At 43.5% G+C, this 66,275-nt stretch overlaps 1 protein-coding gene across 2 annotated transcripts; it reads left to right on the top strand.

Moving 5' to 3' along the window:
• Positions 1-10,828: 10,828 nt before the first annotated feature.
• On the top strand, positions 10,829-41,520 carry Pelp1 (proline, glutamate and leucine rich protein 1). Of its 2 annotated transcripts, XM_070001619.1 has the most exons (18): positions 11,051-11,103; positions 23,494-23,517; positions 23,588-23,699; positions 23,951-24,056; positions 29,723-29,872; positions 30,003-30,074; positions 36,311-36,370; positions 36,652-36,802; positions 36,990-37,119; positions 37,224-37,311; positions 37,709-37,797; positions 37,875-37,991; positions 38,102-38,249; positions 38,389-38,548; positions 39,176-39,231; positions 39,394-39,600; positions 39,710-41,224; positions 41,375-41,520. In XM_070001619.1, the coding sequence occupies exons 5-18, from the start codon at positions 29,744-29,746 to the stop codon at positions 41,465-41,467; spliced, it is 3,015 nt and encodes a 1,004-aa protein (XP_069857720.1). In that variant the 5' UTR covers positions 11,051-11,103; positions 23,494-23,517; positions 23,588-23,699; positions 23,951-24,056; positions 29,723-29,743; the 3' UTR covers positions 41,468-41,520. The 2 variants fall into 2 exon arrangements, with proteins under 2 accessions (XP_069857719.1, XP_069857720.1); XM_070001618.1 differs by lacking the exon at positions 23,588-23,699 and having other exon boundaries at positions 10,829-11,103; positions 23,494-23,558.
• Positions 41,521-66,275: the final 24,755 nt, after the last annotated feature.

Below are 66,275 nucleotides of genomic sequence, written 5' to 3'. Positions count from 1 at the left end.
TCCATGTGTTATGCTAGTCCCTGTCAGATAATTTGGAGGCAAACGATTTACCATGGTCCCTGCCTCCCTGGGATATAGCTGAGGAGACATAGAAACAGGTATTTTGATCCCAGGAATGTTATTATAGAGGTATGAGTCAGAACTTAAAGCAAATAAATTGCTTGGCCAGTGTGGGGGAGGAGTGAAGGCTGCCCAGAGGAAAGGAAATTTGAGGACAAGCGTTCTGAAGGATGGGCAGAAGTGGAGAAAGGGCATTTCAAAGGAGAAAAGCAAGGAACATCCTGTTCTGAACGGAGTGTTACTGGAGTTAAGTGACAGGAGAGAGGAGGCTGAGGAGAAGGATTGAGGAAATCTTAGAGGATTTTAATCGAGTGGCTGAGAAGATTCTGAGACCCTTTCCTGCTGGACTGCTCCTGAAACCAGGAGTGGGTTACTTTTGTTCGTTTTGATTTTTTTTTTTTTTTGGGTCCGGTTGTGGGGCCTGAACTCTGGGCCTGGGCGCTGTCCCTCAGCTCTTCAGCTCAAGGCTAGCGCTCTACCACTTGAGCCACGGCGCCACTTCCGGCTTTTTTGTTTTTGCTTATGTGGTGCTGAGGAATCGAACCCAGGGCCTCATGCATGCAAGGCAAGCGCTCTACCACTGAGCCATCTTCCCAGCCCGTTTTTTAATTTAATTTAATTTTATTTTTGAAACAGGGTCTTGCTATGTAGACCAAGCTGGCCTAGAACTCCTGATCCCCCTGCTGAAGCTTCAGGACATGAGATTTCTGTTTTGGAAACATAATTCTGCCTAGCTACTCAGGAGGAGGCTGAAATATGAGAATTGTGATTCAAAGCCAACCACTAGACTCTTACCTCCAATTAACCACCTAAACTCTGGAGTTGTAGCTCAAGTGTTGAGTGCTCTTCTTGAGTAAAAAAATCTAAGAGGCAGTTTCCAGGCCCCCTGAGTTGGAGTTCTAGTATAGGTATGCATGTGTACGCATACACGTACACACGCGCGCGCACACACACATAAAACAAATTCTGATGACTGACATATCTGGACTAGGTTTTCCTCCTTTGATCTTTTCCCATATCCTTCCCATCTTTCCAAAAATGAAATGACTTCACACATCTACCTCTTATTTTTCTGTGCAACAAAATGTAATATGCACAAGACAGATTCTGAGATCAACTTTAAGTTTAAAACATAAGCCTCACCCACTAACTGCCACTAACCCACCTCTCCACACCTCTAACTTCTATTTTCACATTTAACACTTTTTTCTTCTTTTTTTTTGGTCAGTCAGGGGGCTTGACGTCATCACTGTCCCTAAGCTGCTTTTGCTCAAGGCTAGCACTCGACCACTTGAGTCACAGTGCCACTTCTGACTTTTTCTGTTTATGTGGTACTGAGAAATACCGAACCTAGGGCTTCCTACACAAGCACTCTACCGCTAAGCAACATTCCCACCCTCACTTTTTTTTTTCTTTTTCTTTTTGTGGTAGTGCCAATTGAATGCAAGGCCTTGAGCTTGCTAGGCAGTAGTCATTCTACCTCTAATTTACCTGGGCTGGTCTCAAAAGACAATCCTCCTGTCCCACTTTCTGAATAGCTGGGCATGCAACACTATGCTTGGCTCTATCACCTTCTTCTAAATTTATTCTTCAAGCCGGGCGCTGGTGGCTCACGCCTGTAATCCTAGCTACTCAGGAGGCTGAGATCTGAGGATCGCGGTTCAAAGCCAGCCCGGGCAGGAGAGACCGTGAGACTCCTATCTCCAATAAACCACCAGAAAACCGGAAGTGGAGCTGTAGCTCAAGTGGTAGAGCGCTCGCCTTGAGCTGAAGAGCTGAGGGACAGCACCCAAGCCCAGAGTTCAAGCCCCACGACTGACAAAAAAATAAATAAATAAAATAAATAAATAAAATTTATTCTTCACATTTATCATGACTTTTAGACTCATTCTTTCAAACATGACTCTGGCCAAAGGTCATGACTAGAAGGTATGAGATCTCTAAAGTGTTATTAGTATTGAAAAGTTGTTGTAGCCAAGCACTGGTAGCCACATCTGTCTGTAGTTCTAGCTTCTGAGGATCTTGGCTATTCCAGGCAAGAATTAGACTCTTATCTCTAATTAACCACCAAAAAGCTAACAGTGGAGTTGTGGCTCAAGTGGTAGAGTGAGGCCCTGAGTTCAAATCCCAGCTCTGGAATACTAGTAATAAAAAAAATCTAAATACACTGAATAAAACAAAACTTTTAGGAGAAAATACAGGATACTTTTTATAACTTGAGGAGTTTGGAATGGACTCTAAGATATCAAAAACAAGGTATTATTACAAGGCATTAATTCTATTCATGACATGTCAGACATTGTTCCAATCACTTTACAAAGCTCAACTTAATTACTCTATTAAACTTATATTGTCAACCATTTAACAGATGAAGACTTGGAAGTACAGATAACATAGCTGTCTTGCTCTAGTCTGCATGCTTAACTAAACATAGAACTCTAAAAGAATGGATTCAAAAATAGTAATGGTAAGGCACCAGTGGCTCACACCTGTAATTCTAGCTACTCAGGAGATCTGAGGATTGTGGTTTGAAGCCAGCCTCAGCAGGAAATAGGCAGGAAAGTCTGTGAGACTCTTATTTCTAATTCACCATCAAAAAGCCGAAAATGAAGCTGGTACTAAGGTGGTTTAGAGCACTAGCCTTGAGCAAAAAAGCTCAGAGAGGGGCTGGGAAGGTGGCTCAGTGGTAGAGCACTTGCCTTGCATGCATGAGGCCCTGGGTTCGATTCCTCAGCACCACATAAGCAAAAAGAAAAAAAGCCAGAAGTGGCGCTGTGGCTCAAGTGGTAGAGCATTAGCCTTGAGCTGAAGAGCTGAGGGACAGCGCCCAGGCCCAGAGTTCAGGCTCCAAGACTGGACCCCCCCCCCCAAAAAAAAAGAAAAAAAAGCTTAGAGATAGCACCCAGTACCTGAATTCAAGCCCCAGAACTAGCAATAAATAAACAAACAGATAAATGGACAGGTTGAAAGAAAAACTTTGCTGTAAATATAGTAGAATATTTTCTCATATTGTTAACAAGGAAAACCCTCACCAAATCCTCCAGTTGCATTTGCTCTTAGCTGACTTAACAATTACTGGTTTTGGAAGTCTCTTTAAAAATACAGTACATTATTGTGTCCCACTAGCATGGCTATTGATAATGTCTGTGAAGTTTGAAGATTTTGTTTTCTTTCTTCCTTTGCTGGTACTGGGGCTTGAACTCAGGATCTGGGCCCTGGCCCTGAACTTTTGGGGGGCTCTACCACTAATCCACAGCTCCACTTTTTGGTAGTTAATTGATTATAAGAGTTTCATGGACTTTTCTTCCCTGGCTGGCTTTGAACTGTGATCCTCAGATCTCAGCCTCCTGAATAGCTACTATTCTAGATGTGGACTGATGGTACCTGGCATCCGTATCATCTATCTAGATCCCTTCAACTCCTTGGAAATGATAAGTTGATTTATGAGCAAAACTTTTAATTCTCCAATGAAGAATTTGGCCAGCCGGGCGCTGGTGGCTCACACCTGTAATCCTAGCTACTCAGGAGGCTGAGATCTGAGGATCGCGGTTCAAAGCCAGCCCGGGCAGGAGAGACCATGAGACTCCTATCTCCAATAAATCACCAGAAAACCGGAAGTGGCACTGTAGTGGTAGAGTGCTAGCCTTGAGCTGAAGAGCTGAGGGACAGTGCCCAGGCCCAGAGTTCAAGCCCCACGACCGACAAAAAAAAAAAAAAAAAAAAAAAAAAAGAATTTGGCCAGTAAAAGCCTTTCTCCTCAACAGTCATCTCTCATATTTTGTTTTGTTTTATAAAATACATTTTGAGACTTGGGCTCAGAAACATTATCTGCAATGTGTTCTTTTTTTTTTTTTTTTTTTTTGGGTCCGGTCATGGGGCCTGAACTCTGGGCCTGGGCACTGTCCCTCAGCTCTTCAGCTCAAAGCTAGTGCTCTACCACTTAAGCCACAGCGCCACTTCCGGCTTTTTTCTTTTTGCTTATGTGGTGCTGAGGAATCGAACCCAGGGCCTCAGGCATGCAAGGCAAGCACTTTAACCACTGAGCCACCTTCTCAGCCCCTGCAATGTGTTCTTATAAAATAGTCAGATAAAGATATTGTAATATAGGGCTGGGAATGTGACTTAGTGGTAAAGTGCTTGCCTAGCATTCATGAAGCCCTGGGTTCGATTCCTCAGTACCACAGAAAAGCCTGGATGTGGTGCTGTTGTTCAAGTGGTAGAGTGTTAGCCTTGAGCAAAAGAAGCTCAGGGATACTGCCCAAGCCCTGAGTTCAAGCTCCCGGACTGAAAAAAAAAAAGGTAATATCCTATAAATAGAAAATACAAATGTTTACTAAATATTTTACTAGTCTTCAGAGGAAAGAGAAGAATTTTATCTGGGAACCTCTGGCTCATGCCTATAATCTTAGATACTCAAGAGGCTGAGATTGTTGTTTGAAACCAGCCTGGGCTTCAAAAGTTAAAAAGCTAAGCAAAAGCTGGGTGCTAGCGGCTCACGCTTGTAATCCTAGCTACTCAGGAAGCTGAGATCTGAGGCTCTCGGTTCAAAGCCAGCCCAGGCAGGAAAGTCCATGAGACTCTTATCGCTAATAAACTACTAGAAAACCAGAAGTACCACTGTGGCTCAAGTGGCAGAGCGCTCACCTTGAGCTGAAGAGCATAGGGACAGCGCCCAAGCCCAGAGTTCAAGCCCCATGACTGATTAAAAAAAAAAAAAAAAAAAAAAGCTAAGCAAGAGGGCTGGGAAGGTGGCTCAGTGGTAGAATGCTTGCCTTGCATGCATGAGGCACCTTAGCACCACATAAGCAGAAAAAGCTGAAAATGGTGTTCAAGTGGTAGAGTGCTAGCCCTGAGCTGCAGACCTGAGAGACAGCACCCAGGCCCAGACTTCAGGCTTTAGGACCAACCAAAAAAAAAAAAAGAAAAGCTAAGCAAGAGGCTGAAATCCTAGTTTAAGACCCAGCACTAGCACAAAGGAAAAACAAAACAAATAACAAAAAATATCCAAGCTGGGCACCAGTGGCTCATGCCTGTAATCCTAGCTATTCAGGAGGCTGAGATCTAAGAATCGAGGTTCAAAGCCAGCCCACGCAGAAAAGTCTGTGAGACTGTTATCTCCAATAAACCACTAGAAAACCGGAAGTGGCATTGTAGCTCAAGCGGTAGAATATTCACCTTGAGCTGAAGAGCTGAGGGACAGCGCCCAGGCCCAGAGTTCAAGCCCCATGACTGACAAAAACAAAAACAAAAAAAAACCCCAAAATTCAAATGAAACAAGATGCGAGGAGGGAAGAACACTTATCTACTTTTAGTAGGAATTTAGTACAACCACTATTAAAGTCAACATGGATGTCTCTAAAAAGCTAAAATTAGGGCTAGGCACGGTTGGCTCATGCCTATAATCCTAGCTACTCAGAAGGCTGAGATTTGAGGATCACAATTCAAAGCCAGCTCAGGCAGTGAAGTCTGTGAGACTCTCATCTCCAGTTAACCACCAGAAAACCAGAAGTGACACTGTGGCTCAAAGTGGTAAAGCAAAAGAGCCCAGGTCCTGAATTCAAGCCCCATGAATAAGAAGAAAAAAATAAAGCTAAAACTAGTACTTTCATATGATCCAAGAATAAGCACTCCTGGCACATAACTTAAAAGCAGTATAAGTCAACATACAAGAATTGTCGTACACCCACTTTTATCATGCACTACTCACAATAGCCAAGTAATTGAATCAGCCTTGACGCCTGCAAACTAAAGAATGGGTTAGAAATAAATACTCCATTGTGTGTGTCTGTGTGTACACACAGACACACACAATGGAGTACACACACACACACACACACACACACACACACACACACTATTCAACCATAAAAACCAAAATCATGTCATTTGCCAAAAAAAAGTATGGAACTAGAAATCATCATGTTAAATGAAACAAGCTGGACTTAGGCAGATATGCGTCTCTTCTCTCACATGTGGAATCTAGACAAAAACAAAACATGAAATTAGAAGATAGACTCTTTGGAAAGAGGAAGAGACCAAGACAAGAGTCTGTGGCTGCTGCCGCCTATAATCCTAGCTACTCAGGGGGCTGAGAGGATAATGGCCAACAGGAAGAATATCATTCATAGATAGCTTGGGCAAAAGTTATTGAGACCTCATCTCAATCAATAAAAAGCTAAGTGTGGTAATGTATATTCAGTTAGGTAGAAAACATAAATAGGAAGCTTATAGGTCTAGGCTAGGCAGAGCAAAAAGGAAAACCCTAGCTCAGAAAACAAGAGACTGGAGGCATGGCTCAAGCTGTAGAACACCTGCCTAGCAAATATGAAGTCCAGGGGCTGGGAAGGTGGCTCAGTGGTAGAGCGCTTGCCTTGAATGCCTGAGGCCCTCGGTTCGATTCCCCAGCACCACATAAGCAAAAAGAAAAAAGCCGGAAAGTGGTGCTGTGGCTCAAGTGTTAGAGTGCAAGCCTTGAGCTGAAGAGCTCAGGGACAGTGTCCAGGCAGGCCCAGAGTTCAGGCCCCACAACCCGACCCCCCCCCCCAAAAAAAAAGAAAAAAAAAAGAAAAACAAATATGAAGTCCAGAGTCAAACCCCAGGATAGTCACAAAAGCAAAAAGAAAAGAAAAATTCGAGTGCCAGTGGCTCATGCCTGTAATCCTAGCTACTCAGGAGGCTGAGATCTGCCAGCCCAGGCAGAAACATCCTTGAGACTCTTTTTTTTGGGGGGGGGGGGGTGTCTGGTCGTGGGGCCTGAACACTGTCCCTCAACTCTTCAGCTCAAGGCTAGCGCTCTACCACTTGAGCCACAGCGCCACTTCCAGCTTTTTTTCTTTTTACTTACATGGTGCTGGGGAATGGAACTCAGGGCCTCATGCATGCAAGGCAAGCGCTCTACCACTGAACCACCTTCCCAGCCCCTCCTTGAGACTCTTATCTCCAATAAACCACTGGAAAACCGGAAATGGTGCTGTAGCTCAAGTGGTAGAGCACTCGCTTTGACCTGATGAGCACAAGGAAAGCGCCCAAGCCCAGAGTTCAAGCCCCATGACTGACAAAAAAAAAAAAAAAAAAAAAAGAAAAGAAAAGAAAAAAAGGCCCGGAGGCTTGGCTCAGGTGTTAGAGTACCTGTAGAAGGTCCTGAGTTTAAACCCCACTCCTACCAAAAGAAAAAAAAAATTTGAATAGAAAACTATGATAACAACAACAAAATGATTGGATTTGAATCATAAAAGTATAATAGGACAGTGTTGACTACAGTGTCTATAATAGTAAAAACCTGAAGGAGAGCTAAATATTGAACAATAGAACTATTAAATTATGGCCTACATATTTCATCCTTACTATTCAGCTTAAAGATGCCCGTGAGATATGAATGAAAAAAGCCAAGGTGTTGGGCTGGGACTGTGGCTTAGTGGTAGAGTGCTTGCCTAACATGCATGAAACTCTGGGTTTGATTCCTCAGTACCACATAAACAGAAAAAGCTGGAAGAAGCTGTTAGTATTAATTATCCCCATCTTTGGTCCTCAGCTCCACTCAGACCTGAGCTTCTCCCTACCCTAGAGTTCTCTCCATACAGCTGGCCACTCCCTCTCTCTGCCCAGACCCACCTGCATACTTCCTGCCCCAGACCCTCCTGCCACTTGGATAGGGACAGAAGCCATGTGCTCCCTCTCCTGGGAAATATGGCCCCTCTAATAAGCCTTATAATGATTTTTCTCCTGTGCATGCTTGTCTCTGTGGTCCCCTGGGATGGTCATGAAGGATTACAGTGGCACTGTGGCTCAAGAGGTAGAGTGCTAGCCTTGAGCAAAATAAGTTTAGGGATGGTGCCCAGGCCCAGAGTTCAAGTCCCAGTGAGGCAGGATAGCCTAAGGAAAATGAAGCATGGCAATTGGCTGCCAGGGATTGAAAGACTCAAGCTTAAAGCTTGTCCATCTACTTAATATTAAAGGAACAAAGTTTTTTTTTTTTTTTTTTTTTTTTTTTTTTTAGGGAAAACAAAGAAGGCTAGACTAGGGAAAAATGAGGTACAGCATAAAATGAGCCAATAGCAAATACAGGATATATTCCTTCATATACTTTCATTAAGATTAAGGGAACAGGGCTGGGAAGGTGGCTCAGTGGTAGAGCGCTTGCCTTGCATGCTCGAGGCCCTGGGTTCGATTCCTCAGCACCACATAAGCAAATAGAAAAAAAGCCGGAAGTGGCGCTGTGGCTCAAGTGGTAGAGCACTAGTCTTGAGCTGAAGAGCTGAGGGACAGCACCCAGGCCCAGAGTTCAGGCCCCACGACCGGACCCCAAAAAAAAAAAAAAAAAAGATTAAGGGAACAAAACCATTTAGGGGAAAATGAATAATGTAAGGAAACTGGGGCCTGATGAAAGCAACTCCAAAATATGATATTTAGGCTGATGCCACTGGCTCACGCCTGTAATCTTATCTATTCAGGAGGCTGAGATCTGAGGATCATGGTTCAAAGCCAGCCCAGGCAGGAAAGTCCATGAAACTCTTATCCCCAATAAAAACCACCAGAAAACAGGAAGTGGCGTGTACCTCAAGTTGTAGAGTGCTCACCTTGAGCTGAAGAGCTGAGGGACAGTGCTCAGGCCCAGAGTTCAAGCCCCATGACCGACAAAAAAAAAAAAAAAGAAAGAAAAATAGAAAAAGAAAGAAATATGATATTTAGAAACATAGAGGTGCTGTCTTTGCTTCAAGGAGAGACAACAGGATGTGTGTATTCCTTCCTAAAGGACGCATTCCTCACCCAGGAATCAAGGATAAGGATCTGTTTTATGTCAAGATGCATTCTTATCTGAAAACTCAGAGCAAAGACAAAGCACCTAGCTTTGCATAACTTGTAGCCAACCCTTTTGCTTTTACTGTACAAATACCCCAAGAGCCCAAGGAGCTGTGTGCCTCTCTGGGTGTCTCCTTGTGTGTGTGTCTGTGTCTGTGTCTGTGCATGTCTCTTTCTTTTCTTTTTTCTTTTTTGCCAGTCATGGGGCCTGAACTCTGGGTCTGGGTGCTGTCCCTCAGCTCTTCAGCTCAAGGCTAGCGCTCTACCACTGGAGCCGCAGTGCCACTTCCGTTTTTTTTTTTTGTTTATGTGGTGCTGAGGAATCGAACCCAGGGCCTCATGCTTGCAAGGCATGCACTCTACCGCTGAGCTACCTTCCCAGCCCCTGCATGTCTCTTTCTATCCCTATGAGAGCATCCACACTCTGCTAGAGTGTACCACTGCCCTTCTGTTTGTGTGCTTGTTTGTCTATTGGTCTGCTTGTTTGCTTATTCAATAAAGTTCTGCCAAGTTTTCTTACCATTGTGACTTGTCCAGAAATTCTTATTCTGCAATTGAAGTCAAGGACCCTAAGTGAAGAGTTTCTATATTTAAAGGGGAGCTTCACTAAACCTCACCTCTGTCCAGTGACACCAGGACTGAAGGGGGAAAAAAAAAGCTAAGGTGTATATGTTGGGAAAAATGGAGAACAGAAAAGGAATAGGCTGGACTCAATCAACTGGCAAGGACTGTTTATTGAGGAATAAGGTCTGTGAGGGGCACAGATCTTCCTGTGGGTTTGGAGGTTGTGCAAGGGACTGGATTTTGGGGTGGGCTTATATAGAACTTAACAAGGAAGCAGGGAATTTAATAAAAAAGGGCTATGGTCTCCTCAGGATCAAGGGCAATGTCCTTGGCCCACAGTAGATGCTAGGTGTGGGAGCTGTTGGCTCCTGGGGGCCAAGGTCAGAACGACCTGCCTGTGGACAAGCATGTGAGCACATACCTAGTGCTTTGCTTGACCCTGGGGAATAAAGCCGAATTCAATCCTTCATATTCTATCTTTAGATATATAAAAAGATTAGGCCTAGATGGGAGAGGCAGATCCTTCAGTATACTCTACCCTTGTGAAACAGACTATGTACGCATTTGTAGCTAGAATAACACTAGAAAAGTACATGTTATCTAGAGAAGGGGGATCTTTGCTGGTCTTGGGGTTTGAACTCAGGACCTGGGTGCTGTCTCTGAGCCTCTCTGTGCTCAAGGCTAGCGTTCTAACACTTGAGCCACAGCACCACTTCTGACTTTTTCTGAGTGGCTTATTAGAAATATATTTATTGGAGTTACATTTATTGGGGATCCAACCGCGATCCTCAGATTTCAGCTTCCTGAGTAGCTAGGATTACAGGCGTGAGCCACTGGCACCCGGCTTCATTTTCTAGTTACGTCTCCTTATATTGTTTTTCAGAGGCGAATTATTATTCTCGGAATAATAATAATAATAATACATTCTTGGAAATGTAGTTAATAATGCCTGTGATTTCAGACAGAGGGGTGGTTCTTAGGTATAACCGAGGGCTGCGGGGTGGTGTGGCTCAAGCTGCAGATCACTTGCCTAAGCAAGTATGAGGTCTTAAGTTCAAACCCCAGTACCGCCAAAAGGAAAGAGAAGATGGGCGTTTCTGAGTCCCAATCCGCGCCACTGGTTTAAAGGGAATCTTTCATACTCTGGCGCCTTTTGTCCTGCCCACGTGTTCACGATGTACCTAGGGCCGCCCCGCCCAGCCCCGCCCCCGTCCCGGCTCGCTGTTCCTCCTAAAACCGTCTCTGCGCGAAATCTCCGCCACCGCGGCCGCGCGCTCCCACCCCGCGCATGCTCCCTGGCAGCCGGGAGCCGGAGTCCTCCACCTACCCCCAGCGCAGGGCCGCAGCCCCCTCCTCACCCCTTTTCCCTAAGAGACGTCGGTCGCGGTGTGTTTGCGTCATCGTGCCGCGCCACGACTCGAGCCCGGGAAGATGGCGGCAGCGGTTCTCAGCGGGCCGACTGCGGGCTCCTCCGTGGGGGTTCCCGGCGGGACCGGGGGTCTCTCGGCGATGAGCTCGGGCCCACGTCTACGTTTGCTGCTGTTAGAGAGTGTGTCCGGGTTGCTACAGCCACGACCGGGGCCCCCCGCTCCTCCTGTGCACCCACCCGTCCATTGGGCCCCACATTTTCCTGGGCTCATGTGCTTATTGCGGCTGCATGGGTCGGTGGGCGGGGCTCAGGTAAGTTCGCGGCTGGCCGGCCTACGGCCCCGTTGGGAGTGTGGATGGCACCTGGGCTGCGGGATTTCGCCTCAGTGAAGTCTAGATGGGGGGGTGGGGGATTCGGGGGACGAGAGCTCAGAGCAGAAAAAGGGTCCAACTGCTACCATTCCAGTTGAGACTCCTCTGTCTCCTTTATCCGCCGTTTCTCCAGGGGAAGAACACGGCCCTGTGCCCCGTGGGCTAGACTATTGCTAGTCATTGAGGGAATGGATTCAGTTCCAGGGCGGGTCAATCACCCACTGAATGTTCTTCGAGTAATTGGAATATATATATATACACACACACACATATATATATACACACACACATATATATATATATATATGTATGAGCTCTTACCTAGGGCCTAATAACTACTAGGCATGCTCCAATTTCAGACGTGATGGAGAGGAGTAAAATGTTTTTTTTGCACAAGGTGAAAATAGAATCCTCCTTCGGGGCTCCTAATAGAGAAATTTTAGACATTTTCTGAAGGAAGGAACTGAGTTCAAGATAACATCCTAAGGAGGTGTGAGAATTAGGAAAAGAAATGGGATTCACATAGTGGAGGAAGTGAACTGGTTCAAAGTACACTGTATAGGATTTTCACAGTGAAACCCTCTTGTACTGTTAATGTTTGTTAATAAAATGGATTTGGTAGTTAATTACAGGGAAGCTTAAGTGGGAAGGCACTGTGTTAGGAAGTAACTAAAATAAGGGCTGGAGGAGAGAGGCCTCAATATGTTAGGCTTTGAGTTCAGTTCTCATACCTTAAAAGTAAACAACAAGCCAGGCGCTGGTGGCTCATGCCTGTAAGCCCAAGTTACTCAGGAGGCTGAGATCTGAGGATCGCGGTTCAAAGCCAGCCTGGGCAGGAAAGTCCGTGAGACTCATCTCCAAAAAGCCACTAGAAAACCGGAAGTGGTGCTGTGGCTCAAGCGGTAGAGCACTCTCTTTGATCTGAGGAGCGCCTGGAAAGCGCCCAAGCCCAGAGTTCAAGACCCACGACCAAAAAAAAAAAAGTCAACAATATTGTCCATGGTTCAGTTATGGAAAGGGAGAAATGGGTGGTAATGTAGAACTTGGTAGGTCTTGTTAAAATTACTTTTTTTTTAACCAAGAGCAGGATCTAACATAGCTAGAAACACAATTGTTATTCTAAATACTTTTTTCCTCAGACTTCCCTAAGCAATGTTACCTTTTCATTCAACAGCATTGGATATTTATTATGTTAAGATCTGTTTCTCATTTCTAAGTAGGTAAGACATAGTTCTTTCAGAGAAGTGTAGTTGATGTCAGAAGAGAAGGAAAGAAAGGCAGACAGACAGGCCTGGAGTTTGAGAAGAGAGGCCTATTTGATTCTTCCTTGTAGGCTTAATCACCAACGGGGTTATCTCACTGGTACCACAAACTCCACAGTTCCAAAATGGGACTTTCCCACCACAGTGCACATTTTTTAGCTTGGATTATAGCAGCAATTTTCTAAGTGGTTTTCTTGCCTCCCATCTTGCTCTCTTACTCCATTCTCTGCACAGTAGGTGCTGTGAATTTTTTTATGTAAAATTCTAATTCTGTTTGCTGCCCTTAAACATTCTTCAGTACTTGGGCTTTTTTCTTTCTTTCTTTTTAACTTTCCTTATAGTTTGTGTGCTTACTCCTGTCTTGGAATCCTTCCTAAGCTGCAGTGGAGCCCTTGCCCCTAGTCTTCTCAATTCCCAACTTGTCAGTGCCTTTTAAGAAAACTTTCCTAACAACTGTGATTATCTGCTATTTATTACATTGTTTATTACACTTCATATATAGTAACTGTGATTATCTGCTATTTATTACATTATTACACTTCATATATAGTGTATACACCTCCCTCAAAATTTTTTTTCTAGTGCCCTTACTAGGGCTTGAAATCTCAGGCTTTTTAACTTTTTTACTCAAGGCTAGTACTCTACCACTGAGGCACAGCTCTACTTCCTCAAATTTTTTTTTTTTTAAAGCAAAAATCAGGCCTGAAGGCCCTGCTTGGTAGAGTACCCATCTAGCAAATGAGGCCTTGGGTTCTAGTCCCAGTACTACTAAAAAAAAAAAAAAAATTCTTCTGAGGGCTGGGGAGGTGGCTCAGTGGTAGAGCACTTGCCTTGCATGCTCAAGGCCCTGGGTTCGATTCCTCAGCACCACATAAGAAAAAAGCCGGAAGTGGCGCTGTAGCTCAAGTGGTAGAGTGCTAGCCTTGAGCTGAAGAGCTGAGGGACAGCGCCCAGGCCCAGAGTTCAGGCCCCATGACCGGACCCCCCCAAAAAAAAAAAAAAAGAAAAAAAATTCTTCTGAGCCAGGTGCAAGTGGCTCATGCTTGTAATCCTTAGCTACACAGGAGACTGAGATCTGAGGATCACAGTTCAAAGCCAGCTGGGCAGGAAAGTCTATGAGACTAATCTCCAATAAACTACTCAGAAAAAGCTGAAGTAGCACTGTGGCTCAAGTGGCAGAGTGCTAGCCTTGAGCACAGAGAGACCAGGCACAGTGCCCAGGCTCTGTGTGTGTGTGTGTGTGTGTGTGTGTGTGTGTGTGTGTGTGTGTGTGTGTGTGTGTGTGTGTGTGTGTGTGTGTGTGTGTGTGTGTGTGTGTGTGTGTCTGTGTCTCTCTGTGTGTCTCTGTGTGTCTCTGTGTGTCTGTCTGTGTGTCTCTGTGTGTCTGTCTGTCTGTGTGTCTGTGTGTCTGTGTAATAAATATATATTCATTTTTCCCCCTTTGAGAGGCTTGGCTCAGGTAGTAGAGTGAGGCTGGGAGTGTAGCTTAGTGGTAGAGTGCTTGCCTAGCATGTATGAAGCCCCAGGTTTGATTCCTCAGTACCACATAAACAGAAAAGTCCAGAAGTGATGCGTGGTTCAAGTGGTAGAGTGCTACCTTTGAGCAAAAGAAGCTTAGAGACAGTGCCCAGGTCCTGGGTTAAATCCCCAGGACTGGCCAAAAAAAAAAAAAAAAAGTAGTAGAGTAACTAACTGAATATAAAGCCCTGAGTTCAAGTGCCACGTGTCTGTGTGTGTGTGTGTATAATATATGTATATACATGAATGAAACTTATAGAAAATAACAGAGGTACACTGTTTTGGGCCATTCTACTATATGCTGTTTCTGTCTGTCAAATTTAACAATGAACATCTTTTTTTTGTTTTTGTTTTTGTCTTTTATGGGGCTTGAACTTTGGGCCTGGGCACTGTCCCTGAGCTCTTCAGCTCAATCAAGGCAAACGCTCTACCACTTGAGCCACAGCGCCACTCTGGTTTTCTGGTGATTTATTGGAGATAAGAGCCTGTAGACGTTCCTGCCCGGGTTGGCTTTGAACCACGATCCTCAGATCTCAGCTTCCTGAGTAGCTAGGATTACAGGCATGAGCCACCAGCACCCCGCTAAGTATGTATGTATGTGTGTGTGCGCGTGTGCGTGTGCGTGTGCATGTGCTGGCCCTAGGTCTTGAACTCAAGGCCTGGGCACTGCCCCTGTCCTTTTTTTTGTTCAAGACTAGTGCTCCACCACTTTATTTACAGCTCCATTTCCAGCTTTTTGGTGGTTAATTGGAGAGTCTCATGGACTTTCCTACCTGGATTGTCTTCAAACTGATCCTCAGATCTTAGCCTTCTGAGTAGCTAGATTACAGGTGTGAGTCATGGGCACTTGGCTCACTATGTCTTTAAATCCTCTCCAACTTAACCCTCTCACCACCTTTTATAGTTTGTTTTTGTTTTTGCCAATCCTGGGGTTTGAACTCAGTGTCTGGGTGCTTTCCCTGGGCTTCTTTTTTCTTTTGCTCAAGGCTAGCACTTTACCACTTGAGCCATAGCACCACTTCCAGCTTTTTCTGTGTATATGGTACTGAGGAAACCCAGGGCTTAATGCATGCTAGTCAAGCACTCTACCACTAAACCACATTTCCAGCCCCTCTTCCCCTTTGAACATTTTAAAGGAATTCTAGATATCATGTCTTCCATAACTGTGTGTTCTTTGAAGGATAGAAACAGTATCTTTCTAGTTCTTGTATACCCACAGGTAATACTATCTAGTTCTTTTTTTTGGTGGGGGGGTCTGGTCGTGGGTCCTGGGCGCTGTCCCTCAGCTCTTCAGCTCAAGGCTAGCGCTCTACCACTTGAGCCACAGAGCCACTTCGGGCTTTTTTCTTTTTGCTTATGTGGTCCTGAGGAATCCAACCCAGGGCCTCAGGCATGCAAGGCAAGTACTCTACCACTGAGCCACCTTCCCAGCACTACTACCTAGTTCTTTAGCAAGTAGTTAAATAACAGTATGCTTATAGTATTCTCTTGCTTGAAACTCAACATTGTATGAGGCTGTACATAGTTTCTTCTGCTTACTTCATCCTCTAGGACTTCTGCTTCTCTTGACTGCTCCAGCCACCCATGAGATACTTCTAGAGCATGTTGAGGCCATTGCTTGTTAATACCTCTTTCTTTATTGGGAAATTCATTGGAAAGTAAAATGTTTATTTAAGTCAAAATGCCTTCAGTTCAGAGAGATCTAACCTAATCACTGTCTTAAAAGAATGTAGTCCCAGTCATTTTCACTTTATCCTATTTTGTTTCTTTCCTATCATTTATCTCTAAAAGAAATTAACGTGTTACCTCTCATGTTCTATCTTTGCTACTTGCATAGTTTTAAGTTCTGTGGTTCATTATGATCACTTACTTGGCCTCTCTCTTGCCCATCAATGCCTTGTCTATATTGTCTGTCTCTATTCTAGGTCTGCTTGTAACTGTAGAAAAACATGTACTCTTTTTTTTTTTTTTTTGGGGGGGGGGTCTGGTCGTGGGGCCTGAACTCTGGGCCTGGGCGCTGTCCCTCAGCTCTTCAGCTCAAGGCTAGCGCTCTACCACTTGAGCCACTTCCGGCTTTTTTCTTTTTGCTTATGTGATGCTGAGGAATCGAACCCAGGGCCTCATGCATACAAGGCAAGCACTCTACCACTGAGCCACCTTCGAAGCCCTAAAAGTAATTTTTTTATCGAGATTAAGTGATTACATAAATTTCACATTTCACAGTATTGTGGGATAGTGATACTTAAAGTTACAAACACATTTTAACCTTCACAAGGCAAATTGTCATCATGGTCTATAAAATTTGTGAATTCTATAAACTTTGACAATACAACTATTTCTCCAAATGAGGTGATATGTATGTTTCTTTCCTTTTGCTTAGTGTAAGCTGTTCCCTCTTTCCCTCTCATTCCCTCCCTCCCATTGCTGCCCTTGAGTTGCTTAGTTCATTTTCATGGACTTCTGGTGCAGCTGATAGGCCCTTCTGTTGTATTTTTTCCCATTTCCCTCTGATTCTGTGTCTTCCTCCTAGCTTCCCTCAGATGTGCACATGTATATACCATATATGAGGTCAAAAACATGGAGTCATGTAGAAATGATACGACAAATTAAGTAGAGGTCCTTTCTTTCATGAATCCTGTTTACTTTGTCATATCTCCTTGCATTTTGAATTTAACATCTACACATCAGGGAGACATGGTGCTGTTGTAGATAGATTTTATCTGTCTGTCTGTCTGTCTGCCTGTCTGCCTGTCTGTCTGCCTGCCTGCCTGCCTGCCTGCCTGCCTGCCTGCCTGCCTGCCTGCCTGCCTGCCTGCCTGCCTGCCTGCCTGCCTGCCTGCCTGCCTGCCTAATCTACCTACCTACCTAATCGATATCTGTGTATCTGCTGGTTCTGGAACTTGAACTCAAGGCCTAGTCACTGTCTCTGAGCTCATTTACTCAAGGCTACCACTCTACCACTTGAGCCACACTCTACTTGTAGCACCCCTCCCCCCACTCCTTGCTCTCCCCCCCACCCCCCCACCTCCTTGTGGTTCATGGGGCTTGAGCTCAGGACCTGGGCACTACCCTGAGCTCTTTTGCTCAAGGCTAGTGCTGTATATTTTGAGCCACAGGGGACTTTCCTGCCTTGACTGGCTTTGAACCATGGTCTTCAAATCTCAGCCTCCTGAGTAGCTAGGGTTACAACCAGCATCTGGCTTACCCCAGCCCTTTGGTGGTTAATTGGAGATAAGAGTTTCAGGTACTTCTTACCTGGTCTGGATTTTGAACTGTTATCTTCAGATATTAGCCTCCTGAGTAGCTAGGATTACAGACATGAGCCACTGGTGCATGATTTTTTTTTTATGATTTTAAAGAAATCCAACATCAGTTTTACAGGTATATTTCCACTTTCCTAGACAACTGTTTTGTACCTTCTATTCAGATTTTTGATAACTCTCACTTTTGGCTGATGATCTTACTCCCATTCCATGGAGGAAATAGAAATAGATGGAAATTGCCGTATTTACCAGCTTACCTTCATTTGTGCCTCTATCCTTTCTTTACCTTCCTTCCTGTTACTAGTTATGAACTGTCCATGCTCTTATTCTGTGAGCTGCCTATGCTTCTGGCATAGCTGGGGTGACAGGAACCACTGTGCCTTCTGTTTTATTGTTTGAGATGGGGTCTTGTGAGCTTTTTCGAACAGGCCAGCCTCAGACTGATTTTTGTGATCTTTGCCTCCTGAGTAATTTAGGATTATAGGCATGAGCCACCAAGCCTGGCTTTTTTTTTTTTTTTTGGGTCCGGTCGTGGGGCCTGAACTCTGGGCCTGGGTGCTGTCTCTCAGCTCTTCAGCTCAAGGCTAGCACGCTACCACTTGAGCCATAGCACCACTTCTGGCTTTTTTTTTTTCTGCTTATGTGGTGCTGAGGAATCGAACCCAGGGCCTCATGCATGCAAGGCAAGCGCTCTACCACTGAGCCACCTTCTCAGCCCCTCTTCCTTTTTTTTTTTTTTTATTACTATGTTTTTGAGATAGTTTCACTATGTAAGTCTAGGCTGGCTTTGGACTTGTGATTATTCTGCTTCAGCCTCCCAAATGCTGTAATTATGTAATTTCTGGTATATGCTACCCCACTTGACTTAAAAAAGAAATAGTCCTAGGGACTGAACTCAGGTTTTCTGTCACATGCCTGGCAAGTACTCTGCCACTGAGCTATACCTTCATTCTTTGATATTTAAAAGAATATAGGATAGTTATTTTGTAGGACATCCCTGTGTTTTGTTTTCTGCTCTTTCCTCATGATTAAATTCAGATACACACACACATAATTTTTTTTTTTTTTTTTTGCCAGTCCTGGGGCTTGAACTTAGGGCCTGGGTACTGCCTGAGTTTTTTCCAGGCTAGCAATCTACCACTTGAGCCACAGTACCACTTCCAGCTTTTTCTGTTTTATGTGGTACTGAGGAATCAAACCCAGGGCTTCCTGCATGCTAGACAAACACTTTACCACTAAGCCACATTTCCGGCCCCTTATATATTTTTTATCAGCAATCTGCAAAGAAGATGTATCTTTTTGGTGTAGCACATCAGGAGATGGATATTATCCCCAGCTTGGTGATAGTAACTTTCATCACTCGGTTAATGTGATACTTTTCTGGGATTTTCTATTATAAATGTACATTTTCCACAATAGGTATTTTGATGATGTAAAAAATGTCCACTCTTCACCTACTTGTTCTAATATCCATCCTGTAATAGGTATTTTGATGATGTAAAAAATGTCCACTCTTCACCTACTTGTTCTAATATCCATCCTGTGAATGGAGTATTATTATGATTATTTAATTCAACTCATTCTGCTTAGGCTTTCACCTAGACACTTTACCAAAGCAACCATTTCTGTATAATATGGTAACTTTTTTTTTTTTTTTTTTTTGGATCGTGGGGCTTGCACTCTGGGCCTGGGTGCTGTTCCTTAGCTCTTCAGCTCAAGGCTAGCGCTCTGCCACTTGAGCCAGTGTCACTTCCAGTTTTCTGGTGGTTTATTGGAGATCAGAGTCTCATGGACTTTGCTGCCAGTGCTGCCTTTGAACCATGATCCTCAGATCTCAGCTTCCTGAGAAGCTAGGATTACAGGTGTGAGCCACCAGCACCTGGCCTTTAAGTAGTCTTTTAAGAGCACACTTCCCCTACTCTTTCTTCTCCTTTTCTCTGCTTTTCCTGTGGTACCTAGCACCACCTAACATCCTATTTGCAGAGTAAGTGTTCTTTATTTGAAATGCCTCAGACAGTTGTTATGAATTTGAACTTTTAGATTTTGGAATATTTGCAAATGAGATGTCTTGAGAATAGTTCAAGACTAAACATGAACTTCATTTTTTTTTATTGTAAAGATACTATACAGAGGGTTACAGTTACATGAGTGAGGTAATGAGTACACTTCCTCTTGAACATTGTTACCCCCTCCATTGTTTTCCCCCTACTATCCCCTCCCTCCCTCCCTTCCCCGAGGTTCTTTTTTTTTTTTTGATAGTGATTAAGTGATTACTTAATTTCTGGAAATTCACAGTATTGTGGAATAATGATGCTCATTTAAAGTCACAAGTTCATTCTAACTTTCCTGGAGCAAATTGTCTATCACAGTCTGTAATATATAACGGTGCTCACATGTTATATACCATATATGTGATCAGCAGCATGGGGATATTTGGTAGTGGTTCAACCAGATGAGTGGGAGTTCTTTGTTTCTTAAGTCCTGTTAGTTTTGTCATATCACCTAACATTTTGGATTTATCATCCACTTATCAGGGAGACCATGTACTGTTTGTCTCTTCGTTCTTGGCTTACCTCGCTCAACATGATTCCTTCTAGCTCCATCCATTTCCCTGCAAATGCCATTATTTTGTCATTTCTAATGGCTGCATAATATTCCATTGTGTATAGATACCACAATTTTTGGATCCATTCATCTGTGGTGGGGCATCTAGGTTGTTTCCATATCCTAGCTATTGCGTGAACTTCATTTTTGTTTCTTCATATATACCATATACTTACCGCCTAAAGGAAGTTTTCTATACTGCTTCTCAGTTCTATGCTCAAAACAAGTTTGAATACACTAAACTCTTACTACTTTGGGTGTGAAGAAACAGAAGCAGTTGTGGGACTAGCAAGTGGCTCCTCTAAGGATAAGAAGGTGGATTTTTCAGATAGTCCTCCAGTCCTTAACTTTTTTTTTTTGAAGTCTCACTTCATTTTTTTTTTATTGTGAACATACTGTACAGAGGGGTTACAATTACATGGGCAAGATAATGAGTACATTTCTTATCAAGCATTGTAGCCTCCTCCTTTGTTTCCCCTTCCTGTCCTCCCCCTGTTCCCCCCCCATCCTTCCCCCCCTTCATTTTTATCAAACACAATTTCTTACTTTGTTATGTGTGCATACTGCTGTCTAGTTCCTTCTCTAGTAGTCCCTTTACACACCTTCTCCGTGTCCTTTATGGTCACTTCTACAATGTTGTCTATCCTTGTCTCTTCTATCATGCCTTTCTTTTTTCTTTCTGATATTTTAGACAATATCTTTATATCACAGAACAGACAAGAAGGAACAACCCATAGTGAGCAATGCATATAGGTCTTGGCCTCCTGTGAGACGTTGAGGAGGATCTCCTGTACCTGCATTTTATTATCCTTTGTGAACAGGCTTGTATGTGTTTAGGAATTCTGGGCTTTCAGTAAGGATACATGACCACTAGGGGGAGCTAAGAGGATCTTTTTTTTTCTGGGAGATGCTGAACAATTTGTTAGGCACCTATATATATCTTTTTTTTTCAATTTTTTTATTGTGATTAAGTGGTTACATAATTTCCTAAATTTCACAGTATTGTGGGATAGTGATGTTTAGTTAAAGTCACAAACACATTCTAACTTTCACGGGGCAAATTGTTTATCATGGTCTATAACATTTATGAGTTCTATGAGCTTTGCAATACAGTTATTTCTTCCAGATTGGGTGATATGTACATTTGTTTTGCATAGCATCAGCTGTTCCCTCTTTCTCACTTGTTCCCTCCCTCCCTCCCTCCCATCGCTGCCATTGAGTTGCTTAGTTCATTTTTTTTTTTTTTTTGTGGTCATTGGGCTTGAACTCTGGGCCTGAGTGCTGTCTCTCAGCTCTTCAGCTCAAGGTGAGCGCTCTACCACTTGAGCTACAGTGCCACTTCCGGTTTTTCTGAGTGTTTATTGGAGATACTAGTTTCATGGACTTTCCTGCCCGGGCTGGCTTTGAACCTCGATCCTCAGATCTCAGCTTCCTGAGTAGCTAGGATTACAGGCGTGAGCCATTAGCACTCAGTGCTTAGTTCATTTTGATTAATGTCCAGTGCAGCTGATCGGTCCCGCTGTTGTATGTTTTTCCCTGATTCCTTCTAGTTCTGTGTTGTCCTCCTGGTTTCCCTCCGGTGTGCACATACATACCATATATGTGATCAGCAGCATGGGGTTATTTAGTAGTGATTTGACCAGATGAGTGGAAGTTCTTTGTTTCTTTTTTTTTTTTTGTCGGTCGTGGGGCTTGAACTCTGGGCCTGGGCGCTGTCCCTCAGCTCTTCAGCTCAAAGTGAGCGCTCTACCACTTGAGCTACAGTGCCACTTCCGGTTTTCTGGAGGTTTATTGCAGATAGGAGTCTCACAGTCTCTCCTACCCGGGCTGGCTTTGAACCGCGATCCTCAGATCTCAGTCTCCTGAGTAGCTAGGATTACAGGCGTGAGCCACCAGCGCCCGGCAAGTTCTTTGTTTCTTAAGTCTTGTTAATTTTGTCATATCACCTTACATTTTGGATTTAACATCCACTTATCAGGGAGACCATGTGCCGTTTGTCTCTTTGCTCTTGGCTTACCTTGCTCAACATGATTGATTTCTTCTAGCTCCATCCATTTCCCTGCAGATGCCATTATTTTGTCCTTTTTAATGGCTGCATAATATTCCATTGTGTATAGATACCACAATTTTGGATCCATTCATCTGTGGTGGGACATCTGGGTTGTTTCCGTATCCTGGCTATTGTGAACAGTAGGGTTTTCCATTTGTGTCATGTCACCTCAAAACATTTTGGATTTTGAAGTATTTTGGATATTCTATATTTCATTAATTTTTGTTTCCTCTAACTAAAAAATAAGCTACCAGAAACCTAAAATAATATCTCATCTGAAGTAGATGTTAAATAAATGAATGTTTCCATCTATGAGTAGGGACCTTATTATTATTATTATTACTATTATTATTTTTTAGTCACCTGTGCTTTTTCCTTCACCTGACCAAATGAGTAATGTTGTAATGTATGTTTAGGAAGAATGAGTACACATACCCTGAATCTCAGAGATTCAGGTCCCTTGAGAGGAGTCTGGCCCTTCAGGAGGTGGTGAAGGATAATTAAAGAAACACAATGCAGCCAGGTGCCAGTGGCTCACACCTAGTTACTTAGGAGGCTGACATCTGAGGATTACGGTTCAAAGCCAGCCTGGGCAGGACAGTCCGTGAGACTCTTTTTTGTTGTTTGTTTGTTTGTTTTTTTTTGGTCATGGGGCTTGAACTCTGGGCCTGGGCGCTGTCCCTCAGCTCTTCAGCTCAAGGTGAGCGCTCTACCACTTGAGCTACAGCGCCACTTCCCGTGAGATTATCTCCAATAAACCACTAGAAAACTGGAAAACTGGAAGTGGTGCTATGACTCAAGCTGTAGAGCGCTTGCCTTGAGCTGAAGAACACAGGGACAGCGCCCAAGCCCAGAGTTCAAGCCCCATAACCGACCAAAAAAAAAAAAAACAACACAATGTGAGGAAAGGGATGGATTGGAAGGAAGACTGACTAGGTCTGTTGGTGCTCTTAGCAGCTCTAAGAACAGGAGGAAGAGGTGATGTTTGGGATTGAAGAAGATTAGCAGATCAGAGTCAACATACCCAGCACCATGAAAGAAGTCTATGTACATGTCTATCTGTGGATATGTCTGTGCTAGGTGTTCTCCAGGGAGGTCCAGGTCAAGCAGATCGATTATTGAAGTGAGGGGGGGCGGCGGGGAGCTGGGAGGGTATTGGGGGGCGGAATATTAGTTCTAGTTTGGATAGGGTATGGGGGCAAGGGTCAGACAAGAGAACTTTAGGAAGCCGGGTGCTGGTGGCTCACGCCTGTAATCCTAGCTACTCAGGAGGCTGAGATCTGAGGATTGCGGTTCAAAGCCAGCCCGGGCAGGAAAGACCGTGAGACTCCTATCTCCAATAAACCACCAGAAAACCGGAAGTGGTGCTGTGGCTCAAGTGGTAGAGCGCTCGCCTTGAGCTGAAGAGCTGAGGGACAGCGCCTAGGCCCAGAGTTCAAGCCCCATGACTGACCAAAAAAAAAAAAAAACTTTAGGAAAGGTTACTATGATACAGGCTATTGCCTCTAAAGGGATGGTCTTTTAGTTTCGAGAAGATGTAACTATGGAAGAGTTGGGACAGAGAAAGGATTGGAGATTGTCCTTCATCTTTGATGACCTTGCCTGACTCACTCCATTGTTTTCTTTTCTCCAGAACCTTTCAGCTCTTGGGACATTGGTGAGTCTCAGTAATGCACATCTTGGTTCTATGAGAACTCGGTAAGTTTTTAACCCTGTTTTTTCTTCAGGGGGATGTTCCCTTAGGAAGTGGGCTGCCTGTACATCTGTCGTTCCATTGTCACCCTCGTGGATTCAAGAGATTTCTCCATTCCCAAGAGGATGGGGAGTTTCATTCTTTTTGTGAGTTCACTTGAGTTGAACCCACTCTTCCCAGCTTCCAAGTTTCCTATTTCCCACCTGAGACTGTCTCTGCTTCCTTCTTTCCTGGTTGTCCACACCTCACCTGACACTCCAAGTCAGGAGGTAGAAACCGTAGTTAGTTTTGAGATGAGGTTTTGTTATATAGCCCAGTGAGAATGAAATAGCAGTCAGTAGGTTGCTCCAAAGTCTCACCTCCTCTCATTTGTTATCACTCTCTTCTTGCTTCTAAGGTTTGAGGGCCTGTGTCTGCTGTCCCTGCTGGTAGGGGAGAGCCCCACAGAGTTTTTCCAGCAGCACTGTGTGTCTTGGCTTCGGTGCATTCAGCATGTATTGCAGGTAAGGGGTCAAACACCTTCCTTCTCCTAACCATGCAATCCTCCATGCTGGGTCTGGTATTTTTTTTGTAGTTTGGACAGTTTTTAATCTGGGAACAGAACGATTTAGAAACAATTTCTGATAATGAGGTAAACTTCAACAGAGGCATTCTTTTAAATTTTTTATTTTTTATTTTTATTTTATTTTTTGTCTGTTATGGGGCTTGAACTCTGGGCCTGGGCACTGTTCCTCAGCTCTTCAGCTCAAGGCTGGTGCTCTACCATTTGAGCTACAGTGCCACTTCCGGTTTTCTGGTGGTTTATTGGAGATAAGAGTCTCATGGACTTTCCTACCTGGGCTTGGCTTTGAAACGTGACCCTCAGATCTCGGCCTCCTGAGTAGCTAGGATTATAGGCATGATCTACCGGCGCCCGGCTAAACTTTTTAATTTTTTAACTTTAATTTTTTATTTTTTTGCCAGTTCTGGGACTTGAATTCACAGCCTTGCCACTGTCCCTGAGCTGCTTTTGCTCAAGGCTAGCACTCTACCACTTGAGCCACAGTACTACTTCTTGCCTTTTCTGTTTATGTGGTGCTGAGGAATCGAACCCAGGGCTTCATGCATGCAATCACTCTACCACTAAGCCACATTCCCAGCCCACTTTTTAATATTTTTGTTTCAACTTATTTTAACTGGTCTGACCTTTCACATACTAAATTGATAGTTTTATTTATTCATTAGCTTTGCTAAGGCATGACATTTCTTTTTTTTTTTTTTTAACATTTTATTATTTAATAGTTGTACAGGGAGGTCACAATTCCATCAATGGGGTTATGAGTACAGTGCATCTGGATCAATGGCACTCCTTCCATTGTTCTCACCTATTTTTCCCCTCTCCTATCCCTACCCTCAAGTTACATACTTCAAATTTTACATAATGTGCATTGAAAACAGTGCATTTTAAAAATCTGTTTTGTAAATCAGAACACCTACAAGTTTTGCTTCCCCTTCCCCTCACCATTACTCAAGCTTCAGACTACCCTGTTTGTATAAATACTCCTAAACCTTACCCATGGGCAGGTAGATTTCTTTCTTTTTTTAAAAAATTTAAGTAGTTGTGTAAGGAAGTTCTCATTCTAGGGGCTGGGAAGGTGGCTCAGTGGTAGAGCACTTGCCTTGCATGCTCAAGGCCCTGGGTTCGATTCCTCAGCACAAACATAAGAAAAAAAAGCCGGAAGTGGCGTTGTGGCTCAGTGGTAGAGCGCTAGCCTTGAGCTGAAGAGCTGAGGGACAGCGCCCAGGCCCAGAGTTCAGGCCCCACGACCGGACCCCCCAAAAAAAAAGTTCCCATTCTACAAAACAGTATATGAGTACAAAGTGTCTGACAACATTGTCACCTATCTCTCCTAAACCATCCCTTCTCTCTTTTTTCTTTAATTGAGATTAGGTGATTACATAAATTTCACGTATTTCACAGTATTGTGGAATAGTGATGCTTAGTTAAAGTCACAAACACATTTTTTTTTTTTTTGGTGGGTTGTGGGGCTTGAACTCTGGGCCTGGGCGCTGTCCTTCAGCTCTTCAGCTCAAGGCAAGTGCTCTACCACTTGAGCTACAGCTCCACTTCCGGTTTTCTGGTGGTTTATTGGAGATAGAAGTCTCATGGTCTCTCCTGCCCGGGCTGGCTTTGAACCGCGATCCTCAGATCTCAGCCTCCTGAGTAGCTAGGATTACAGGCATGAGCCGCCAGCGCCCAGCATTCACAAACACATTTTAACCTTCACAAGGCAAATTGTCATTGTGGTCTGTACAGTTTGTGAATTCTGAGCTTTGACAGTACAAGTTATTTTTTCCACATCAGGTGATGTTTACATTTCTTTCTTTTTGCTGAGTGTTGGCTGTTCCCACTTATTCTGTTCCTCCTTCTGGCTTCCCTCTGTTGTGTGCATATATCTACCATATATGATTAAGAACATGGAGTCATTTAGCAATAATATGACAAACTGGGTGGCTGTCCTTTGTTTTTTTTTTTTTTTGATCCGGTCGTGGGGCCTGAACTCTGGGCCTGGGTGCTGTCCCTCAGCTCTTCAGCTCAAGGCTAGTGCTCTACCACTTGAGCCACAGCGCCACTTCCGGGTTTTTTCTTTTTGCTTATGTGGTGCTGAGGAATTTAACCCAGGGCCTCATGCATGCAAGGCAAGTGCTCTACCACTGAGCCACCTTCTTATCCCCTGTCCTTTGTTTCTTGAGTCCTGTTACTTTGCCATATCTTCTTGGATTTTGACTTTAGCCTCCACATATCAGGGAGACCATGTCATTTGTCTCTGTTCTTACTTACTTCGTTCAAAATAATCTGCTCTAGTTCCATCCATTTCCCTACAAATGCCATTATTTTGTCCTTTCTAATGGCTGCATAATATTCCATTGTATATAGGTACCACAATTTTTGGAAGGAATGACATTTCTAAAGTCCCTTTTTCTGGGCGTTGTATGTGTTTTGGGGGCAGGCAGTGGTAAGAGAGAGATACATAGGCTGCTTTGTGGTGCTCAGAATCTAGCACAGGGGTTGGGACATTACAGAAAGTAAATTTTTTGTTTTGTTTTTGTTTTTTGTTGGTCATGGGTCGCTGTGGGTCTTGAACTCTGAGCCTGGGCACTGTGCCTGAGTTCTACAACTTGAGCCAAAGCTCCACTTCCAGTTTTCTGGTGGTTAATTGGGGATAAGAGTCTCACAGACGTTCCTACTAGGGCTGGCTTTGAACCGTGATTCTCAGATCTCAGCCTCCTGAGTAGCTAGGATTACAGGTGTGAGCCACAGACGCCCAGCCAGAAAGTAAATGTTTTTTTTTTTTTCTTTTTGGTCCGGTTGTGGGGCCTGAACTCTGGGCCTGGGCGCTGTCCCTCAGCTCTTCAGTTCAAGGCTAGCGCTCTACCACTTGAGCCACAGAGCCACCTACGGCTTTTTTCTTTTTGCTTATGTGGTGCTGAGGAATCGAACCCAGGGCCTCATGCATGCAAGGCAAGCGCTCTACCACTGAGCCACCTTCCCAGCCCAGATAGGAGATCTTTTAAAGATTTTTGGATATAATGACAAGGGAAAGAAATTAGGTAATTAAGGGATTTGTTAGGGTAGTATTATGTGAACTCCTGATGAATTCTAAGATGGGAGTGTGTTGGGAATGTATAAATGTCATTGAGAAGAATGGGATAGGAGAGAGCTTGCTGAAGAATGAGCAGAAGGATAGGAGTAGTATATAAGTCATGGTGGAGGGATTGTCTCTGGATAGAAGGTGTACTTGATTTAGGGAAGGAGAAAGGAAGAAGGTAGCTGAAGATTTTCAGGTTTGGGAGTGCAACACTAAGGCATTTCCTATCTTTGGACTTCAGTTTTTCCTGTTAAGTTGTAGGCAAGATGTTATAGATCTGACAGTAGGGAAGTTGGGACTTAGAAGTTCAAGGGGCATAGCATTAGCTACCTGTCTTTTTTTTGTTTGTTTGTTTGTTTTGGTGCTAGTACTAGAACTTGAACTCAGGATCTCAAGTTCTTGCTCAGTTTTTCTGCTCATGTCTGGCAGGCACTCTATCACTTGAACCACACTTCTACTTCCTGTTTTTTTTTTTTTTTTTTTGTCCGTCATGGGGGCTTGAACTCTGGGCCTGGGTGTTGTCCCTGAGCTCTTGCTCAATGCTAATGCTTTACCACTTTGAGCCCTAGCTCCACTTCCAGTTTTCTGGTGGTTAATTGGAGATAATAGTCTTTCATGGCTTTTCCTACCTGGGCTGGTTTTGAACCTTGAAAATCTCAGCTTCCTGAACGCTAGGATTGTAGGCATGAGCCACCAGTGTCTGGCCTTCCTATTCTTTTTTTTTTTTTTTTTTTAACCTACTCTTTTTTTATGTGTATGAGTGTTCAGGTCCTAGGCCTTATTGAAGTCCTGGGTGCTGTCCCTAAATCTTTTGCTCAAAGTTAGCATTCTACCACTTCTGTTTGTTTTTTTTTTGTTTTGTTTTGTTTTGTTTTGGTCGGTTGTGGGGCCTGAACTCTGGGCCTAGGCAGTTGCCCTCAGCTCTTCAGCTCAAGGCTAGCATTCTACCACTTGAGCCACAGTGCCACTTCTGGCATTTTCTGCTTATGTGGTGCTGAGGAATTGAACCCAGGGCCTCATGCATGCAAGACAAGCACTTCACCACTGAGCCACCTTCCTAGCCCTTACTTCTGTTTTTTTTTTGTAGTTAATTGGAATCTCTTGGACTTTTCATGCCTAGGCTGGCTTGAACCATGATCTTCAGCTTCCGGCCTCCTGGGTAGCTAGGATTGTAGGTGGGAGCCACTACCACCAACTACGTCTTGCTTTTTGCTTGATAAGAGTCTCACAGACTTTTTGCCCTGACTGGCTTTGAACCATGATTTTCAGATTTTAGTCTCTGAGTATTCTTTTTAAATTAAAAAAGTAAATTTTGTTTATATTTTTGAGACAGTCTCCTTATGTTGTCCAGGCTGAACCTAAACTTCTGGGATCAAATTAGCCTCCTACCTCAGCCTCATGAATAGTTGGAACTATAAAGGGTAACCAACACACCTGGTTATTTCTTATGGTAATCTCATTCGTTTTGTTGATACATGGCTTTATCTGAAGTAGGAGTTTGGTGCCAAATGTTTTTCCTAAAGTAGATATTAACTTTCTAAGTCTTTCTTTTTTGTACTTTTTTATTGTAAACATACTGTATAGAGAGGTTACAGTTACATGAGCAAGGTAATGAGTACATTTCCTATCGATCATTGTTGCCTCCTCCTTTGTTTTTCCCCTACCATCCCTTCTCACCTCCACATATCTATCCCCCCCCCCCCCCCCCCCGCCAAGACTTTCCAAGTCTTAAATCCACATTATTTTTTTTCTCCATGAAGTCTAGCACAGGTATGAACCCAGCTTAGAAATTTGGGACAGTTTTGTTGTACTTGAGACTTATTTTTGAATCTGAAAAGTGTTCTCCATTTTTACCAGGAAACAATAGTATGGGAGAAAAAAAAAACGAAAGTCTTAAGATCTTCCAGTTAGTCAGATCTTTCAATTTGTGACTTGGTTACCTTTTTTTTCAAACAAATTCTTAGGATCCCAGATAACCTTTTATTTAAAAGTTATTTTTATGTCAGGTGTCAGTGGCTCACACCTGGAATCCTAGCTACTCAGGTGGCTGAGATCTGAGGATTGCAGTCCAAAGCCAACTTGGGCAGAAAAGTCTCCCTGAGACCACTCAAAAACTGGAAGTGGCTCAAAGTGGAAGAGTGCTAGTCTTGAGCACAAAAGCTCAGGGACAGTGCCCAGGACCTGAGTTCAAGCCCCACCACTGACTAAAAAATATTGTTCTTATTTTTTGTGGTGCTGGTTCTTAAACCTAATACATGCTAGGCCAGCACTATACTATTGGACTACATCCCTATTTCCCCATATATCCTTGTTACTAAAATGTAGACATGTGTCCTTTCTATAGACAGTGCTGATGGTTTTGGGTCTTACATAATTTGTTTTGCCTTTTTTTCTCTAAAGATAGTAGATTGAGTAGTATATTGACATCAGCTGTGGTATTTCTCAAATGCACTTGTTATACTTTCTCTGCCTGTTATATTTCCTCTGCCTCTTGGTAACATTGATGATGTGGTTGACAGCATGGGCATTGTTGCTTTTAGTCCCAGGACTCACCACCCACCATGGAGTTGGCTGTGGCTGTCCTGAGGGACCTGTTGCGATATGCAGCCCAGCTTCCGACGCTGTTCCGGGACATCTCCACCAACCATCTCCCCGGCCTTCTTACTTCTCTGCTTGGCCTCAGACCAGAGGTGAGAAAGTGATTGGGAAATAACATTGAAGAATGGGAAAGCAAAGGGATCAAGAGGAGATGTGAGGTGAGTTGGAGGAATATGGGACCATTGGTATTTTTGGCTTCTTGACTTTATGTTTTTCCCACAGTGTGAACATGCAGCTTTGGAGGGAATGAAGGCTTGTATGACCTATTTTCCTCGGGCTTGTGGTTCTCTCAAAGTAAGTACTTATGGCTCAGTTAATGAAAATTGTTACAGTTTACAGGGGAGTTTAATGTGGTTTAATACCAAATCAGGAAAGTGAGGCCTTTTTTTGAGTTTGTCCAGAATAGCCCAGTTGGTCATGAACTTGTGATCTTCCTGCTTCCTGAATGTTAAGATTACAGATGAGCACCACCATTCTTTGCTACAGTGAAGTGCAAGGGTACTAATATTTAGTGGCTACCTAGTATGTGTCAGGCCTCTTGCTCAGGGTAGAGGATGTCTTGTTTTATTTTACAATTGTAATTATTCTTTGGAATTAGTGTCCCTGTATTTTAGAGGAAGTAGAGGTATGCTCACTTGGTAGTGCCAGCATTGAGCAAAAAAGTCAACCAAGTGCAAGGTCCTGAGTTCAATCCTGGTTGAATGCATATACATCCTCAAACAAAAACAACAATCTCAAAACATAAAACATTGTATGTATTACTGTCTGGTTCAGGCATCAGCTGGGGGTCTTCGGGGAAGACCACTGTAATTGGTTATGTAGAATATATGAGAAGTCCCCAAGAAGTTGATGTTTCTTAGTGAGCATTGGGTAATGTCCTTGCTGATTCTATTGTTACCATGTAAATTACCTTGCCACTGCTAGTAGAAACTTTGAGATGGCAGGACTAACTACTGTTCCTGGCCCAAGACAGGACTTTCTATTGAGAAAGTATCTGGAGTTTGGAATAACTTAAATGGTTAGTGAAGCTATTTTTTTGTTGTTGTTAGCGAAAACTACTTGTCTTCTAAAAATTTTTGTGTGTGTGTGTGAGTGCGCACACGTGTGTGCATGCCAGTCCTGTGCCATGTCTCAGGGCCTGGGAGATTCTATTTCTTAAGGCTAGCAGTCTACCACTTGAGTCACAGCACTACTTCCTGCTTTTTCTTAGAGATGACAGTCTCACAGACTTGTTCCCTGGGATGGTTTTGAACCACAATCCTTAGATCTCATGTTCTTGTGAGTAGGTAGGATTATAAGCATAAGTCACCAGTGCCTGGCTTATAAAATGTTTTGTAAGGTAAATTTTCAAGTACACATGGTAGCAGTTTGTCCCCAACCAATGTTTGTGAGGTGTTACTGCAAATGTCTTGTTTTTGTTCATTAGTTCTATTTAGTGTTTCTGTCCACCTGTGAAAGTGGAGAGAACATTAAGTGACACCTATAGGGTGGAATTGTGAATCGTCACAGGTACTAGAATGCCTGCTGTTCTTTTTTGGTTGTCTCTTAGCTTTCAGGGTGAGCGTTTAGAAAATTCAGTTGTAATTCACAGCCTTGTGTCATTGTAGATTTTGGAGTTACAGCCTGTATTTTGAGTACCTTTTCCAAACCAAACAAGTATTCATGCCTTATTTCAGGTTATATCTGCCTTTCTGTCTCTAAGAACTTAGTTTCATCTGTGTTGAAGATTCTGGCTTTGTCTGTTGCCAACACCTTAGATAATCTGTTCTGTAGAAAAGCCCCAGGTGCCATCTGTACTTCGGACATCTTAGTAACTCACCATTGCCATTTTAAAATAGTAGTTTTCTGTCCCATCCTCCAGATGCTCCCCGGGCATTTGTAGTCTCCAGCCTCAGGGTTATTCTTCCTGAGATGATGTGTCTCAAGCTTTCTGAGTCCCTAGAGTCAGACCCTGCGGAAACTTTACTTGCCAGATTGATTAGTAGTTTCTTAGAATGAATGGAAAGACCATCATTCCCACTCTTAAGAGATGCCCAGGACATACTGTACATGTGTGCACATGTTTTGAGGGAAATGTTTGCTTTGTGGGCCAGCCAGGAGAAACCTTGTGATTGGAGCCATGTTGCTTCACTTCATTGTACTTATAGTAACACAGTCTGATTTCTTTTGGCTTTAGCCTGGCTTTTTGAACCAGGACCTCAGGGAAAGCCTGAGTAGCAGATTGGCAAAAACACCTCTAGTTGAGGTGTTGGTATTTAAGATTTATCTTTCTTGGATTCAAAGGTCTTGAATCAGAAGCTCTTGAGTGGGAACTCCATGGTTGGGAATATTCTGGAATTCTGTCAAAGCTTTCTAAGTCCAAAGGGAATGTGAGAAACTTCATCTGGCTCCTACCTGCAGGTAGATAGAAGAGAGTCTTCGGAGAACAGGTTTCTGAACCACCTGCTGGCAGGAGCTCTGCCTCTTGCCTGGTGCCATGGTTAATTTGTCTTGTAAAAATTCACTTTTGTGCATATGATGCTGCCAAATCCCAGGTTAAAGCCAGTACTTCATTCTCAGCATGGGTGTGAAGGCCTCAGTCTGTGTCCTTTGGCATCTTCTGATTTTTGTAGTTCTCCTTTTTTTTTTTCCCTTTCTCTTTGAAGCCCAGCTCAGTTCCACTCTCCCTGACCTCCATATTGCTTACTACTATATAGTTCGAGTGTTGGGTCTAAGTTATTGTTTACCTTGTATTTTTTTTCCTAACTACAGAATCTCTTTGAAAATAGAAATTGGTTTCCTTCTTGCTAGTATTGTGAAAATAGAAATTGTTTTCCCTCTGCTAGTATTGTATTCTTACCTTTTTTCTGCCATGTGCCCCTTCTCAGCCTAACATTCCGTTTTCCCCATGTGCTAATGACAGAATTCTTGCACATTGCTATTATCTCATTCCCAGTCCCCTCACAGTAATGTTTCATAAAAGAAAATGAATGGAGCCAGGAAACAGTGCCTCATGCTTGTAATCCTAGCTACTCAGGAGTCTGAGATCTGAGATCGAGGTTCAAAGCCAGCCTGGGCAGGAACATCCATGAGACTTATCGCCAGTAAACCACCAGACAACTAGAAGTGGCACTGTGGCTGAAGCGGTAGAGCGCTGGCATTAAGCTGAAATGCTAAGGGATAGTGCCCAAGCCCAGAGTTCAAGCCCTATGACCGACAAAAAAAAAAAAAAGAATGAATGAAAATGCCTGGAGCCAGGCATTGGTGGCTCACGCCTGTAATCCTAGCTACTCAGGAAGCTGAGATTTGAGGATTGTGGTTCATAGCCAGGCCAGACAGGAAAGTCCACAAGACTCTTATCTCTAATTAACCACCAAAAAGCTGGAACTGGAGCTGTTTGCTCAAGGATAGGGCCCTGGCCCTAAGTGTAAGCCCCAGGCCTCAGTACAGGCACTGTAATCCTAGCTACTCAGGAGGCTGAGATCTGAGGATCGCTCTTATCTCCAATAAAACCAGCTAGAAAACCGGAAGTGGCACTGTGGCTCAAGCGGTAGAGCGCTTGCCTTGAGCTGAAGACTACAGGGACAGCACCCAAGCCAGGAGTTGAAGCCACATGACTGACCAAAAAAAAAAAGAAAAAAAGAAAGAAGGAAAGAAAATAGATGAGCCAGGTGCTGGTAATCCTACTCAGGAGGCTATGCTCTGAGGATCATGGTTCAAAGCCAGCCCCAGCAGGAAAGTCTGAGAGATTTTTTTTTTTTTTTTGTCGGCCGTGGGGCTTGAACTCTGGGCCTGGGCGCTGTCCTTCAGCTCTTCAGCTCAAGGCGAGCGCTCTACCACTTGAGCTACAGCGCCACTGAGAGATTCTTATCTCCAATTAACCACCAGAAAACTGATAGTGGTGTGGCTCAAAGTGGTAGAGTACTAGCCTTGAGCAAAAAATGCTCAGGGAGCTCTCAGGTCCCAAGTTCAAGCCCTATGACCAACAACAAAAAGAAAATGCATGGAATAGCAAAGAAACCTTTTGTGTTTAAAATATGAATATCAACATGGTGGCCACGTGTAATGTCTCATGACTATCATCTCAGGTACTGGGCAAAAATGCAAGACTGAAAAATAACATGCACATACACAAAAAGAAGAGCTGTGTTTTTACTCAAGTGGGAAAATTTCCTCCCCAATCAAAGTAGTTAAAAGAATTAAGGTAGAATAGAATATGTTAATAAGGTATTATTTTAATGCAGAATATTTCTGGGTGCTAGGAGTTGGAATGCAGAGCCTTAAGCTTGCCAAGGCAGCAGGCACTGTATTTCTTGAACTACATACCTCAAGCTCCCTTTTACCTTGTTTATTTTTGAGGTAGTGTCTTGTTTTATGCCCAAGCCATCCTGGTCTGCAATCCTCCTGCTGTGTTTCCTGACATATGACAAGCATATGTCACTGTGCCCAACATTGGGTTTCCTCTGTAGCTGGGATTACATATAAATGTCACTGCACCTAGTCATTGAGATGGGACTCTTAGATACTATTTTGCACAGGCTGGCCTTGAACTTTCGTTTCTCAATCTTCACCTCCCAAGTAGTTTGGATTATAGGCTTAAGCCTGGCTTATTGTATAATCTTTTTTTTTTTTTTTTTTTTGGGTCCGGTCATGGGGCCTGAACTCTGGGCCTGGGCGCTGTCCTTCAGCTCTTCAGCTCAAGGCTAGCGCTCTACCACTTGAGCCACAGTGCCACTTCTGGCTTTTTTTCTTTTTGCTTTTGTGGTGCTGAGGAATAGAACCCAGGGCCTCAGGCATGCAAGGCAAGCACTCTACCACTGAGCCACCTTCCCAGCCTCTTATTGTACAATCTTTAACATGGAAAGTGTTCCTTCAATGATTAGGTGAGACACAGGGAACTAGAGAAATAAAGGTCCTACAGGGACCTGTGTTTTAGGCATGACTGACATGCTTGGAAACCATACACACAGATGAGCAAGTGTGAGAAGGGAGGCACATATACCCAGACCCAAGGGCCATCACTTTTTAAAATTAAAAAAAAATTTTTTTATTGTAAAGGTACTGTACAGAGGGGTTACAGTTACATGAGTAAGGTAATGAGTACAGTTCCTATGGAGCATTGTTACCCCCTCCTTTGTTTCCCCCCTACCATCTCTTCCCTCCCCACCTTCCCCAACTTCCTCCCACCCCCCAAGTTGTAAAGTTTGTTTTCAACATAGTGTCTGTACATCTCATTGTTAGAATGGATCAACCTATATCCTTGTTTCAGCATTTTGTTATTTTCCCTCTGGCCAGCACTTTCATTGGCTCTAGAGTATTGCCAACTAGGTGTCCTTTAGGCAGGTTCTAACTGAAGCAGCAGTTAGTCAGCAGGAGGTCCTGCTGAGAGGCAGTCATTGTGGTATTTTTTTATAGTTTGTGCAAGCTATGAGAAACCCTTAGGTCAAATCAGCTGGATCTAGGGAGCTGGTCACCAGGAAGAGGTTCTGTAAGGTACATATGTCTGGATTGCTCACAGGAAAGAATGAAAGAAGAGAGAGAACTAGAAACTTCCCAACTTAAGTTCACACTGGATGCTGAAGTAATTTAGACTTATAAGAATTCACTACAAGGGCTAGGAAGGTGGCTCAGTGGTAGAGCACTTGCCTTGCATGCATGAGGCCCTGGGTTCAATTCCTCAGCACCACATAAGCAAAAAGAAAAAAGCCGGAAGTGGCGCTGTGATTCAAGTGGTAGAATGCTAGCCTTGAGCTGAAGAGCTGAGGGACAGCGCCCAGGCCCAGAGTTCAGGCCCCACGACCAACCCCACAAAAAAGAATTCACTACAAGTATAGAGGCAGATCTTTGTACTACCGGAATTTCAATTATAATTGAGGGATACACTACAATTTTACTTATAAGTTAGTGTAAATAATATATATATTTTCCATATCTGTGTTGACAACTCAAATAAATCATGGCCTTTGGGTTGAATACTTTTATTCCAGGGCCTTCTCATAGCAGGCAAAGAGGTTTGTTTACTAACTGTGACAGGTGTCATTCTGAGATTGGCTCCTTTCACTCTGCTCTTCCTGCCTGTCCTTTTCTACTTCCTTCTCATGCTTGTGGACAATGCTACTTTCCCATGTTGGATCCGTGTGTGTGTGAGTGCGTGTGTGTGTGTGTGTGTGTGTGTGTGTGTGTGTGTGTGTGTGTGTGTTTTCTAAGCACCAGTCAGAAGTGAGAATATCTTTGTACTATGAAAGCATGCTACTTTCCCATGTTGGATCCGTGTGGTGTGTGTGTGTGTTTTCTAAGGACCAGTGTGGTATGTGTGTGTGTGTGTATGTGTGTGTGTGTGTGTGTGTGTTTTCTAAGGACCAGTCAGAAGTGAGAATATCTTTGTACTATGAAAGCATGTCTAGATCTTGCCAATGCTGCTGCCCTGTGGAAATATTGTGCTTCATTTCTGTAGGAAAGGAAAAAAGACAAGAGTGGAGAGTTTGTTGCTAGGATGGGTATACATCTTTGGCTCCCAGAGCTGCCTTGTAACTTCTTTCTATCTCCTCCAGGGCAAGCTGGCCTCCTTTTTCTTGTCTCGTGTGGATGCCTTGAGCCCCCAGCTTCAGCAGGTAATGGGAAAGGAGAGAAGTGTATGGCCTAGAAATCTGAGCCTGGGTCATCTTTTGTGGCTCATTCTTAGTTTTTATCTGTTACAGCTTTTGAACCCAGTTCTCACTTCTTCCCTGCTAATATAAGTCCAGACTTTTGCTTCCTGTGCCCATCTAGACCTTTCTTTCTCATTGTCCTTTCAGCTCCCTTTGGTCTCCATCTTTCTTGGACATTAGTAGGGTGGGGACCCTGTGGCTGGGCTAGTTTGTTTCTAACCAGCCTTCTGTCCTTCCTTCTGCAGCTGGCCTGCGAGTGTTACTCCAGGCTGCCCTCCTTAGGGGCTGGCTTTTCCCAGGGCCTGAAGCACACTGAGAACTGGGAGCAGGAGCTGCACAGCCTGCTGACCTCCCTGCACAGCTTGCTAGGGGCCCTGTATGAGGGATCTGAAACAGGTGGGGACTGGGTTTGGGAATCAGTAGGACAGGGGTTGTGAAATTTGGCAGGAGGGAACAGGATGCTGGCCCAGGAAATGGGTTTCTGGGCAAAATGGATGAGAACATAGTCAGGACATTTACTACAAGTAAAAAAATGAGGCAATGGAAGAAAGATAGATGTACAAGAAATTGTGTTGCTGCTTAGCTCCTGTGCAGAGTGAAGACTCTGGAATGGAGACGCTGCTTTCCCACTTAGATGATGTCGACACCCATGCCCTCTTCCGTCTTCAGCAGAGGTTTTCAGGACTGGCCCATTGTATGGCACTCATGCTCAGGTATGTTGGTGTTGGAGGGAGTTGGCACAGAAGTTAAAATGAGTATGGAGTCATACTGGGGGGAGGGGCCGCTACACTGGTCTTCTTGCTCTGATTCTCTGTAGCTCTGAGTTTGGGGCTCCTGTGTCTGTGCCTGTTCAGGAAGTCCTGGATCTCATCTGCCGGATTCTTAGTGTCAATGGCAAGAATATTGTGAGTAAGCTAACACTTCTACATGCAGTTTTTGTTCAGGACACTAGGATTGGAAGCTCTCCAGACAGTGTTATTCATCTCTGAAGTCCCAGACTCTTCTGTACATATGCTATTACTTACTCCCTGTACTTGCCTGACACTGTGGCTAGTGCTTCTCTGGCAGAGGGTGAATTTGGTGTTCAGCCAAGTTACTGCTGAGAGGTTCAGCCATCATCTCTTTGCCCTCCACCTAGGGTCTGCTCAGAAGATGAGGGTTTGATTTTGTTGGGAGAGCTGGGGACAGGGAATGGTTTTTTTCATGATTTGTACATGTGTATATAGTCATACATGTCTGTTGTATCTGTCTTTTCTCTGTCTCTCCCTGTGTTTTCTCCCCACTTTGCTGAACTTTCCTCAGAGCTTACTTGGCGATGGTCCCCTGCGGTTGTTGCTGCTGCCTTCTATCCACCTTGAAGCCTTGGATCTGCTCTCCTCGCTCATTCTCGCGTGAGTGGGGTTGGGCAGGATGTGAAGGGCCTGGGACATGCTGGAAATGAGTGTCACTGTTCCATCTCTGCCCTTAGGTGTGGAGGCCGGCTCTTACGCTTTGGGACCCTGATAAACCGTCTGCTTCCCCAGGTCCTCAATGTATGGAGCATTGGAAGGGACACCCTCTCTCCAGGCCAAGAGAGGCCTTACAGGTGACAAGCTAGGAAGGGGATAGAGAGGTGTGGATGAGGGCATGAAAGTAGTGCTGGGGTTCTGGCACATGGACTCTGTTTATAACCTGCCCTCTTGACTCATACTGCAGCACCATCCGGATCAAGGTATATGCAGTTTTAGAGCTGTGGGTGAAAGTCTGTGGGGCTTCAGCAGGTGTGCTTCAGGGAGGAGCTCCTGGAGAGGCTCTGCTCACCCATCTACTTAGTGACATCTCCCCACCCACCGATACCCTTAAGGTGAGTGAGACGTTGGCTCCTATCTTTGGTTCTTGTACTCTTGTATCATAATGTGAGTTATCACCAAACACTATCTCCTAAGTCTCTTTGGCTTTCCTGCTCTCTTATGTATGTGATATATATTTCCCTTTACTACCAGCTACGTAGTCCCCGGGGGAACTCTGATGGGGGTTTGCAGAGTGGGAAGCCCAGTGCTCCCAAGAAGCTAAAGCTGGATATGGGAGATGCAATGGCCCCTCCCAGCCATCGGAAAGGAGATAGCAATGCCAACAGTGACGTGTGTGCAGCTGCACTGAGAGGTGAGCAAGGCCTTGGACCCTTGGAGTTGTAGGATGGCATGGAGTGATAACTCAGAGCCACTTGGAGGAGGGTGTGCATCAAATGCAGAGGACAGAAGTAGCAAGGGCAAGAGCTGCTGGTGGAATTTTGGGTAGTGCTGTGAGACTGGGGTTTTGATGGTTTTTCCCTGCTGTGCACATGCACCTTCCTCCCCCCCCACCCCCCAAATCTCAGTTATTTCATTTACTCCCAAGCACTTCATGTATGCACTATGTTTGCCAGGTACTTCTAACAGTTGGGAAAAGCCCTTACCTGTGGAGCTCACAGGTAGAGTTCTGTAGGGACAGGCTGCCTGACAGCTTCCCTGCTTCTACTGCAACATAGTCTCTGAATAGAAGTTAGTAGTGTTAGTAGTACGGTTAATGGGTGATATGTATTCTACTCTCATGTACATAGAGGGACATTTATAATGTACTTAAATTATTTATCTATGGTCCCCTTTGAGAAAGCAGACTGAGAGAAGGTAAGTGCCTTGCCCAGGCTAAGCAGTGGCAGAGCTGGGTCTTCCACTGGACTCTATTCTCCTGAAGTCTTTGTTTCATTCTGTCAGTAGCTTGCTTCTTCATTCGATGCCATTCTCTTCCCAGGTCTTAGCCGGACCATCCTCATGTGTGGGCCTCTAATCAAGGAGGAGACTCACAGGGTTAGTAGAGCCTGGTCTCCTTGGAACCTGGGGAGGGGGAGTTGCTCTGTGTATGTAGGGATATGTACCTCAGAGATGGCTCTATGGAAACCTGGATGAGGTCCTGGAGAAGGGTTGAGCAGTCTTGCTGAAGTTTTTAGGTATGTTCTCTGTGCTTTTCAGAGACTGCATGATCTGGTCCTGCCGCTGCTCATGAGTCTCCAGCAGGGTGAGGTGCTGGGCAGCTCCCCTTACAACAGCTCTTGTTGCCGTCGTGAGCTCTACCGCCTACTGCTGGCCTTGCTGCTGGCCCCTTCCCCTCGCTGCCCACCTCCCCTTGCCTGTGCCCTGCAAGCTTTCTCCTTTGGCCAGCAAGAAGACAGCCTTGAGGTAACTGAGGCAAATTCTTCTTTTGTTCTTAGATTCCCTTGTTCTCATGCTAGCCCTGTGAGATTCTGTGTTCTTGATGCTCATTCCTGGCCCTTCTTGTTTTCCTCAGGTCTCCTCTTTCTGTTCAGAAGCATTGGTGACTTGTGCTGCTCTGACCCACCCTCGTGTTCCTCCCTTGCAGACCATGGGCCCCACTTGCCCCACATCTGCCCCAGTTCCCCCTCCTGAGGCCCCGTCTTCATTCAGAGCCCCACCCTTCCACCCCCCAGGCCCTATGCCCTCTGTAGGCCCCATGCCCACTCCAGGCCCCATATCCTCAGCTGGCCCATTGCCCTCTGCAGGCCCCATGCCCTCAGCAGGTCCAATGTCCTCCACAGGCCCCATTCCCTCTGCAGGCCCTCTGCCCTCTGCAGGTCCCATACCTTCCACACGCCCTGGACCTCCAGCTACAGCCAACCACCTAGGCCTCTCTGTCCCAGGCCTGGTCTCTGTCCCTCCCCGGCTCCTTCCTGGCCCCGAGAACCATCGTGCAGGTCCCAGTGAGGATCCTGTCCTTGCCTCCAGTGGGACTCCTCCACCTACCATACCCCCAGATGAAACTTTTGGGGGACGAGTGCCCAGACCAGCCTTTGTTCACTATGATAAGGAGGAGGCGTCAGATGTAGAAATTTCATTAGAAAGTGACTCTGATGACAGTGTGGTGATTGTGCCTGAGGGGCTTCCACCCCTACCACCACCACCTCCCACAAGTACCCCTCCTCCCTCTGTGGCCCCCACTGGGCCACCAGCAGCCTCTCCTCCTGTGCCAGCCAAAGAGGAGCCTGAAGAACTTTCTGCAACCCCAGGGTCTCTCCCTCCCCCTCCCCCTCCCCCTCCTCCGCCTATTGCTGGTTCTGCAACACTTCCACCACCTCAGCTAGTCCCTGAAGGAGCTCCTGGAGGCGGAGGACCTCCAGCCCTGGAAGAAGATCTGACAGTGATAAATATCAACAGCAGTGATGAAGAGGAGGAGGAAGAGGAAGAAGAGGAGGAAGAAGAAGATGATGATGATGAGGAGGACTTTGAGGAAGATGATGATGAAGAAGAGTATTTTGAAGAGGAAGAAGAGGAGGAAGAGTTTGAGGAAGAATTTGAGGAGGAAGAAGGTGAATTGGAGGAAGAAGAGGAGGAGGAGGAGGAAGAGGAGGAAGAAGAGTTGGAAGAGGTAGAAGACTTGGAGTTTGGCCCAGCAGGAGGGGAGGTAGAAGAAGGTGGACCTCCACCCCCAACCCTGCCTCCAGCTCTTCCTCCTCCAGAGTCCCCCAAAGTGCAGCCTGAGTCAGAACCTGAACCTGGGCTGCTGTTAGAAGTGGAGGAACCAGGGACAGAGGAGGAACCGGGGGCTGAGACAGCACCTACCCTGGCTCCAGAGGTGCTCCCGTCCCAGGGGGAGGTGGAAGGAGAAGGGGGAAGTCCCACAGTAGGGCCACCTCCTCAGGAGCTTGTTGAAGAACCCTCTGCACATCCACCCCTGTTGGAAGAGGAGACTGAGGGTGGGAGTGACAAGGTGCCACCCCCACCAGAGACATCTGAAGTAGAAGAAGAGATGGAGACAGAGGCAGAGACTGCAGCTCTCCAGGAAAAGGTGAGTCAGCCAGGCAGGGTGGGCACCTGTGGGGTAGTGCTGGTGGGAGAAGGGTACATCTACTAGTGTAAAGGAAGAGGTTTGCCCCAGCCTGATCCACCTTCTGTATATGTGTGACTGTTTTGAATCCTGTGTCTTTGTCCCTAAAAGGAGCAGGATGACACAGCTGCCATGCTGGCTGACTTCATTGATTGTCCCCCTGATGATGAGAAGCCACCGCCTACCATGGAGTCTGACTCCTAGCCCTCTTCTGCACTTCCACCACCTTCTTCCCAATAAAGTTATGTTCTTATTCATGCTGCTTCTGGTTCTTGCCACACCTTGTCTGTAGCCAGGAACCTTGGTGTCTCCTGGGGTTTGCAAGGTATCCATAGTCGCCACATATCCCTAACAGCTGATCAATTGTTCTCATTGCCTGAAGGAGGAGCCACTAACTTTAAGGAATAAGTTAGTGTTGGAATTATAGAAATCTTGCCCTCTGCTCTTTCTAACGAGGGTTGCTCTGTAAGACTAAGCAATTTGTGTGTAGCCTTGCTTTTGATTAAGGACTAAGAAAATTAAAGAGATTAACAGGGCTAGTAATAAGGGAACTTGTATAAATAGACACAAATGGGTGCATATCGGTGTATATAATCCCTTGGTCTGAAGAGCAGCCTGAGTGATTGTGATGAAGTTTAGTTATGAATTCTGTGTAATTTGAACTTTGGACCACCCCCAAAGAGATCATCACAGATTGAGGATGAGCTCTATTCTAGGGCTGTCCTAATTATGGCATCCAACTCTTTCCCAACTCCTCCTTAGCAGGAATTTGGTTAAGTCCACCCCAAATCCTACTCACTCTTAAGACCTGAATATTTATCCACCAATGTGAAGTACACACAGACAAACACACATTATATATAATTCCCATATAGACATGTAGAACTATAGATCCCCATATTAATATATATTATATATAAAGACATATATTATATAGTATATATTGTATATAATTTCTGGGCTTGAACTCAGAATCTGGGACTTGTCCCTGAGCTTTTTGTTTTGTTTGTTTTGCTCAAGGGTAGTGCTCAAGGGTAGACATTTACACTACAATTTGAATCATGCCCCTATCTGCAAATGTTCCTGTTTACTATTAAAATTTCAGTGTTTTGGGCTAGGAAGGTGGCTCAGTGGTAGAGTGCTTGCCTTGCATACATGAGGCCCTGTGTTCAATTCCTCAGCACCACATAAGGAGAAAAACCTGGAAGTGGCGCTGTGGCTCAAGTGGTAGAGTGCTGGCCTTGAGCTGAAGAGCTGAGGGACAGCGCCCAGGCCCAGAATTCAGGCCCCATGACCGACCCCCCCCCCAAAAAAAAAATTCAGTGTTTATCCCCTCCTGAGTCAAGTTCAAAACGTGCTTTTTATTGGGTGGAGAAGGTGTTGAAGACTTAAAAATCCTTGCTGTCAGGACAGCGGTGCAGAAGTGTAAAAACTTTTCAAGTAGTAATTTTTCAGAAAGGGAAAGAATCTAATTTCTGGAAACCATAGAGAGGTAAAGTTGACATTGGCCTTAAAGAATCTAGAACAAATATTCCAAGGTAAATTTTATTTTGTACTGATAATACATTCATGTGGTTTAGAATTCAAGGTTTTTTAAAAAGTTATAACCCCTGTCTCCTAGGCACTCAAAACTTTTCTCCCTGAAGCAGCCAGTAATGATCAGTGTTTCTATGTTATTTCTAGAGGTACTGTGCATATACAAATGAATTATAAATATACAAATGCATGCATATGTAATACATATTTACATCTCTTTTTACACAAATGATAGTATATTTCCTCATGTCATAGAAATAAATTTCACTGTTGTAGTGGTTTACTCAACCAGTAGTACTATGTATAATACTGGTTATTTACTAAACATTAACATTTTTGAAATAATTACTGATCCAAGTGGGTTTGCAAAGATGGGAGAGATTGAGGAGATGATAAAATGATGTTACCCAGTTTTCCCCAGTGATTAATTTGGTCACAGGTCAAAACCAGCTATTTGATGTTGTTATAGTGATGGACACTTTTTTAATTTGGAGCAATGAGTGAAATGGGCAAAAACAAAAAGATAAAAACCGTCTTTGCAGCCTGGTCAGGGAAGTCTGAGACTCCCATCTCCAGTAAGTTACTCAGAAAAAGTTGTAAGTGGTGCTGTGGTTCAAGTGGTAGAGAGCTAGCCTTGAGCAAAAGAAGCCCAGGAATAGAGCCCAGGCTGAGTTCAAACCCCAGGCCTCCTCCTTCCCCAAATATCTAGATGTTTGGAGGGTCATTATACAAGTAAAAGATGAGTTAAATTGTGATGAGTGCAATGGGAAAAAGCAAGGAAGGTGAGTGATAGGTTTGTATGGCTATGTCTTTTTCACATACTGATAAAAAGTTTCAAACAAGTTTAATTGTGGAGGATATGTCCATTGTGTTAGTACTTTTGTGTATTAATTCTTTATTAGGGAACAGTGTCTTTAAGGCTCACCTCAGTTACAGTGCAGCCCAGGCTGGCCTTAAATTCAGGATTCTCCTTCAGTTTCTAGTGCTTGGTTCACAGGTATGTGTTGCCCCCACCTGGCTCTTGCATACGTAATTTTAAGAAGCTCTCATTGAAATTGAGAGCAGCGTAGAATTCTGGGGAGTTTTCTAGGAGTGTACTTTGGTGGCAAGTACAGAGATCCTAAAAGGAAGTCTTGCTGTTTTCAACGGGACCCGGGAGTTTGTAAAAGGGCAGATGAGGGGGAAGAACGGATGAAGAGGAGTGGGATGAGGCTGTGTGGCTTCTACTTGGGGTGAGGTAGGAAGCTACTGGAGGATTTTAAGCAGCTAACTGACATGATTACTGTCTGAAAAATGGCTGGAGGGGCTGGGAAGGTGGCTCAGTGGTAGAGCGCTTGCCTTGCATGCCTGAGCCCTGGGTTCGATTCCTCAGCACCACATATGCAAAAAGAAAAAAGCCGGAAGTGGCTCTGTGGCTCAAGTGGTAGAGCGCTAGCCTTGAGCTGAAGAGCTGAGGGGCAGCACCCAGGCCCAGAGTTCAGGTCCCACGACCGGACTCCCCCCCCCCCAAAAAAAATGGCTGGAGTAGAAATAACTTGTGAAGGTAGAATTGATAGAAAGTTGAAGATCTGTTTTAGTTCATACAGATCTTCATGTTACCTGATTAGAATTTAAACAGTCACCAGCCTCTTTTTTTAAGCTGATTCTCTTGCTGCAAATAGATGAGTACACATACACACAAGATATGTGTACATGCCATTTTTTTCACTTAAGTATTTGTCTAATAAAGTTTTAGAAATAAGAGTTGCTGAGTCTACCTTAGCTGTTGTGCAATTTTTGTTGGCATTCAAATATTTCTCCAAACCCTTAGTCTTTGCTAGTATGCTAAAAGGCTATGTATGCTAAAAAGATGTGTTTTTGAACCTTTTTGTTTCTTGCTTTGTAGTTCTTGATAGATTAGGAAACTTTAGGCTTTTATCTATAATAGAGTTGCAACCCCCCCCCGCCCCCAACCCCCCTCCCCCATTTGTCTTTTGACTGCTTTTAGTGAATTTTTTTGCCATGCTGAATATATATATATATATATATATATATATATATATATATATATAAAATTCTGAAACCTGTGCATTTCCAGCATTGCCTTCTATCTAGCACTACATGTCCCCAGCCCTAAACACTTATTTATTTATTGGTTTTACTGGGGTTCAAACAGGGTCTTGTGCTTGCTTGGTAAGCCCTCAAGCTGCACTGTCACCTCTGAGTTTTTTTTTTGTTTTTTTTTTTTTTTTTTTGGTCGTGGGTCTTGAACTCTGGGCCTGGGCGCTGTCCCTCAGCTCTTCAGCTCAAGGCAAGCGCTCTACCACTTGAGCTACAGCGCCACTTCCGGTTTTTCTGGTGGTTTATTGGAGATAGGAGTCTCTCGGTCTCTCTTGCCCGGGCTGGCTTTGAACTGCGATCCTCAGATCTCAGCCTCCTGAGTAGCTAGGATTACAGGCGTGAGCCACCAGCGCCCGGCACCTCTGAGTTTTTTTTACTTTTATTAGTTGGATTTATCAGTCTTTTATAGCTTCTGGGTTTTCAGTAATTTTTTTTTTTTTTTGGGCCCGGTCGTGGGGGCCTGAACTCTGGGCCTGGGCGCTCTCTCTCAGCTCTTTAGCTCAAGGCTAGCATTCTACCACTTGAGCCACAGCGCCACTTCCAGCTTTTTTCTTTTTGCTTATGTGGTGCTGAGAAATTGAACCCAGGGCCTCATGCATGCAAGGCAAGCGCTCTACCACTGAGCCACCTTCCCAGCCCCTGATTTTTTTTTTTTTTTTTTTGTTGTTGTTTCTTTTTGTGGTGCTGGGGATTAAACCCAGGACCACTGAGCTATAACCTTGGGAAGATAGTTTGTCAAAGCTTGGGTGGGATTATTGGAGAAGCTTTGTGTTCTTTCTTTTTCTAGGATTTTTGTGATGCCATGCTTTTAATATTAGCACTTTTTTTGGGGGGGGGTTGTCAGTTGTAGGGCTTGAATTCAGTCTGGGTGCTGTCCCTATCAATTTTGCTCAAGGCTAGTTCTCTACCACTTTGAGTCAACAGTTTCATTTCCAGTTTTCTGGTGGTTAATTGGAGATAAGAGTCTCAGATTTTCCTGCCCATGCTAGCTGGGATCCCCAATCTTCAGATTTCAGTCTCCTGAGTAGCTGATTACAGGTGTGAGCCACCAGTGTACAGCTAATATCGACACTTTAAAGGTTTTAGTTTTTACTTTTCAAGCTTATCTACTTGGGGTTTATCTTCATGTAATAAGGTAGAAACTGAAGAGTGTGTGTGTGTGTGTGTGTGTGTGTGTGTGTGTGTGTGTGTGTGTGTGTGTGTGTGTGTGTGTGTGTGTGTGTGTGTGTGTGTGTGTGTGTGATGGTTGACTGGGCTTAAACTCTGGGCCTGGGCACTGTCTTTTAGCTTTTTTTTTTTTTTTTTTTGTTCAAAGCTGGTACTCTTCCATTTGAGCCACAGCTCTACTTTGGGCATTTTTTTTGGGGGGGGGGTCTGGTTGTGGGGCCTGATCTCTGGGCCTGGGTGCTGTCCCTCAGCTCTTCAGCTCAAGGCTAGTGCTCTACCACTTGAGCCATAGCACCACTTCCGGCTTTTTTCTTTTTGCTTATGTGGTGCTGGGGAATCGAACCCAGGGCCTCATGCATGCAAGGCAAGCACTCTACCACTGAGCCACCTTCCCAGCCCCATGGGCTTTTTGCTTGTTAATTGGAGAAGGATTACAGGCATGAAGCATCAGCATCCAGACTCAGCTTTACCATTTTCTCCAATTACCATTTTGTTCTTGTTCTTGTTGGTTGTGGGGCTTGAACCCAACCTGAGTGCTGTCCCTGAGCTTTTCTGCTTAAGGCTAGCACTTTACCACTTTGAGCCACAGAACCACTTCCATTTTTCTGGTGGTTAATTGGAGATAAGAGTCTCATGGAGTTTCCTGCCTGGGCTGGATTTGAACAGCGATCCTCAGATCTCAGCCTCCTGAGTAGCTAGAATTACAGGAATGAGCCACAGGCTCCTAGCTTGATGTTTATTTCTTTTTCTATTGATCTGCCTGTGTAACCATATTTATTGTGGTTCTGTTATATTCTAATATAGTAGAAATAGTAGTAGAAATAGGTTATTAATATATGTTTTGTCTTGATTTATGGAGGGAAAACTTGGTAAAACCTAGAATGAGACTGCAGTTCAGAACTGGGTTTGTCAGATTAGTTTGAGATTTCTGGTTTGGAAGTGAGGGAAATAAGGACAGCATATGGCCCTCAGCAAGACCTCAGTCTTTCATATTGTTGTGGTCTGAGTAGTAAATGATCACTTAGTATTCATCCCAAGACAAACTAGGCTTGTTCTAGAGAAGGCTTCTTGACTGTCCTGAGTTTGGGTCAAGATCATTTTTTGTTGTTGTTTTGTGTGTGTGGTTGTTTGTTTGTTTTTTGTCTGTCGTGGGTCTTGAACTTTGGGCCTGGGCACTGGCCTTGAGCGAGTGCTCTACCACTTGAGCCACAACGCCACTTCCAGTTTTCTGGTGATAAATTGGAGATAAGAATATCACAGACTGCAATCCTCGGATCTCAGCCTCCTGAGTAGCTAGGATTACAGGTGTGAGCCACCGGTGCCCAGCTAAGATCACTGTTAAACTGTTAAAAGCAGCTTGATGGGGAAGAATGATTAAAGGAGTGATACTAATCAAGTTGTATTGTACTTATAAACTGATATGTTGCACTTCTGGTTAAAGATAATCAAAAGCTAATTTTAAAAAGTCTGGTGATTGTAAAGCTCTTTATTCAATGTTTATGAGACACAAAGTGTGAAGTTAATTTGAAATTACTTGACAAGCACTTTTTAAAAGTTGCATAAGTTTGGAGGTGGAAGTACTCTTACTCTCAGGTAAGCACTAGCCGAGCATGTGTAAGGCCTGGGTTTGAGCCACCAAAAGAAAGTTGCATAGTGGGATTTTATAGAGATCAGGCTATGCTTCTGTTTTGGGGACCTCCCAGCTGTGTAAGTGCAGCAGGAAGATGGGGTTTAGAGAAGTAGGTGGGCCTGGGGCCTGGTGGCTCATACCTGTAATCCTAGCTGAGAACTGAGGATCATGGCTCGAAGACAACCTGGGCAGGAAATTCCCTGACACTCTCATGTCCAATCAGCCACCAGAAAAACAGAAGTGGTGTTGTGGTGTAAAGTGTTAGAGCTCTAGCCTTGAGCAAAAAAGCTCAGGGACAGGGCGTAGACCCTGTATTCAAGCCCCTGCCTCCCCTTACCTCCTGCCCCCAAAAGAAATAGGAGGATTCAGAGATGGTGGAGGACCTAAGGGAGCCTTTCTTCTTAGGTTTGCCTGAATATGGGTTGTGGTTGGAGCAAGTGATGTAAGTGATGGACACACAGTGATGGAGTTGAATGGTGTGTGTTTTGAAATTTGTTCAGAGGTTTGAGCTTCATTCTAAGAAGTATGGCTGAGTGCTGGTGGCTTACGCCTGTAATCCTAGCTACTCAGGAGGCTGAGATCTGAGGATCCCAATTCAAAGCCAGCCAGGGCAGAAATGCCCGTGAAACTTTTTTTTTTTTTTTTTGTCGGCCATGGGGCTTGAACTCTGGGCCTGGACGCTGTCCCTCAGCTCTTCAGCTCAAGGCAAGCGCTCTGCCACTTCCGGTTTTCTGGTGGTTTATTGGAGATAGGATTCTCACGGTCTCTCCTGCCTGGGCTGGCTTTGAACTGTGATCCTCAGATCTCAGCCTCCTGAGTAGCTAGGATTACAGCAGGCGTGAGCCACCAGCGCCCAGCTCCGTGAATCTCTTATCTCCAATAAACACTCAGAAAACCGGAAGTGGCGCCATAACTCAAGTGGTAGGGTGTTTGCCTTGAGCTGAAGAGCTGAGGGACAGTGCTCAGGCTCAGAGTTCAAGCTCCATGACTGACCCCCCCCCCAAAAAAATATATATATGAATTCTTTTTTTTTTTTTTTTTTGGGTCTGGTCATGGGGCCTGAACTCTGGGCCTGGGCTCTGTCCCTCAGCTCTTCAGCTCAAGGCTAGCGCTCTACCACTTGAGCCACAGCACCACTTTTGGCTTTGTTCTTTTTGCTTATGTGGTGCTGAGGAATCGAACCCAGGGCCTCATGCATGCAAGGCAAACACTCTACCACTGAGCCACCTTCCCAGCCCCAAAAGTATTTCTTTCTTTCTTTCTTTCTTTCTCTTCCTTTCTTTCTTTCTTTCTCTCTTTCTTTCTTTCTTTCTTTCTTTCTTTCTTTCTTTCTTTCTTTCTTTCTTTCTTTCTTTCTTTCTTTCTTTCTTTCTTTCTTTCTTTCTTTCTTTCTTTCTTTCTTTCTTTCGCTTGTACAGGACTCCTGCTCTTGCTCAGCTTCTTTGCTCATGGCTTGTGCTCTACCACTTGCACCCTGCTTCCAGTTTTGGATTTTTGCTTATTTGGAGATAACTTTCTGGTTTGTTTGCTTGGGTTGGCTTTTTTTGGTACGTTTTTTATTGCAAAAATGCTGTGCAGAGGGGTAACAGTTACATGAGCAAGGTAATAATACATTTCCTATTTAACATTCTTGCCTCCTTTATTTTCCACCTACTATTCCTTCCCTCCCACCTCTAGAACTACCCCCCATCCCCTCATGCTTGGGTTGGTTTTGAGCCTTGATTCTCAGATCTTAGCTTCCTACATAGCTGAAATTATAGGTGGGAGCCACTAACACCCAGCTTAAAGTTTATTCTTTTTTTTTTTTTAATATTATTTTATTTGAGAACATACTGTACAGAGGGGCTACAATTACATGGGCAGGATAATGCATACATTTCTTACCAAGCATTGCAGCCTCCTCCTTTGTTTACCCTTCACCTCCCTTCCCAGCCTCCCCCCTCCCCCCACCCAATTATACCCCCCCCCACCGACATTGTAAAGCTGGTTTTGACATGACATTTTGTACTTCTCATTGTTGCAACAGGTCCACCTGAATCCTTAAACGACTTGTTTGCCCCCATCTCCTCCACATGTTATACTGACATCAAATATAGTGAAAGCGGGGGTTACACTGTGGGGGAGGGACATACAAAGCAACAAAGAAATAATCTTATAAATGCGTTAGAAACATATGCATGAAAGAAATGATTAAAGTTTATTCTTTATTTATTTATTTATTTATTTATTTTTTTTTTTTTTGTCGGTCGTGGGGCTTGAACTCTGGGCCTGGGCACTGTCCCTCAGCTCTTCAGCTCAAGGCGAGCGCTCTACCACTTGAGCTACAGCGCCACTTCCGGTTTTCTGGTGGTTTATTGGAGATAGGAGTCTCACGGTCTCTCCTGCCTGGGCTGGCTTTGAACTGTGATCCTCATATCTCAGCCTCCTGAGTAGCTAGGATTACAGGCGTGAGCCACCAGCGCCCGGCTCTTCATTTATTTTTGTCATGGGCTTTGAACTTGGGGCCTGGGCACTGTTCCTAAGCTTTTTTTTTTTTTTTTTTTTTAACTGAAGGCTAGCATTCTACCACTTTGAGCCATAGTTCCACTCTGGTTTCCTGATGGGGAATTAGAGATGAGAGTGTCATGGACTTTCTTGCTGGGATTGGGTTTGAACTGTGCTCCTCATATCTCAGCCTCCTGAATAGCTAGGATTACATACATGAGTCACCAGTGCCTAGCTTAAAGTTCATTCTTGCCGGTGCTGGTGGCTCACATTTGTCATTCTAGCTACTCAGGAGGCTGAGATCTGAGGATCATGGTTCAAAGCCAGCCTGCTTAAAGTGGTAGAAGGCTAGCCTTGAATGAAAGAGTTCAGGGACAACACTGACTCATGACTGACCAAAAAAAAAAAAGTTTATTCTTGAGGGAAATGGTTTATTCTTCAGTGTGCTTTAGCAGTATGCCTAGACTTGTGGAGAACGGAGAAGGAACCCTATTGAGGGTCAGCCTGCTCTGTTGTGGCTAACTGTGGGCATGCTTTCCTGGGCAGCTGCCACACAGACTCAGATGCTTCAATTTCGAGGACTCTTGCCAAAGGCTGGCTGTACTGAGCAGTCTCTCAGTCTTTGTGTTTTTACCCCCAAAAGAGCTGGCATCTGGACTCAGACCTCCAGGACCCTGTTGTAATTCTAATTGTGTGGAGGACTCATTGTCATGGTTTCTACTCCTAGGGATATAGTTTGGGGGAGTAGGTAGCTGGAAACAAGATAATCTCTCAAATGGAAGGGCCTGTAGCTGTTAGGATTCATTTGTGGGTGGGAGAAGTGAAAAGGAAAACTAAACATATTTATTGAGTGAGTATGATACAAAACTCACGGGAAAAATCCATGAAAGGATTCTTCAGGACCCTCCCAGGAGTCCACGCGGAGGCAGGCAGGCACAGGAGAAACATTATCTTAAGGTTTATTAGAGGGGTCTTATCTCCCTGGGAGAGGGAGCACAGGGCATCTGCCCCCATCCAAGTTGCTGGTTGGTCTGGGGGGAAGTGAGGTAAAATGATTACGGGAGTGTGTCTGGGTGGAGAGGGAGTGGCCAGCTGTAGGGTGGGAACTCCAGGGCAGGGAGGAGCTCAGGTCTGGGTTGAGCTGAGGTTCAAAGGTGGGGATAATACTAACAGTTTATTCTACAAGATGCCCCCTCAGAAGGCCTCATGGTCTGGCAATACTAGAGGAAGAGCTACATATGTGGGGTCTGGAATTTGGGAGAAGTCTCAAGGGGAGATTGGGGAGGGGACATACCAGCTGGGGAGCTGGAATTGAAAGAGAAACGCTCTTAGTGTGAAACTGAGCTAACAGCATATTTAGGGACAACTTGGAGAAGACAGTGTCCCAGCAAGTGAGAAAGAGCTGCAGGAAGTGGGGAGAAGCATCAGCGAGGCTGAGAAATGCCCCTTCTCTACGGCCTCATTTCTTGCAGTCTATCCCAATCCTCCCCTTGGAAACTGGTGCAGAAGCACAAGGAATAGGCCAGGACTGGCTGTAGGACACCCCTGAAACTGCACACCCTCCTCTTTAAACCCTTGCAAGCCAAGAAGATGAAAAGGAAGCACCCAGATCACAAATCCTGGGATCCCTGATCTCTGTCTCCACATGGTCACATTGATCTTCAGCCTTTGTACCTGATCACTCTTCTGGTTTATACCTGATGGGGCCCATGTTTTCAAATGTTGGATGCCCAGTTGACTTCCCTAAAGTATAAACACATCTAAAATTCTTGAGGATTTTCCTAGAAGGAGCCATGGATAGCACCTTCTAGACAAGGGCCAGAATGCTCAGTACAAAAGAGGTTTGCATTCAAGATGAAGCTGCCGTGTCCAGTACTTTTTCATTGCACTTGGTCTCCCTCATCTCATGTTCTAAAGTTTCTTGTCCCTTGAACTCCATTTTGTGCTGTATTTCCTTATCTTTCTGATCATATTTTCTGAAGTTTGCCATAGCTTCTGTTTTTCTAGGTCCCATGTGTAGTGTGATGCTTAAACCACATTTTGGGCTCTCAAACACTAAGAATCTTAACCCATTTACACTTTGTACATTTCTTCTCATCAGCCGGTTTGGAAGCTATTTGCTCTCACATTTACCATACTTCAACTATTGTTTCTATTGACTTCTCCAATGAGTCATTCGTTCTTGCACAGATTCCTTTCTTACCATGTATAGTGTTTCTTATAGGTCACACATTAACCTGCATACTGAAGATAACAAAATGAAAACATACTGACTTCAAGGATCTTTCCATCTTTGGAAAGAGAAAGGTAAGTGGATAAATAATGACATGAAATCCATATATGATTACAATTATTATTTTTGTTGTTGGGTGGGCTTGAACTCTGGGCGGGGCATTATCCCTCAGCTCTTCAGCTCAAGGTCAGTGCTCTACCACTTGAGCCACAGCGCCACTTCCCATATATGATTATTTAAAAATACTATGGGGAGCCCCTAAAGAGCTGCTAGGTCCATGAAGAGTGTGGGGAGAGCTAGAAGAGCTAAGGGTATCAGGTGTTAAAGGGTAGTGCCTGTCATCTGTGGAGGCTTGGGGACAGGTCTGGCCAGAAGAAGGTTAGGGGACTCCACTAATTCTAAGTAGCTGGAGCCAAGATGCAGGATATTTACAGTTAAAAAAGATTTTAAAATTTCCTATTTTTTCTCCTATTTTCAAGTTTATAGAAAAGGTAACACGGTAACAGTCCAACAAGCATCCATGTACCTTTAACTTAGATTATTAGTTTTACCACACTTGAATTCTTTGTGTCTCTATTGTTTTCCTTAAGCCATTTGAGACTAAATTGCATTGTTAGGGTGCTTTTACCTTTAACACTTCTATACTCCTGAATTTTTATAATGTTTTTCAAGATTAAGGACCTTGTATAATATTGATACAATTATCAGTCTACAACTTTAAAATTGAGAACTGGGCCTGGCAACACATTTCTGTAGAGAATCTGAGGCAGGAGGATCTTTGAAGCCAACAAAACAAGACCCAGTTGTTTTTTTTTTTTTTTTTTCCTGTTTTTTGTTTTTGGTGCCAGTCCTGGGTTTGAACTCTGGGCTTTAGTGCTGTTCTTGGGCTTTTATTTTCTTTGCTCAAGAATAATGCTTTACCACCTGAGCTATACCTTCACTTACGGCTTTTTAGTGCTTAAATGATGATAATAGTCGCATGGACCTTTCTGCTTGGGCTAGCTTTGAATATCAACCCTCAGATCTCAGCCTCCTGAGTAGCTAGGATTACAGGCATGAGCCACTAGCCCTCAGCTAAATTTCAAGTTTTTATTTCACCCAGTCACAGGTACCTTTGTTGCATATCTGACCCAAACTCTCCCTATTCCATTCTGAGTTGCATCCCTTTACACACTCCCACTTGTATTCATTTAAGGCCTTCATTGAATCTCTCCATAATGGACCACCTGTGAACTCCTGTGTAATTCCTAAGCTATTAGATTACAGAATTATTTTTGCCTTCATTTTTCCTCTTCAGTTAAAGCAAAAATAATCCCAGTTAACAGATCTATGGCTTTTTTTTTTTTTTTTTTTTTGAGGGAGGTGGATTTGAGACCGGGGTCTCTCTGCAATCCATGTTGGTCTCAAACTCATGATCCTCCTGCCTTCCCAGTGTTGGTGTTATGACTGTGAAGCACTATGCCTAGCTCAGATAGCTTGTTGTTTATTTTGGGGTTTGAGAGAAAGGTTGGCTTTGAACTTCCAATACTCCTGCCTCCTTTTCTTGAATGCTGGGATCACAGATGTGCCTAGCACAGATTTATAACTTAATTACAAAGATACTTATTAGCCAGATGTTGGTGGCTTTTGCTTATAATCCTGGCTACTCAGGAGGCTGAGATCTGAGGATCATGGTTCAAAGCCAGCCTGGGCAGAAAGTTCAGGAGACTCTTTAACTAGCAAAAGGCCAGAAGTAGAGCTGTGACTCAAGTGGTTGAGCACTAGCGTTGAGTGAAAAAGCTGAGGGGGGGCTGGGAAGGTGGCTCAGTGGTCGAGTGCTTGCCTTGCATGCCTGAGGCCCTGGGTTCGATTCCTCAGCACCACATAAGCAAAAAGAAAAAAGCCAGAAGTGGTGCTGTGGTTCAAGTGGTAGAGCGCTAGCCTTGAGCTGAAGAGCTGAGGGACAGTGCCCAGGCCCAGAGTTCAGGCCCCACGACAGGACCCCCTCCCCCCCCAAAAAAAGCTGAGGGGAAGTACCTAGGCCTGAGTTCAAGTCCCAGAGCAGGCACCAAAAAACAAACGAAAAAGGTACCTATTAAATAAGAATGCCATATATGTCAGGGAAGATAAAGTTCAGGTTGTGTCAGGATGGTTAGATTATCCAGTCTTGCCCCAGCAAGTATCCTTTCATCATTTGACCATAGCCCTCAAGGGTGGAGCCTTTGGCCACTGGATTGTGACTTAAAAAGGAGGAGTCCAAATTTAGTTGTATGCATCACTTCATTTTCTGCAGAACACTTTCTGGCATTCCACAGGACTTCTGACCTTGTGGGTCAGACTGAATGGGCGACAGTTGCTCCTGTAACAACACAGTAAACACTCAAATGAAGTGACTGAAACGATACTTCTAAGGAATAGTATTGGAAACCGGGAATTGTACAGACAGCAAGAAGTTTGGGATTGGCTATAGCCCTAACAGTGCCATTATTAATTGACATTTCAGGCGGGCATAGGAGAAAACAGTAAGCTATTTACGGAACACAGATGATTGAAGGAGTAACCATACCTTATTCCTTATCTTTTGTTTTGACATCTCTGTAATAACGTTAAAACCATCTTCACATCTCAATGATTTATGTTTAAAGTTAAGATTCATTTAATCATTCATTCACTTTTGGAGACATTCCTTTGTTCCTCTGGTTTGGTTGTTCTCTAGACATGGGATTGCATTGTTATTTAGGAATCATGCCTGCTCTGAGGATCCTGTCTATGTCTTCCTTTTTCTTAGCTTGTAGCTTGATTTTAGTGGAGCACATCCTCTAGTGGCTTCTTGAGAAAGAGTGTATACAATGTCTCACTTCTCTGCTGTTGTGGAAATAACTTTATCCTCAACTTTGCTTGACAATTTTATGGATAAGTACAGGGCTAAGATTTTATTTTTCTTCATATATGCATTTCCCCATTCCTTCTAGTTTGAAGTGTTGCCATTGAGAAATTGAACATCTTTTTGACTCAGTTTGTATCTGGCCTCCTCCCCCAATAGTTTGTAGGGCCCCCCCCTTCCCCTGTTTCTTTGTGCCAACATTCTGAAGTTTCAAAGTGATATGCCTTATTCCAAGCCTGTTTATATTCATTTTATTTTATTTTATTTTTTTTGTGTCCAGTCGTAGGGCCAGAACTCTGGGCCTGGGCGCTGTCCCTCAGCTCTTCAGCTCAAGGCTAGCACTCTACCACTTGAGCCACAGCGCCACTTCCAGCTTTTTTCTTTTTGCTTATGTGGTGCTGAGAAATCGAACCCAGGGCCTCATGCATGCAAGGCAAGCGCTCTACCACTGAGCCACCTTCCCAGCCCTATTCCCTGAGTTTTGAAAAATTCATTGTTTATACGTTTTCTTCACCTTTTTCCCTCTTCTCTAATTTAAGAAAACAAATTCAGATTTGAATTTTGAATATAGTCTATAATTTTCCTTAATATCTCTCCTTTGTTTTCTACCTTAACTTTTTTATATGCCATTTGTATATATATATATATATATATATTTTTTTTTTTGTCGATCGTGGGGCTTGAACTCTGGGCCTGGGCACTGTCCCTCAGCTCTTCAGCTCAAGGCAAGCGCTCTACCACTTGAGCTACAGCGCCACTTCCAGTTTTCTGGTGGTTTATTGGAGATAGGAGTCTCACGGTCTCTCCTGCCCGGGCTGGCTTTGAACCGCGATCCTCATATCTCAGCCTCCTGAGTAGCTAGGATTACAGGCGTGAGCCATCAGCGCCCGGCCTTTATTTATATTTTTAAAAATAAATTTTATTGTAAAGGTGATGTACAGAGGAGTTATAGTTACATGGGTCAGGTAATGAGTACATTTCTTTTTGAACAATGTCACTGCCTCCCTCATTCTCTCCCAATTTTTCCTCTCCCAACTCTCCCTCCCTTTCCGAGCCAAGTTGTATAGTTAATTTCCAACATAGAGTCTGGTGGGTTTTACTGCTGAATTGGTTCACCCTCTGTCTCATCATTTCTGTGTTTCCCTTTCCCCTTCCCAAATCAGATAAACTTACATACAAGAGAAAGGGTACAGAAATAATAATAATAATAAAAAGTAACAGAAGGAATAAGCCAACAAAAAAAGGGAAAGAAGTCTTTGCCTTCTGAGAAGTTTTATTACCATTTCCTTTTGAAATTTTACTTTCTGTTATCATTGTTATTTCCAAGGGCTCTTGTTTATTTACTAATCTTTAAATAAATAAATAAATTCATATTCTGGTTTTATGACCACAATATCTTTCTCTCTTATCCCTCTTTCTATATTAATAACTTTTGTTTTTGGTGTATGTGCCTATCCTAAGGCTTGAACTTTGCGCCTGGGCACTGTCCCCAAGCTCTTTTGCTTAAGGCTAACAATCTACCACTTGGGCCACAGTTCCAATTCCAGCTTTTTGTGGTAGTTAATTGGAGATAAAACTCTTATGGGCTTTCTTACCTGGTCTGTTTTTAAACTACAGTCCTCAAATCTCAACCTCTTGAGTAGCTAGGATTATAGGTGTGAGCCACCAGTGCCTGGCTTGTTAATGATAATTTTCAAATGTTTTCAGGAGCTGCTATGCTTTTTTTTTTTTTTGCTGGCTAGTGTCTGTCCTAATAAGCTTTTGTTTTTCCTAAGCTGGGGGGGGGGGGAGAAAGAGGGGGCAGAGTTTCCATCTGTTTCCTCGTAGCTTTCTTTTCCTTCTCTTTCTGTTTGGTTTCTGTTTCATACTTTGCTAAAATATCTGGTGAAGCTTGCCTCTCATTTTTAGAGCCCTTCACTCTACCCCTTCCCCCAAAATGAGGTAATATGAAATGCTCTTTGGAAACATTGTGTCGGTAGGACTTTTCTGCTAGAGGAATTCACTAAGGCAGAGTGTGTGTGTGTGTGTGTGTGTGTGTGTGTGTGTGTGTGTGTCTGTGTCTGTGTCTGTGTCTGTGTGTCTCTGTGTGTCTCTGTGTGTGTAGAGTATAACACCAGAACAGTTACCTCTATGCATCTGATTTTTATTTTTTCTAGTCTGAGAGTTATCATCTGACTTCTTCCAAGTGACAAAAAAATATTTGCCACTTCTGCTTTCTTGCACCTTTTCCTTTCTTTCCTTTTTTCCCCCTCTTTTGGTTGTTGTTGTTGGTTGTGGGGCTTGAACTCAGAGCCTTGGCACTGTCCCTGAGATCGTTTGCTCAAGGCTAACACTCTACCTGAGCCACAGCTTCCTTTCTGGATTTCTAGTGGTTAATTGGAGATAAGAGTCTCATGGATTTTCCTGCCCAGGCTGGCTTTGAGCCTCATTCCTCAGATCTCAGCTTCCTGAGTAGCTAGGATTACAGGTGTGAGCTACCAGCACCTGGTTTGCCTGCCTACCTGCCTGTCTTCCTTCCTTCTTTCCTGCCTTCCTGCCTTCCTTCCTTCCTGCCTTCCTTCCTGCTTTCCTGCCTTCCTGCCTTCCTGCCTGCCTGCCTGCCTTCCTGCCTTCCTCCCTTCCTCTCTCCCTTCCTCCCTCCCTCTCCTCCCCCCCTTTCTCTCTCTCTCTTTCAAGATAGTTTTACATCTGATTTCATCATATTGCTATTGTGAATGGTGCTGCAAGAAACAGATATGCAGGTGTGTTTCTAGTATATTAATTTACCCTCCTTTGGATATATACTCAATAGTGATGTGATAGAGCAATAGGGAAGGTATATTTTTAGTCTTTTGAGAAATTGATACTAATTTCCATAGTGGTTGCATTTGTTTGCATTCCCAATAATGGCATGAGGGTTCTTTTCCCCTCACATACTCACCAGCATTTGTTGTTTGTTTTTAGCAGTTATTCTGATTGGAGAAAGATGGAATCTTGATGTTTTACATTTCCTTTGTGGCTAAGGATGTTGAACATTTCTTCATGTACCTGTCAGCCATTTGTATTTCTTCTTGTGAGAATTGTCTTTCAGTTTGCTTTCCCATTTAGTAATTGGATTGTTATTTTCTTAGATTTTAACTTTTAAATTCTTTGTGTATTCTGTATATTGATTCTTTATCTGTTGAATAGCTGATAAAGACTTTTTCCCCATTCTTTTTTTTTTTTTTTTGTCGTGGGGCGTGAACTCTGGGCCTGAGTGCTGTCCCTCAGCTCTTCAGGTCAAGGCGAGTGCTCTACCGCTTGAGCCACAGCACCACTTCCGGTTTTCTAGCGGTTTATTGGAGATGAGAGTCTCACAAACTTTCCTGCCCGGGCTGTCTTTGACCTGCTATCCTCAGATTTCAGCCTCCTGAGTAGCTAGGATTACAGGCGTGAACCACTGGCGCCAGGCTACTTTTTCCCCATTCTATGGGTTGTTTCTTGCTTCTAGTGATTGATTTCTTTTGTTGTGTGGAAATCTTTAATGTAATGTAGTTCAATTTATCAATTCAATTCATTCACTGGGCATCTAGAGTCCTATACAGAAAAATATTTATTTGTACCTATATCTTGTTGATTTTTTTCTACATTTTCCTGTGGTAGATTTAAGTTACAGTTCTTACTTTGATTTCTTTGATCTAATTGGAGTTGATTTTGTACCTGGTGAGAGGTAGAGGTTCAGTGTTAGTCTTCTACAGGTGGATAACCAGTTTTCCTGGCATCACTTGTGGAGAGACTGTCTTTCTCCATTATATGTTTTCTCTCCTTTGTCAAATATTAGTTAGTGATACATGTTTGGTTTTACCTGAGTCCTTTATATTGTTCCATTGGAGTTTGGGTCTGTTTTTGTGCCATTACCAACTGCTTTCACTCTGATAGCTCGGATGTTGAAATTTGTCAAAGGCATTTTGCATTTTTGAGATGATCATGTGAGTTTTTGTCTTGTTCCTGTTTGATGTATTATAAATTTATCGATTTACACATGTTGAGCCATACTCTTATTCCTGGGATGAAACCAGTTTTATCATGGTGTATGACTTTTTTTTTTTTTTTTGTCGGTCGTGGGGCTTGAACTCTGGGCCTGGGCGCTGTCCCTCAGCTCTTCAGCTCAAGGCGAGCACTCTACCACTTGAGCTACAGCACCACTTCCGGTTTTCTGGTGGTTTATTGGAGATAGGAGTCTCACGGTCTCTCCTGCCCGGGCTGGCTTTGAACTGCGATCCTCAGATCTCAGCCTCCTGAGTAGGTAGGATTACAGGCGTGAGCCACCAGCACCCGGCTTGGTGTATGACTTTTTAAAAATTATTTTATTTTATTTTTTGGTCGTGGGGGTTGAACTCTGGGCTTGGGCGCTTTCCTTGCACTCTTCAGCTCAAGGCAAGCGCTCTACGACTTGAGCCACAGCACGACTTCCTGTATGATTTTTTTTTGGTGTGAGAATTTTTTTATTGAGAACTTTCAGATCAATGTTCATCAAAGAGATTAGTTTATAATTTTCCATTTTTTTGTTCCATCTCTGGTTTTGGAATGAGTGTAATACCTGCTTCATAGAATGAGTCCAGTAGTGTTCTTCATTTTCTATATCATGGAAGAGTTTGAAGGTGTTGGTGTTAGCTCTTCTTTGAAGGTTTGCTAGAATTTGGCTATGAATCCATCTAGTCCTGGGATTTATTGGGAGACTCTTCCTGCTACAATTTGATCACTTACTATAGTTCTGTTTAGTTGGTTTACATCTTCTTTCTTCAGTTTTGGTGGGTCAACTACATTTAAAAACGTATCTCTGAGCTGGGTGCCAGTAGCTCATGCCTGTAATCCTAGCTATTCAGGAGGCTAAGATCTGAAGATCATGGTTCAAAGCCAGCCTGGGAAAGAACGTCCATGTGACTCTTATCTCCAATAAACCACTAGAAAACCAGAAATGGCGCTGTGGCTCAAGCGGTAGAGTGCTCACCTTGAGCTGAAGAGCTGAGAGATAACACCCAGGCCCAGAGTACAAGCCCCATGACCGACAACAAAACAAAAACGTATCTCCTTCTTCTAGATTCTCCAGCTTATTTGAGTACAGGTTTTCAGAGAATTTCCTTCATGATCTTTTGGATTTCTTTGCTATCTCTTGTGACATATCCCTCTTCATTTTTAATTTTATTGATTTGCATTTCTTTTCTCCTTGAAAAAAAATTTCAGTGTTAGTCCCACGACTTGAAAAACTCAGGACCTGGATACTGTCCCTAAGTTTATTTTGCTCAAGGCTAGCACTCTATCACTTGAACCATAGCTCCACCTCTGGCTTTTCTGGTTCTCAGTTGGAGATGAGAGTCTCATGGACTTTCTTGACTTGGCTGGTTTTGAAGCTCTATCCTCAGATCTCAGCCTTCTGAGTAGTTAAGATTACAGGCCTGAGCCACCGGCACCTGGCTGTTTTCTTCTTTTGGTTAAATTGGCTAGTCATTTATCAATCTTACTTAATTTTTGTTTTTGGGTCCAGTCATGAGGCCTGAACTCTGGGCCTGGGTGCTGTCCCTCAGCTCTTCAGCTCAAGTCTAGCACTCTATCACTTGAGCCAGAGCACCACTTCTGGCTTTTTTTTCTTTTTGCTTATGTGGTGCTGAGGAATGGAACCCAGGGCCTCACGCATGCAAGGCAAGCGCTCTACCACTGAGCCACCTTCCCAGCCCATCAATTTTACTTAATTTTTAAAAGAAACAATTTTTAATTTTTATAGTTATGGGGCTTTAACTCAGGCCTGAGTACAGTCCCTGAGCTTTTTCACTCAAGGCTAGTGCTCTACACTTTGAGCCATAGCTCCACTTCTGGTTTTCTACTGGTTCAATGGCAATAGGAGTCTCGTGGACTTTTCTTGCCTGTGATGAACTGTGATCCTCAGATCTTAGCCTCCTGAGTGGCTTAGGATGAGAGGCATGAGCCACCAGTGCCCAGCTAGAACCAGCTTTTTAATTTTATTCATGCTTTGCATAGTTTTTGTCTCAAATTCAGTGATTTCTACCTTAGTGTTTACTGTTGTTCACTCTGTTAAGTTGGATTTGTTTTGTTTCTATTTTTCTGGAAGTGAGGTGCATCATAAGTATTTGTATGCTTGTTTATCTGATGTAAGTAGTCATTACTATGAACTTTCCTCTCAGCAATATATTTGCTATATCCCAGGGGTTCTGGTAAGATATGTTTTCATTTTTATTAGTTTCAGGACCTTTTTGATTTCTCACTTTATTTTTTTGGGGACTCATGTCTTTCAACAGTATGCTGTTCAGTCTCCATGTATTTGAATATTTTCTCTAATATCTTTTGCTATTAAGTTTTAGTTTAGTTCTATTATGGTCAGATAGGATGTAAATAATAATTTCAATTTTCTTGTATTTATTCAGGCCTGTTGATGTCCTAGGACATCATCTATTTTGGAGGAAGCTCCATGAACTGCTGTACATATATTATGCTACTTCTGGGTAAACTTAAACTTCTGTAGGTGTCTGTTGGTTTCATTTAGTCTATGGTGTCATTTAATTTAATTTTTTTGTTGTTGTTGATTTTCTTTTTCGATGACCCATTTTATTGAGAGTTGGGTATTGAAGTCTCCCTCTGTTACTGTTTTGGAGTCTTATCAGTGCTTTCAGTGCAGAAGTGTTTGTTTAATGAATCTGGATGGCACATATATATTAACAAAAGTATTTTCTTTTTATTAATATGAATTAATTTTCTTTTTCTCTTCTGACTGATTTTTGGCTTGAAGTCTGTTTCATTAGATTACAAGTAGGGTTACTCATGCCTGCTTTTGGGATCCATTTTCTTGGAAAATTTTTTCCCATCCTTTCACACTATGCCTATAGTTGTGTTTGTTAGTGAGGGGTGTGTGTGTGTGTGTATGGTTATAGGCAACGAATAGTTAAGTATTGTTTTCTGATTCAAGTAGCCATTCTACATCTTTTGATTGAAGAGTTAAGACCATTAATATTCAAAGTTAATATTGAGAAGTATGCTATATTTTCTGTCATTTTGTTATTTTTGTGATGTTTGCTTCTTTCTGCTTTGCTAATCTACATTTCTAGTAGGGGTTATTCCTGTATTTTTCTGTTTTTGCTTTTCTTCTGTGGGTAGCATTTTCTTAAATATCTTTTGCAGTACTGGTTTAATACAAGTGAATTTCTTTACTTTCTGTTTATAATGAATAGTTTTCTGGATAAAATAGTCTGGTTGGCAGTTGTTGTCTTTCATGTCTTTCCATGCCCTCCTTTCATTTAGTGTCCTTGTTGAGAAATCTATTTTTATTTGAATAGACTTGCCATTGTAAGTTATGTGTCTCCTTAGCATCTTTCAATATTTTTTACTCAGGGTATTTAGTGTTTTTACTATGAGGTATTTGGGGTTTTTTTTCTTTGATATTGCCTGGTTGGGGTTTCTGAATGCCCTGATCACATAGGTAACTAAGATTTTAGTCATTAAAAAAAGATGATTCTCAGTGCTTTTTGTTTTTATATCTTCTTTCTCATCTTTTCCCATGATTCATAGGTTTAAACTTTTGATGGAGTCTGTGAGGCCAGGTCATTCTTCTTGGTATCTTCTTGAGTCTTTTCCAATATCTTTGACTATTGAAGGCAAAAATTAGTACATTGGTAAATTTTTTGGTGCATTTAGATGTAATACATGTGACATCTAAGACATAAATGGGACAAAGGCAGTAGATGGCTTTTACATGTTTACTTTATGTAATTAAAAATAGTAACTCCAAGTCGACTTTAGCTGTATTTTTTATCTTTTCCTTTTTTGGTACTGGGAATCGAACCCAGGACATTGCACTTACTAGGCAAGCATTTTGCCACTGAGAAACATTCCAGACCCCAAGTAGTCTTTAAAGAGTTGGATATGCATATGGTAATTTTTAGAGAACCCTTTGAAAACAAAGCAAAGAAATCAATTCCCAAAGCTAACAGAGAGATTAAAACACTCAAATGTTTAATAATGTAAAGGAAAGCAAAAGGGAAAAGAGCATAAAACTGAGGGAACATACTGAAAACAGTAAAATAGTAGTCCAGATTCCAAGCATATTAGTAGCTGCATTAAGGGCTGGGTGTGGTGGGACAGCTTCACGGGAGATAGAGATTAGGAGGATCATGTTTCAGGGTCATTCCAGGAAAAAGTTAGCAACACCCCATTTTAACCACAACCTGAAAGCACTAGTTGAGATGGAGTCTTACTACCATCAAGTTATTTTGGGGTTTGAATTTTTTCATTGGAGCAATTCCATAAATTACTATTTTTCTGGCCAGGCGCTGGTGGCTCACGCCTGTAATCCTAGCTACACAGGAGGCTGAGATCTGAGGATCGCGGTTCAAAGCCAGCCCGGGCAGGAGAGACCGTGAGACTCCTATCTCCAATAAACCACCAGAAAACCGGAAGTGGCGCTGTAGCTCAAGTGGTAGAGCGCTCGCCTTGAGCTGAAGAGCTGAGGGACAGCGCCCAGGCCCAGAGTTCAAGCCCCACGACCAACAAAAAAAAAAAAAAAAAAAAAAAAAAAAATTTACTGTTTTTTTGTAGCTGATACTAGCTTTCCAAATGACATTTCATAGTTTATGCTAAGGCATATGATAGAGTGAATTGTTCTCTACCTTGTGGTTTATATGCTGAGTTGAACTCTGATATCCAACTCCTGTAGAAACGTTATTGAATGGGCATTTGCAGAGTCAACAGCATTGTCAATTTGGAGGTCACTCATGCTTTCAGACAGTGGCTCTTGTAAAATTTCACTCATTAATCTTCTTCTCTCAACTTAGGTCCTGATTTTGGTGAAATATTCTGACCACAGTCCCAATCGTCACATTGAATTCTGGACTATAGTGGTAACAGCAAAGATATTAGAAGCCATAGAGAAAAATAGACTCAGCTTTCAGGGTTCTTTCTGATCTTTATTTGACCATCTCTTATCAATGACCAAGAAACACAGGGAGAGAGGAAGGCATACAGAAGTGGCTAATGGACATCACCATAGAAAAGCACTGTTGTTTGTTCAAGTTTGTTCCTGTTTGTAGCAAGTATTCATTGTGCTGTGTTTGTCTGAAAATGTTCTCAGATATTCTGAATTAGTGGTCAGTGCTTCTCTTCTCTCCCTCCTTCTCTCCCTCCTCCTACCCCCCTCTCTCTCTTTCTTTCTTCTTTTGTTCTATCTCTTCTCTTGCTCTCTCTCTTTCTTTCTCTCTCTTGCTCTCTTTCTTTCTTCCTGGGTTTAACTGTAGGCCTGGGATCTGTCCCTGAGCTTCTTTTGCTCAAAGCTAGCACTCTACTACTTAAGCCATAGCACCATTTCTGGCTTTTTCAGAGTAAGTTATTGGAGGTAAGAGTCTCATGGACTGCCCTGCCCAGACTGGCTTCAAGCTGTGGTCCTCAGATCTCAGCCTCCTGAGTAGCTAGGGTTATAGGCCTGAACAAGCCACCAGCATCTGGCTAATCACTTTCTTAATGGCACTTGTGTGAACTCTATTTATTTATTTATTTATTTCTGGTGCTAAGGATGAATTCCTATTCATGTATTCTGCCTCTGAGTTACATCCTCAGCCCAAGAAGTATCTTTTCAAAACTCAAGGTTTTCCTCTTCAGCCAATCCTCCAAGCAAGGTTGGTAGTAGGAAAGAATATGTAAACAAGGACTGACTTTGTAAGTTATCAGATTATCATGAATATTTTTGTCTTCTTATGAATTTTGAGACTCAAAAAACCAATACCTGGTCCATACTAATCATCTATTGTTACATTACTATTACCAAACTGAGTGTTGTAAAACAAGATATATCCTGTCACAATTTTGAGGGCTAAGTGATTGTATTTCAGGTCTCTTATGAAGTTTCAGTGAATATGTTGGCTGCGACTACTGTCATTTCATGCACAACTAGGGCTGATGATTTGCACCCTCACAAGGCTGTTGTCTGGAGGCCTTAGTTCCTTACTGGCTCATGGAAGGATGGCTTAGTCCCTAGATATGTAGAGTTTTTTTGAGAATCCTGGTGTGGTTGGAACTCAGGACGTCATATTTGCTAGGTAGGCACTCTACTACTTGAGCCATGCCTCCAGCTCCTGGTAGAGGTTTTAAATACTTAGAGATTTTTGCCCATGAAGAGACCATTCCTAATGATATTTTAATATTCCATTTATCAAATGTGTATAAGCAGAACTTGGAGGCATACATTTTAATATTTCAACAGTGACTAAATTGCATTAAATTTTGTTTAACAATTGAAACTGGAATTACAGCTTTTTTTCCCTTCTCCACTTCCTCCGCCTCCTCCTTTCCCTTTCCTCCCTCCCTCCTTCCCTCTCTCCCTCCCTCCCTTTTTCCTTTTTTCATTCTTTCCTTCCTTTTTTCCTTCCTTCCTTTTTTCACTCTCTTTTTTTCTTTCATTCTCTCTCTCTTTCATGGGCACTGGGACAAAAACTGAGGGCTTCCAACTCACATGGTTAGGTTACTTATCTGGTACTCAGTGTCTGGGCACTGTCTCTGAGCTTCTTTTGCTCAAGGATAGCACTCTACCATTTGAGCCACAATGCCACAGCCTTTTCTGTTCATATGTTAAGGAGGAATCCAGCCCAGAGCTTCATACATGCTACTTAAACACTACCACTAAGCCACATTCTCAACCCATGGCACTCTATCATTTGAGTCAGACCTCCAGTGTGGTTTTTTGTTGGCTAATTAGAGATGGAGTCTATCAGACTTTTCTGTACAGCCTGGCTTTAAACCTTGATCCTCTAGATCTCAGTTTTCTGAGTAGCTAGGATTATAGGTGTGAGCCACTGGTACCTGGCTTTTGCTTTCTTTTTAGAAGTCAATGTTATATAGTATGGCCAGGCTGGCCAAATTCTTGGACTTAGGTGATTCTCTTGATTCAGCCTCCTGAGTAGTTGGAACCAGTAGGCATGTGCCACTGTGCTGGTAAGATAATTTCATAAGATCACTAATATATAACTTTTAATATTTTCTTGGT

The sequence above is a fragment of the Dipodomys merriami genome, unplaced genomic scaffold (assembly GCF_024711535.1).
Source record: "Dipodomys merriami isolate MVZ:Mamm:240054 unplaced genomic scaffold, mDipMer1.0.p SCAF_59, whole genome shotgun sequence".
NCBI classification, from domain to species: domain Eukaryota; kingdom Metazoa; phylum Chordata; class Mammalia; order Rodentia; family Heteromyidae; genus Dipodomys; species Dipodomys merriami.
This window is presented reverse-complemented; position numbering and strand designations above follow the sequence as displayed.

Coding starts and splice junctions, on each gene's coding strand:
- Pelp1 (XM_070001618.1), top strand. CDS start 10,855: ATGGCGGCAGCGGTTCTCAGCGGGCCGACTGCGGGCTCCTCCGTGGGG. Junction 29,873..30,002: donor TGCTTGGCCTCAGACCAGAG/GTGAGAAAGTGA, acceptor TTTTTCCCACAG/TGTGAACATGCAGCTTTGGA. Junction 37,992..38,101: donor GGCCAAGAGAGGCCTTACAG/GTGACAAGCTAG, acceptor CTCATACTGCAG/CACCATCCGGATCAAGGTAT.